A 69,239-nucleotide genomic window follows, 5' to 3' on the forward strand; every position below is an offset into this window, starting at 1 on the left:
TTTAATCAAAAGCTTATTTTTTTCTACCAAATGGTATGAAGTCTCTATGTGGAGAGACTGCTAATTACTTGAGCCAGCATCTGGTCTTCCTTTATTTCTTTGTAACAGAATCCCAGAATTTATTCAGGTTAGCAGTGTGCACAGCTTTCCTCATGTATATGAAAGTGGCCATATTATCTAGATGTTAGTTCTTCCCAGCTTGATCTATAGTTTCAATGCAATCTGAAATAAAATCACAGCAAGGTTTTTATGGATATTGTCAAACCAACTCTAAAGTTTATATGGAGAGGGAAAGACCCAGAATAGTCAATACAATATTGAAGAACAGTAGGAGGACTTCACGACTTACTGTAAAACTACAGTAATAGAGACAGTGGGAACTGCTGAAAGAATAGACAAATAGGCCAATGGAAGAGAATAGAGAGCCCAGAAATAGACATACATATAGTAAACTGATCTTAGATCAAGGAGCAAAGGCAATACAATGGAGCAAACATAGTCTTTTCAATAAATGGTCCTGGGACAACTGAATATCCATATGCAAAAGAATGAAGCGGGACCCCCCCCATCTCTACTATATGTATATATAGATTTATTCAAAATGGACCAAAGGTCTAAATAAATGTAAGAGCTTAAAATGATAAAACTCTGAAGACAGGAGACATGGGTTCAGTCCCTGGTCTGGGAAGATCCCACATGTTGCAGAGCAACTAAGCCTGTGTGCCACAGCAACTGAGCCTGCGCTCTAGAGCCTGTGAGCCACAACTACTAAGCCCATGTGCCACAATTACTGAAGCCTGCACGCTCTAAGGTCTGCGGGCTGCAACTATGGAAGCCCACATGCCTAGAGCCTGTGCTCCCCAGGAAGAGAAGCCACTGCAATGAGAAGCCCACGCACCGCAACGAAGAGTAGCCTCTGCTCGCTGCAACTAGAGGAAGCCTGTGCTCAGCAACGAAGACCCAATACAGCCAAAAAAAAAAAAAAAAACAAATCGTTTATTATGTTGGATTAGGAAATGTCCTCTTAGATATAACACAAAAATTGCAAGCAACGAAAAAAAATTGGATACATTGGACTTCATCAAAATTGAAAAGTTTGGGCTTCCCTGGTGGCGCAGTGGTTGAGAGTCCGCCTGCCGATGCAGGGTACACGGGTTCGTGCCCCGGTCCGGGAAGATCCCACATGCCGCGGAACGGCTGGGCCCGTGAGCCGTGGCCGCTGAACCTGCGCGTCCGGAGCCTGTGCTCCGCAACGGGAGAGGCCACAACAGCGAGAGGCCCGCGTACAAAAAAAAAAAAAAAAAAAAAAAAAAAAATTGAAAAGGTTTTCGCTTCAGAGGACACTATCTAGAAAATGAAAAAGCCTATTCAATTGGAGAAAATATTTCAAATTATATATCAGATAAGGGACTTGTATGTAGAATATATTGGAAACTATTACAACCCAACAATAAAAAGACAACCCAATTTAAAAATGAGCAAAGATTCGAATAGACATTTTCCTGAAGAAAGGTATACAAATGGCCAATCAGCCCATGGAAAAAATGCTCAAAATCGTTTGTCATCAGTGAAATGCAAGTGAAAACTACAATGAGATACTACTTTACACCTAGGATGGCTTAATGAAAAAAGATGGACAATAGCAAATTTTGGAGAGGAATGCAGAAGTTGGAACCTGTGATTAATAGAATAATGCTCTCCCCAAAAGATGCCCATGCCTAAACTCAGGGATCTGTGAATACGTTACCTTATTTGGCCAAAGGGAATTTGCTATATGATTACGTTAAGGATCTTGCGATGGGGGTTATTATTGTGGATTATCCAGTTGTGCCACATGTAATCACACGGGTTTTATAAGAGGGATTCAGAAGTGTCAGAGAGAAAAAGAAGTTGTGGCAGTAGAAACAGAAGTTCAAGTGATGCCTTTTGAAGATGGAGGAATACTGAGGAATGCAAACGGCTTCTATAAACTGGAAAGGCAAAGAAACAGTCTCCCTGGAGCTTCTGGGGGAATGTACCCCTAGTGACAACTTAATTTTAGACGTGTAAAACTAATTTTAGGCTTCGGGCTTCTAGAACACTAACATAATACATTTGTGTTATGACAGTAAATTTGTGGTAATTTGTTACAGCACCAATAGAAAAACCAATTCCAAACCCTCTTACATTGCTAATGAAAATGTAAAATGGTGCAGACAGAAAATACTTTGGCAGTTCCTCAAAATGTCAAACATAGAATTACCACATGCAGTTCTACTCCTAGAGAACTGAAAACAAAAGTCTACACAAAAACTTGTACATAAATGTTCAAAGCAGCATAATGCATAATAGTATAAAAGTGGAAACACAAATGTTCATAAATTTTTGAATGGATAAACAAACATGGTATATCCATAGAATGGACTATTATTCAGTCCTAAGTAAAGAAATTAATGTACTAAGAAAGAAGTACTGATACATGTTACAACACATATGAACCTTAAACATGGACACTTATGAACATAGTAAGTGAAATAAGCCAGATGCAAAAGGCCACATATTGTATGAATCCATTAATATGGTATGTTCTCAATAGTCAAATCTACGGAGACATAGGTTAGTGGTTGCCAGGGGTTGACAAGGGTGGAAAGTGGAGAGTGCTACTGGGTTATGAGAGGGTGATAAAAATGTTTTGGAATTAGTGGTGATGGATGTACATCTTTGTGAATATACTAAAAACCAAGAAATTGTACACTTTACGGGGTAATTTATGGCATGTGACGTATACGACAACTTAAACATTGGGGGGAAAATAACAATCAGAAGTGTTATTTTCTGCATACATTTTATGTGCCAGGCACTGTGGCAGTTATAAACTCTGTTTATAAACTCTGCCTCACTGATCTCATAGTTTTGTCAACAGTGCATATTTCACATTGATAATTTTAGTGACTATGAATACCTACCATGCCACCAACCTTTCTAGCATCCTGGAGGATTCCCAGATGAATAACACCTGGTCCCTGAATATCTGAGTCCAGGTATACACATGAGACAGGCTGGGACCTGGGACCATTTCCTGCAGAGCTGCAATGCTTGCACCTGGACAAACGTCTCCTGGAGTAACAAAATACAAAAAAACTATAAGAGACTAAAAATATGTGCATGCACAGTTGGGGCAAATTATGGGCAAGAAACAAAAAGATCAGAAAAACCCCATTGCCACTTCTGCAGAGCTGGGTGCAAAGGGAGTAAAAGCAGGCTACTGCGCATGCCCCCTGCAACCAACACCACCAAATGCATGAGCAAACCACCTAAGCTACCCCTCCAGCCCACCCCTGGACACACCCTACCCTCACCCCATATAAGGAACCAGCTCACCTGCGCCCCACCCCCTACCTTCGGGAACTAGCAAGGGAACCTGTTACTTGGTTTTGCTCCTTCCTGCAGCCACAGAAGCCCCCCAAAAGCCTTGTCTGAATTTCTTGGCTGGCCTCTTACCAATTTCTATTGATTGGGGAAGGCCGAGAACCCTGGTCTATCACACACAGGTGTGTACATCAACCTCCAAGAGGAGCCTGTTGATTTCCGGAAAAGAGCCAAGACAAACACCGGTAACCAAGGAAACAGAGCGCTATTTCATCCCAAACGGCCCCCAGCGCCTCCAAGCCTCCACGTCGGCGGCGGTGCCAGGAAGTGACGTCACGCCCAAGTTCCGGTTCCTCCTCGGTCGTTGCGCTGCCGTATCTTCTGTAACCCTGTGGTACACGTGCGTGCGCCAGGTGGGCGCTGCGGTAGCATGGACGCTTTGGATCGAGTTGTGTAAGTGCAGTGGGTTCTTTCCCCGGGTAACGTTGGGGAGAAGGGCCTCTGTAGCGGGACGGAGGAGTAACGCCTCTGCCTCCCGTTTCTCCTGGCCGCCCACGCTCCTTCTTCACACCCGTTGCGACTCCGTGCGGATGTATCCACTGGTTTGGGTTTCCGTCTGTTGGGACGGCCTGCGGGGAGACGGAGAGCAGGGAAGGCCGTGTGTGGGAGCCGCGGCGTGGAGGTGGCACCGAGGCGTTGGCCGCTTTTATCCTAGACAATAAGAAGTGTCTCGGCTTCCGCAGAAGTGAGAGGAAGGTGAGAGAGGTGTTCTGGGCACAGAACACCTGAGTGAGGTGCTCTGAGCACAGGCCTGGGAATGTGACAGATTTAGGTGACAGTCCGGGCCCGTCCACGTAAAGCTATGCGACTGGGACATTTAGTCCCCCTAAGTCTCAGTTTACTCTGTAAAATAGCGTTCATAATAGTCGTACTTCATAGAACTGTGAGGAATATTTGCGAGAATATATGTAAAGGCTTTGCGGCAGCACGTAGAGATGCTCATTAGCTTTTTTTCTTTTTCCCAAACTTGTACACTTTTCTGAGTTATCCTTGGGTAATGTCTGCTTTATATTAGTCCAGAAAATGTTTATCGATCTCATAAATAGTTCTGCTGTTATTTGTTATGGGTTTCTTGCGTTTTACCTGGGTTAACATGTAATCAAAAGGACAAATTATTCTTTTGGTCATTAAATCAGCGAGTTTTGCACATGTGCTGAATATTCCTCTGCAGGTGCGGGGACCGCAAAAATGAGTAAGACTAGTTTACTGTCTCATTGTGGGACAAACAGCTAATAAAACGTACAAGGTGTTATTTGCATTAGTTGCTGGTTAGTCAGAAGTAATAAAGCACATGGAATATAGAACATATAGCACTTTTATTGGGTTAGAGACACACTAAATCTCTCCTGGTTTGACTTAAAAAGTACTGTGTATCTTTATCAACCAGTAAATGATGAGAAGCTTTAAATGTGCTTGACATTTTATCTGGTGAATTTTTAAAGTCTGCATGGTAAAGTAAGTTTGTGCATATTCTGTTTTGCTTTTACTTCACAAAGTGTCCGTGGGACTGGAAGGAGGGAGGGTCATAGTTATTTAAGAGAAGAGGAATTATTTCAGTAGATGGCAGAGAACTGTTGGAAAATCAAGATTCTCACTGTAGTGTAAGCAGAGGTGAACAGAGTGTATAAAAACATTCTACTCCTGCTGTAACATCATACAATCAGAATAATGGATTTGTTTTCCCTTCATATCTTGCAGAGTGATTGGTCTAGGTTAGTTTTTTTTTTTTAATGCCTTTTGTATTTATTTTTTAATTTTTTGGCTGCATTGGGTCTTCGTTGCTGCGTGCAGGCTTTCTCTAGTTGTGGCGAGCGGGGGCTGCTCTTCGTTGCAGTGCGCGGGCTTCTCGTTGCAGTGGCTTCTCTTAGTTGCAGAGCACAGGCTCTAGGTGTGCAGGCTTCAGTAGTTGTGGCACGCGGGCTCAGTAGTTGTGGCTCGTGGGCTCTAGAACGCATGCTCAGGAGTTGTGGCGCACGGGCTTAGTTGCTCCGCGGCATGTGGGATCTTCCCGGACCAGGGCTCTTACCCGTGTCCCCTGCATTGGCAGGCAGATTCTTAACCACTGTGCCACCAGGGAAGTTCTATCTCTTTTTTTAAATAAAAGGTTTAGAAAACAGTAATAAAAGAATGCTGGGAATATAAAAATGGGAATCTTTTTAAAGACCATATCTAATAAAATTAACACTTACTTAACAGTAAGAGCTGAATATCTTTTACTAATATTCCCCTAAAAAGTGAGATTTTGTTTAGTGGTGGAATCCTAACTGATAAATGTCATGTAATGTCTCTGTTGATTTTTAAGAATTTGCACATAAGTCATGGTTTTGGAATATGAGGAACATGTTTTAAGTTGTTATGAATTGTGATTTTTCCGAATAGAAAGCCCAAAACAAAAAGAGCCAAGAGATTCCTTGAGAAAAGAGAACCGAAACTCAGTGAAAATATTAAAAATGCTATGCTGATTAAAGGGGGCAATGCAAGTTCAACAGTGACACAAGTACTTAGAGATGTGGTACGTATATATATACTTACTTTTTAAATGGTGTTGAAATCATTTTAGGAAATTTTTAGCATACTACTTGGACTGCCTGAGAAATACATAGATAAGTTTGGCTTGCTTTAAGAAATGCTAGCCTTAGAGAAAAGCTAATGTCTCACCAAGGCCCTGACTACTGGTTTTCCTTACAGCAGCTAGTTCCCTTAGTAAATTTCACCTGATTTCAATTACTAGCATTTGATTTACTCACATTTCAGGAACATATCTAATTTGTAAAACGAGGTAACTGCATATTACTATCTATTCTTTCAACAATACCAACTACTGTGCTAGGTGCTAGGGATTAATAGTTACGTAAGACATAGTCTTTCCCTTCAGTGAGCTTAGTGAGGAAGACAGACAAGTAAAAGTTAACAGCATTGTGAATGAAGTGCTGTGCTGGAGGTACACACAGGATAGGATGGGAGGCTGAGTTAAAATCCCACGGGGGTTGCCACACACAGGATGGGCTTCCTAGAGATGACACTTAAGCATCATTTTGAAGGAGGAGTTGGAACAAGAAGGAGAAAAGGAAGCGGAAGAGAAGGGCTTCCAAGGCTGAGGAAAAAGCTTGTGCAAAAGGGCATGTGAATGAGCATGATGCATTTGGGGAACTGCAGAATTGGGGATGGCTAAAGGAGAGTGGGCTAGATGAAGCTAGAATTTAAGGAAATGAAGGGAATCATTTAAATTGGATAGAATATTGAAAGGGCATAGAAATTTTTAATTAGGAAAGTCCCAGCTAAGAATACTAAGCTCGTGTTGCATGTTATAAGTGATCAAAAGGGAGCCATGCAGAAGATAGCAGAATAGGATTCAGGGACCAGGATAATCTTGTATAATGACTGTTATCATGCTTGATTTTTATCTCTGCTTTTCAGAATGTGCTTTGTTTTGAAAGCTATAAATTATGTTTTACAGTATGCACTGAAGAAACCATATGGAGTTCTGTATAAAAAGTAAGTCATGATTTCTTTTATTTCACTTATTAAATTATATTGTTTCATTATAAAAGTAACAACCAACCACTTTATGGGAGATTTAGAAAAATATTTTGGTTAAAAAATACTACAGTTCCTTACATACATAGCTATGAGTATTTTTATTTAATTTATTTATTTTAAAATATTTATTTGTTTGGCTGCGCTGGGTCTTTGGTTGCGGCGTGCGGGATCTAGTTCCCTGACTAGGGATCGAACCCTGACCCCCTGCATTGGGAGCACGGAGTCTTAACTGCTGAACCACCAAGGAAGTCCTGCTATGAGTATTTAAAATTTGTTTGTTTCCTGTCTGTGTTTTCATTTGTACTGAATATCCTTACAGAGTTGTAATCATAGCATTATGTATTATTTTTAAATAGTAATAGACTTACAGAAAAGTTACAAAAATAGTAGCGTTCCCATATACCCTCTCCCAGCATCTCTTAATGTTATAACTTCCATAACCATAATACAGTTATCAAAAGTAAGAAATGGACATTGGTACAGTAATGTTAATTAAATCATAGGCTTGATTTGGTTTGCACCAGTTTTTCCTTTTTCTTTTTTTATAAATTTATTTTATTTATTTATTTTTGTCTGTGTTGGGTCTTTGTTGCTGCGCACAGGCTTTCTCTAGTTGCAGTGAGCAGGGGCTACCCTTCGTTGCAGTGCGTGGGCTTCTCATTACGGTGGCTTCTCTCATTGTGGAGCACGGGCTCTAGGCGCGTGGGTTTCAGTAGTTGCGGCATGCAGGCTCAGTAGTTGTGGCTCACGGGCTCTAGAGCACAGGCTCAGTAGTTGTGGCGCATGGGCTTAGTTGCTCCGTGGCATGTGGGATCTTTCCGGACCAGGGCTCAAACCCATGTACCCTGCATTGGCAGATGGATTCTTAACCACTGCGCCACCAGGGAAGCCCCAGTTTTTTCATTAATATCCTTTTTCTCTTCCAGGATCCCACATTGTGTTCAGTTGTCGTGTCTCCTTAGTCTCCTCCAGTTTGTTACAGTTCCTCAATCTTTCCTTGTCTTTGATGACCTTGAAACTTCTGATGAGTGTTCGTCAGTTATTTTGTAAAATATCCTTCAGTTTGCACTTGTCTTAAGTTTCTCGTGAGTGGATTGAGATTATGCATTATGGGCAGGAGTACCACAAAAGTGATGTGCCTTTTTCAATAAATCATACCAGGGAGTACATGATGTCTTATTACTGTTGTTGTTAACCTTGGTTAAAGTGGTGTCTGCTGGGTTTCTCCACTGTAAAGTTTCTATTTTCCCCTTTGTAATTAACAAACTTTTAGAGGAGATACTTAGAGACTATGCAAATAATCCTATTTCTCCTCAAACTTTTGTGTATTCATTTTAGCATTCATCAGTGGATCTTGTCCACAACAGTGATTACTGTGGTGTTCTAGTAGTGGTTTTCGATTTCTCTCATTCCCTCTGCGTTTATTAATTGGAATTCTGTAAGGAGAATCTGTCCCTTTTCCTCCATTTAATTACTTATTTATGTCAGTGTGGACTTACAGATATTTATTATGTTCTTTGGGGTTGTAATCCAGTGCTGTCATGATTTATTTATTTAATTTTTGGCTGTGTTTGGTCTTCGTTGCTGCGCGCGGGCTTTCACTAGTTGTGGCGAGCAGGGGCTACCCTTTGTTGCGGTGCGCGGGCTTCTCATTGCGGTGCTTGTCTTTGTTGCGGAGCAGGGGCTCTAGGCTCATGGGCTTCAGTAGTTGTGGCACGCACGCTCAGTAGTTGTGGCACATGGGCTTAGTTGCTCCGCGGCATGTGGGATCTTCCCGTACCAGGGCTCCAACCCTTGTCCCCTGCATTGGCAGGCAGATTCTTAACCACTGTGCCACCCGGGAAGTCCTGTCATGATTTATTTTGTTGCATAAATTGTTCTCCATTTGGCCATTGGGATCTCTGTCAGGTTGGCTTTTCAAAGTGCCCCCTGTGTTTGAGCACTTCCTTTCTGGCACCACAAGATGCTCTGGGTTCATCTTGTAGTTTTCATTGCCACGGCCTTGGAATCAGCCCTGATTCCATATATTGGAGACTGATAATTTAGAAACAGATCTATGCTCAGTTGCTACTGGAGTGTCATTGTCTCTAGGTCCTCTCAGCAGACAGAGTTTGAAAATAAATATTATGTACATTAACCTATGCATGTATGCATGTCTATATTTGTTTATATTTATTTATATATTAAAAAACCCTGAGTTGATACTGATACTTCCTAAAAATTCATGAGTGCATACTAGTGCTTCCAATTCCAGTCGAATACCAGAGACTTCATTCCAGCCTTTCTCCTTTTCTTCTTTGTATCTTCTATCTTCTGACAGTATGAAACCTTGCTTTTGTTATATTTACTTATTTGTGTAATTCTAGTAGTTTCAGAATTTCTAACCTTATAAGAAACAATTTTACTAACTAGAGTATGGAATTTATGTGCAGTTCTTTTTGTCTTTAACCTCACAACATGCAGTAAAAATATTGTTTTCCAGTGTAAGTCAGGTTAGGTTATTTTTGCCCCTTCAGTGTGATTGTGTTATTCATTTATACTATAGTTAAGGTCATTTATTACAGTCTGTATTCTATTTTGGGTTTTCTATCACTTCCTGGTTTTTTTTTTTTTTTTTTTTTTGCGGTACATGCGCCTCCCACCGCTGCGGCCTCTCTCGTTGCGGAGCACAGGCTCCGGACACGCAGGCCCAGTAGCCATGGCTCACGGGCCCAGCCGCTCCGTGGCACGCAGGATCCTCCCGGACCAGGGCACGAACCCGCGTCCCCTGCATCTGCAGGCGGACTCTCAACCACTGCGCCACCAGGGAAGCCCCCTGGTGGTTTTTTTAATTTATGTATGTAAAATTTACTGTTTGTGGTGTATACTTTCATGGGTTTTGACAAATACATTGAGTTGTGTCTGCCACTGCAGTCATGGTACAGAAACAGTTTCATTACTCTGACAATTCTTTAGTGCCTTTTTCATTTGTCTTGTAAGCATTTTTCTACTGATAGGTGTCCTTTATATATTATTTTTAATGCTAGTATAATGCGTATTAAATGGTTATACTAAAATTTACTTAACTGTTCCTTAACTTGAGGAAATTTTGATTTTCTTTTTTGTTGTTGTTGTTCTTATAAATAATGCTAAAATGGCCATTTTTTCACAAATGAGTTCTTCTTTTGTATTGGTTCCTACATGAGATTTCTAGACGTGAGATTACTGGGTATAGCTTCATGCCCAATCTAGCATATTAACAGTAGTGCTTTTTGAGAAGTTTGGCAGAGTAAAATGTACGAGTTTCATGGGTCACTACCTACTTTTGGTTTGTTTTTTAAAATTAAGAAGTGAAAATGACATTTTGTTTAAACTTGCATTTTCCCTATGTTTCCAACAGGTCATATTTGCCTATTTGTGAATTGCCGTTAGCTGTTAATCATAAATGCTGCAGTAATTTTTCCTGATTTGTTTGTGTTGCATCATTTTTTTAAATACATTTTTTGTTTTTTATTGATTAAAAAGTAATATATATTTATCTTAGATAGTTGGGATAAGAGTAAATAATCACCCATAGATAAGCACTATGTGTATTTTCTCCTCATGCAGTTTTATATCTATATATCTTTGAACAAAATTGAGATCATGTGTATATGATTTTATTTCTCTTTAAATTCATAAAAATTATGAACTGTTTTATACTTTACTTACATGACTAAAAATCCAAAAATATACAGTGAAAATATAAACACACACTCTTCCCAGAACAGCCACTATCATTAGTTTCTTATATGTCTTAACAGAATTTCTTTATGCATATTTAAGCAAATAAAAATACATAATCTTATTTTTCTCCCTTTTGCATGAAAGATAGCATTCTGCGTTTCTCTACCCACTGTTTCTCCATCTCCACTACTACTATTCCTGGTCCAACCCACCATTTTTTTCTTTCTCTCCTGGATTACTGTGATAGCTCCTTACTAACCCCTTCACTCTTGCTGTGGTACATTCCATCCTTATATAGCAGACAGAGCAGTCCTTTAAAAAGAACATTTGGGGCTTCCCTGGTGGCGCAGTTGTTGAGAGTCCGCCTGCTGATGCAGGGGACACAGGTTCGTGCCCCGGTCTGGGAAGATCCCACATGCCGCAGAGCGGCTGGGCCCGTGAGCCATGGCCACTGAGCCTGGGCGTCCGGAGCCTGTGCTCCACAGTGGGAGAGGCCACAACAGTGAGAGGCCCGTGTACCGCAAAAAAAAAAAAAAAAAAAGAACATTTGGGGCTTCCCTGGTGGCACCGTGGTTAAGAATACGCCTGCCAATGCAGGGGACATGGGTTTGAGCCCTGGTCCGGGAGGATCCCACATGCCACAGAGCAGCTGGGCCCATATGCCACAGCTACTGAGCCTGCATTCTGGAGCCCGTGAGCCACAACTACTGAGCCCACGCTCCAGAGCTACTGAAGCCTGCACACCTAGAGCCCGTGCTCTGCAACAAGAAAAGCCACCACAATGAGAAGCCCACGCACTGCAACGAAGAGTAGCCCCCGCTCACCGCAACTAGAGAAAGCCCGGGAAAAGCAACGAAGACCCAACGCAGCCAAAAATAAATAAATAAAATAAGTAAATTAAAAAAAAAAAAAAGAACACTTGAATCCAATCATATCACTGTCTTGCCTAAAACCCCCCAGTGCTTCCTGTTACTCTTTTAATAACTTACGTTCCTTACCTTGACCAACAAGGCCCTACATATTCTGGGCCGAGTCTACATCTTTGACCTCATACCCCACCGTTTACCCTTTGTTCACTAAGCTCCAGTGACATTTGTCGTCTGTTTCTTGAATAGTCTAAGCTTGTTTCCATCTCGGAATCTTTTCTTATTCTGTTTCCTTTTCCTGGAATACTCTTAACCTCAAAACTTTTCCATGGCTAACTCCTCATTTATCAGGTCTCAGCTCAAATAATCATTTTCCATTCTTCACACTAACACAGTGCCCTGTTTTATTTTTGTCACAACAGATATTACTTTTTGAAATTGTTCATTTTTCCTCTAAAATGTAAGCTCCGTGAAAGCAAGGATCTTGTTTGACATGGTATTATGGTATCCCTAGCTCCTAGAACAGTGCCTGGCACATAATAGGCACTAAATAAATATTTGAATGAATAAATATTCTTCTAGCTTCTTTTTTTTGATCATCTGAATATAAAATTATCTTAATATTTATTGCTATGGATGAATTATTAAGATTATTAAAATTAGGGTAACTTTTTTTAATATTAGGAAAAATATTACAAGACCGTTTGAGGATCAGACATCATTGGTAAGTAGAATCTTTCTGATTTAAGAAGGCATATAAGTGATTATTCAAACTAATTCATTTAATTTAATAGTACTCCTAATTTATGATTTTGAATTAGAAATCATCCTATGTGAGGGAATTTTAATGCAGAATGCAGGGGAAATAAGACTTTTATACTTTCAAAAAGATGACTATAGAGCTTACATTTCACTGAATGTTACGTATTCACTGCTTGCAAGTATATTGATAGAATTTTTAAAAATTGAATTACATTTTAAGTGCATAATTAATGGATTGTCAAAAGGAAGCTTGTTATGGATCTTTTTATAGAGCAAGTTTGATTTAAAAAAATTTTACTTTTCTTTTTTTGAGTGTTTTTAGAACAGGAAACACTACCCAAATGATTACTAACAATTGTCAGTTGCTTTACTAGAGTTAATCAAATTCCCGTTTGAGTGTATTAGCAATCAAAACTAAATGAAAAAGTCTAGTGAATGAAATCAGAAGATAACAGGTGGTATATAATAAATGGAGAATGATGAGTGGACTCTGAGTATGTGATGATATTAGTTTCTTACTAAAGAAAATCTTAAGGGAATACGTGGATTAAACTATTTAAGTTGACTTAAAAAAAATCAGAACGTGATTATGTTCTCTTGACAGGACCGCCATTGCTTGTTCTTTTAGTTAGTGAATTTAAAAGAAAAAATGTTTGAAAAGAATCTCAATAACTAATTAGAAAACTGAAATTGAGCATCTTATCCTAATTTGGCAACTAACTGCAGTGAAAATTATATTAAGAAAATATTGTCAAAATAAACATTTTTTTTAATAAAATTGCTTTTATCATAGTCTTGGGTTTTTCACCGTCATTTTTGAAGAGATCATGAAAGTAAAAATGGAGGGTCTAACCCAGAAATCTCTCTCTTCCACACGTGACTTATCCAGGGCTGATTTTGTTTTGTGACACCATGGTGCTTTCAGTTGAGTGACCACTTTGTAGAAGTGTTATGTTGTAGAATCTGTAGCATTCTGTACTTTTTTTTCAATCCAGTGTCAATATGACAACTTTTCTTATACTTAAAATTGTGGCATTTCCTCTCTTTGATCTCCCACTTCCAGAGACAGGAGATATTTCATTGGCTGTAATAAATCTCAGACCACTAGAGCTCAAAATGACTGTGGAAACAGTGATCATGTTGGAAATTTGGTTGAATTCCTCCTCTGACTGCCCATCCCCCAATAGCACATTTCTTACGCTGTAATCTTGGAACTGTGCTTAGTACAAGAGTTAGCAAATATACCTCCTGTGGGCTAAATCCCTGTTTCTGTGAGGACCACAAGCTAAGAATGGTTTTTACATTTTTAAAGTTTTTTTTTTTTTTACACCATATAAAAAGTCTAAAATATATACTATCTAGTCTTTTGAAGATAATTTGTCTACTCTTGCTGTAGAATTTTAAGAAAAAGCGGACTTTATGGAGAAGGATGACAGATGAGTACTATATATATGTGAAAGGTAGTTTATGGAAAGCTTTGGGCTGTTAACATGAGAATGTAAAAAAAATTTTTTTTAAGAAAGGATTTTCATTGATTTGGACATTTAAAAAACATTTCTGAACACATGCTTTGTGCCAGACACAGTGTAAGTTGCTTTCCCATATGACGTGTCACGTGGCCCTTGCAGATTTTGTCAGGAAGTGTTATTGTCTTTGATTTACACATGATAAAAGTAATTCTCAGAAAGGCTGACCAGATCCCATAACAATTGGCAAAGCCAGAATTCTTGGACTTTCTGACTCTGTATCCTCTACATAGGGAGTGGATAGGCAAGTAGGTAGTTGTTTGTTCCTATTTGCTTCTGCTTAAGCACTGGAATGAATGATAACCAAACGAGGGGCCCATACCTCAGGGGGTCTTGCACTCAATAAAGAAAAGTTGAGGACCGTGGTTGCTTCGAATGTTCTTTAACATTTTTGTCATTAATTTAGGAAGCTTTTCCAACTATGCTAGAACTAGACAAGAACACATTCACTCTAATTTTTGTGCTAAGATTGGGAATCTCAATAAACTGAATCAAAGTATGTAGGATATAAAGTATAGGCACTAGTGTAAAAGGAGCTGTCCAGGATTGAAACCCCATAATTGTGTTTCCATCCCTCTCAAATCTGTAATAGAAGTCAATTTTTTTTTTTTTTTTTTTTGCGGTACTTGGGCCTCTCACTGTTGTGGCCTCTCCCACTGCGGAGCACAGGCTCTGGATGCGCAGGCTTAGCGGCCATGGCTCACGGGCCCAGCCGCTCCACAGCATGTGAGATCTTCCCAGACCGGGGCACGAACCTGTGTCCCCTGCATTGGCAGGTGGACTCTCAACCACTGCGCCACCAGGGGAGCCCTCACATCTTTTTTATTCATTCATCTGTTGATGGACCTTTAAGTTGCTTCCATGTCTTGGCTATTGTAAACAGGGCTGCAGTGAACATTGGGGTGCATTTGAATTATAGTTTTGTCTGGGTATATGCCCAGGAGTGGGATTGCTGGTTCATATGGCAACCCTATTTTTATTTTTTAAGGAAACTCCATACTGTTTTCCATAGTGGCTGCACTTAGATTCCCACCAACAGTGTAAGTAGGAGGGTTCCCTTTTCTCCACACCCTCTCCAGCATTTGTTACTTGTAGACTTTTTAATGATGGCCATTCTGACTGATGTGAGGTGGTATCTCATTGTAGTTTTAATTTGCGTTTCTCTAATAGTTAGTGATGTTGAGCATCTTCTCATGTGCCTCTTGGCCATTTGTATATCTTCTTTGGAGAAATGTCTATTTAGGTCTTCTGCCCATTGTTTGATCAGGTTGGTTTTTTTTTTTTTTTTTTTTTCAGGTTGGTTTTTTTGTTATTGACTTGTATGAGCTGTTTGTCTGTTTTGGAAATTAAGCCCTTGTCAGTCTCATTGTTTGCAAATATTTTCTCGAAGTCCGTAGGTTGTCTTTTTGTTTTATTTATGTTGATCAGTTCTAGTAGTTTTTGTGTGGAATCTTTAGGGTTTTCTATATATAGTATTGTGTCATCTGCATATAATGACAGTTTTACCTCTTCCTTTACAATTTGGATACCTTTTATTTCAAAGAGGTACAATTCTTAAGGTTCTTACATTTATGCATTGATTGAAGGAGATTTCTTTGGTTTTACAGGAATTTTTTTCAAAGAAGTCAGATTGTTCTTTATTCATGTTTGGCTCCCATAATAAGAAGCGGCCAAATAATCTAGTAATAGGTAAATATCATTTACTTTTTAATACTTTTATTTTATAGAGTCAGTTCTGTGACTCAGATTAATTGATGGTATTGAGGATTCAGGAGTAGCCAGTTAGCACTGAACTAGTTTTTTATTTTCCTTGTGAGTGTGAATAAAATTTATTTTTACCTACCAGTCTTCAGGTAAAGAAGGGACATGTAAATATCACCCTGCCTCAAGTTGTGGAAGTTTTTCAAATATAAAACATATATCCTAAATCAGTATTAGAGTTAGAAAAAGAGAAGTAGCATACTCACACACACAAATTAACCCTTCCCTAATAAATACCTGTATAATGAATACATTTGAAAATAAACCCTTGCCCTGTATTGTGTATTGAGGCTTGGGCTGACATGCTCACTGGCTTAGGTAAAGCCCTTTACCCTCTGTGGGCCTTTATTTACTCTTCTGTAAAGTAAGGGAGTTTGGCTAAGTGATCTTTTAAGATCCTTTCCAGGTCCAAAGTTGCAACAGTACATTCTAGGTAGAGTTGAAAATTTAAGAAAGAAGAGACATGTTTGGGAGGTTTAAGGAGAAAGAAAAGAGGCAGCTATTAGGACATTTTGAACACGCAGATAAGTAGGTGAATATAAGGCAGCTGTTTGGGAAAAAATAAATGGTTAAAAGAAAATGTATTTTCCTTCTAGGTCGTATGTATGACTACCATGTGCTGGATATGATTGAAGTAGGTATCGAGAAGTTTGTCTCCCTTAAAGATATTAAGGTAAGATACTGATCATAAAAATAAGCATTTTATAACGTTGCTCTTGGGCAATAGTGACATCTTGTGGTGAAGAGTAAAGATACAGACTTAAATAAGAAAGAACTTTGGTTTTATTCTAGTGTGCTCTAAACTAAAAAGCACAATTTCATTTTACCTTTAAAAAGAGAGAGATGTTTACAGCATATAACACATATGTAGGCAGTTAGACTTAGAGTCATTACTAACTTCTTGTCTAGGCCCCATAGTTGAGATGCTCTCCTCTCCCTCTGAATTATCACAGCACCCATTTTATGTAACCTCAGAAATACCACAATTTTCTTTCTTTCTTTCTTTCTTTCTCTCTCTCTTTCTTTCTTTCTTTCTCTTTCTTTCTTTCTTTCTTTCCTTTCTTTCCTTTCTTCTTTCTTTCTTCTTTTTCTTCCTTCCTTCCCCTTCCTTCCTTCCTTCCTTTCTTTCTTTCCTCCTTCCTTCCGTCTTAATTGTATTTATTTATTTATTTATTTATTTATGGCCGTGTTGGGTCTTCATTGCTGTGCACAGGCTTTCTCTAATTGCAGTGAGCAGGGGTTCTGCTCTTCATTGCAGTGCGCGGCTTCTCATTGCGGTGGCTTCTCTTGTTGTGGAGCATGAGCTCTAGGTGCGCGAGCTTCAGTAGTTGTGGCATGTGGGCTCAGTAGTTGTGGCTCGCAGGATCTAGAGCACAGGCTCAGTAGTTGCGGTGCACGGGCTTAGTTGCTCCATGGCATGTGGGATCCTCCCGGACCAGGGCTCGAACCCATATCCCGTGAATTGGCAGGCGGATTCTTAACCATTGCGCCACCAGGGAAGTCCCCACAGTTTTCCAAGTGAGCCCTGTTTTAAACCTAGGAAGCTTTGGCTGATCCTACAGTATTTTGGCTGCTGGGAACCAAATTGCTAGCTCACTTTTCCCCTTGAGGACTTGCATCTTTGTATCTCCTTTGTTTGAATGGAATTATGAAACAGAAAGGCAAGAAAACTGTCCTAATGCAGTTCCTGGATCGAAATTGGGCTTCTGCTCCCTCAGACCTCTGCTCCTGGCTTAATCTAGTCCATCAAATACATTATTTCACTTAAGATCTCTTAGCTACCCTCTAAGGCTGAAATTATTTTCCCTATTACATAGATTTGGTGACTGAGGCCCAGGGGAATTCCACTGGTGACCTGGAGTCATACATACAGTAAATGGTATAACGAAGATTAGGACTGAAGGGCTTTGAAAGAAAGGATATTGAAGTTTGTAATGGAAAGTTACATAATTGTTCTCAGTCTGTGGGTCTTTGTATAGTTGAAAGAATTATAGCAAATATATAATCACTCCTTTTCCCAGCCTCCCCTAAGAAGAGGACATGCCTTCTAGGTTTCCTGTGTGTTTGAAAAAAGGCTCTTACCAGATCCCTACTTGGTTAGCTATACCACCTTCCTCAGGTACAGGGCAGAACAGTGAGATTGGATTTGGAGGCAGAACACTTGGGTTTGAGGCCTTTCTTGGTCAGTTAGATAGCATTTGTGACCTGACATTCAGTTACTTGCCTGACCCACAATTGCAATCAAGTATTAAACAGGTATAACAACATCAAACGAGATAATATATGTGAAAATGCTTATCAATGAATTTAATATATTGAAAGGTATTTTGAAAACTGTATAAACTGTGATACTTTATTATGGATGCCATCATTTTATTACAGTTTATTACAGGTTGTCTTTGGGGCTGTGTGTGAATCCCTGGAGATGAGCAGTACTACTGCTGTTAGCATGGTTACCAGTTAGTGGGTGTGAGCAGTGGCTGATGCCTGCATGCCAATCCCTCTGCTCTTTCCACTTCCCTTCCAAAGCAAAGAAATACCCCGTCACTGTGCAGCTTCTAAACTGAACCACAAAATCAGTATCGTTTGGCAGGTGTATTCTTAACAAGAACCATTTAAATTGAGTACTAGATCTCGTGGCTGTGTCGTGCGCGTGAGCGCCGTAGGGCCAGGGAGGCACCAGCTGCCGCGCAGGGCGGAGGCCGAGGCTGCAGCTTGAGGGAGGCCCTGGTCCCTCTGCACCTGTGTATGGCAGAGCTGGTGTGAGACCAAGAGACAGTCCTTCCCAGCCGCCGGGATCATCAAGAGTTTTGGCCGGAACTTTGAGCACACACCGAAATAGTGAGGAGCCAGGTGAAAAGCACAGATGATGGTGCTGAAACGGATTAATAAGGAACTTAGTGATTTGGCCCGTGACCCTCCAGCACAGTGTTTTGCAGGTCCAGTTGGGGATGATATGTTTCATTGGCAAGCCACAATTATGGGACCTAATGACAGCCCATATCAAGGCAGTGTATTCCTTTTGACAGTTCATTTTCCTACAGACTACCCCTTCAAACCACCTAAGGTTGCATTTACAACAAGAATTTGTCATCCAAATATTAACAGTAATGGCAGCATTTGTCTCGATATTCTAAGATCACAGTGTTCTCCTGCTTTAACTATTTCTAAAGTTCTTTTATCCATTTGTTCACTGCTATGTGATCCAAACCCACGTGACCCTCTAGTGCCAGAGATTGCACGGATCTATGAAACAGAGATAAGTACAACAGAATATCTTGGGAATAGACTCAGAAGTATGCCATGTGATGCTACCTTAAAGTCAGAATAACCTGCATTATAGCTGGAATAAACTTTAAATTACTGTTCCTTTTTTGATTTTCTTACCCGGCTGCTCCCCTATCAGAACTCATCTTCTTTAATTTTATTTTTTGTTTACCTCCCTCCATTCATTCACATGCTCATCTGAGAAGACTTAAGTCCTTCCAGCTTTGGACAATAACTGCTTTTAGAAACTGTAAAGTAGTTACAAGAGAACAGTTGCCCAAGATTCAGAATTTTTTAAAAAATGGAGCATGTGTATTATGTGGCCAGTGTCTTCACTCTAACTTGGTTATGAGACTAAAACCATTCCTCACTGCTCTAACACGCTGAAGAATCATCTGAGGAGGAGGGAGGTGGATGCTGAGTTATCACATCAAAGGAAGCAGCATTATTCTAGCAGCATCCATTCATGTGTAAGCCTTCCACTGTTAGAGATTTGAGGTTACGTGATATACTTTATGCTCGTAACTGACGTGGCTGGAAAATTGGTATTGAATTTATAGCATCAGCAGGACAGAAAATGTGATGTATTTTATGCATGTCAACAAAGGAATGACCTGTTTTACAGAGAATGGAAATTGGAAGTCAAACACCCTTTGTATTCCAAAATAGGGTCTCAAAACATTTTGTAATTTTCATTTAAATTATTAGGAGGCTTGGAGCTATTAGTTAATCTATCTTCCAGTACACTGTTTAATATAGCACTGAATAAATGATGCAAGTTGTCAATGGATGAGTGATCAACTAATAGCTCTGCTAGTAATTGATTTATTTTTCTTCAATAAAGTTGCATAAACCAATGAGTTAGCTGCCTGGATTAATCAGTATGGGAGCAATCTTTTGTAAATGCAAAGCTGTTTTTTGTATATACTGTTGGGATTTGCTTCATTGTTTGACATCAAATGATGATGTAGAGTTCTAGAGAGTGAATATTTTGCCATGTTCAGTTAAAAGTGTGTAGTCTGTTACAGGTTGACACATTGATGGACCTGATTTATGCAGAATTAATAAGCTATTCAGATAGTGTAGCTTTAGTATGCTGCACATGATACTGGCAGCCCGGGGGTTCATAGATGGACTTGGGACCCAGCAGTTTTGAAACGTGTATATGGAGTTTAAGAAATTTATTTTCCAGGTGCAACCCCCATCTAACTAAATTTTTTCTTCACCTTGTACACTTGACAGCTGAAAAAACCATAACATTGGAGTAATAATGGGTCAAAATTTACAAAATAAAGTACTGTTTTGGTGTGGGGAAAAAAATAAAAATAAAAAATTGAGTACTAAATTTTCACTCATGGAGCATATCCATAACTATAAAATTCATTAATTGATGAGAATGTGCTTACATTGGCAATTCCTACATAGACTATTAGCCAGTCCCCTTCACTTTGACCCCGTTATTTGGCTACAACCTCGTATTTTTAGTTTGTTCTGGAGTTGCATGTTTTGTTGTACTTTCCTTCCATATTTATTTCTTCTTTATTTCTACCTCCTCGTTTTTAAGACATCTTTACCAGGTATTTCTTCTCTTACTTGCCCACTTTTATTGCCAAGCCTCATCCCTCTATTAACTCTTAAGCAACAGGTGATTAGACTCTACCAGGAAATAGAGTGATTATTCTAGAAGCCTGTTTTCTAAGATGGCCAAAATTCTAGGGATGGTTATTCTGCATAAAATAAGCCTAAGAAATGAGATGATTTAAAATTAAAGGTTAGCTGGGCACAGGTGGAACACAGAAGAGTCATTGGGTCTGGAAGGTCTATTCAGGCCCACAATCAGACAGACAGATTTTAGGCCCATCTCCTAAGTTTAAACAGTTCAGGTTCGTGTTGGAAGCAGAGAATGTCAACAAGAGTGGTCATGGTGAACAGCGAAGCAACACGTGACCTCTGGTCCAAGGGCAGAGGATGTTTGTTTGTTTGTTGTCCTGTCTCCCCCTACCCCCTCCACTTGGATAATCCTTGATTAGTGTCAGAGCAGAGATATTAGAATCAGTGGGAAGCTCAGACCGATTCTTCTTCCTCCATAAATTAACCCTTCAGTTAAAGAATTTTTTCTATTTGATTTTTTCTTTCACTTTGGTAAAACAAAAATTCACATTCTTTTTGGTATAGAAAATCCAGAACTAGGGAGTTCCCTGGCGGTCCCGTGTTAGGACTCCACACTTTCACTGTCGAGGGCTCGGGTTCATTCCCTGGTGTGGAAGCTAAGATCCCACAAGCTGTGTGGTGCAGCCAAAAAAAAAGAAAGAAAAGAAAATCCAGAGTGAGACAAAATATCTTTTAGAGTAGAGCTTCGATCCTGCTGAGTGAGGATTGCCCATATTTTCTGTAGCTTGTATAACATTATATTGCTTCCCATGTTAATGTTTAGTTGGTAGTTCAGTTTAGCTTTCATTTAAAAATACTGCTGGTGTGACATAGTAGGAAAGGCACATTGTTACAAATAATTCAAAGAAATTAAATTTATTTTGACTCTGAGATATTGGCTGTTAGAGGGCTGTGTTTGTTTTGCCGCAGGTTTAGCTTTTTATTTTATTCTTTGCATAGAAAGTGATAAAAAGTAGCTTACATCATTCTTTAATCACTTACTAATTTGGCACTAAGAGGGAGTGGAATGAAAAATCATTTTTTAGTATAAAAATCTGTAAATTAAAAAATCCCCACTCTGGTTTTAAGTCTAAAATCAGTGTTCATAGGGACATCCTTGGTGGTCCAGTGGTTAAGGCTCCACGCTTCCACTGCAGGGGGCACGGGTTCAATATCTGGTTGGGGAACTAAGATTCTGCATGCTGTACCGTGTGGCCAAACTAAATAAATAAATAAAATCAGCATTCATAGACATAGTTTTAGGACAGTTAAGAAAATGTGAAAATGAGTCACTGTATATCAGCGGTCCCCAACCTTTTTGGCATCTGGGACCAGTTTCATGGAAGACAAGTTTTCCACAGATGGATGGGGGGATGGGGAATGGTTCAGGCAGTAATGCGCGATGGGGAGCAGCAGATGAAGCTTCACTCGCTCGCCTGCCACTCACCTCTTGCTGTGCGGCCCGGTTCCTAACAGGTCGAGGACTGATGCCAGTCCAGGGATTGGGGACCCCTGCTATATATAAATATTGACTGCTTTAAAATCAGCATATAAACAATTTAGACTTGATAATTATGTAATTACTTTTTTTATTTCCTAGAATAGTAAATGTCCGGAGGGAACAAAACCCATGTTAATATTTGCAGGTGATGATTTTGATGTAACAGAAGACTACAGAAGGCTAAAAAGCCTTCTTATTGGTAAGTATTTTAATACATATCTGCAGGATAGCTCAGGTAGGCATTCTAAGAGTTGCCATTGGTCGTGGCAGTTTGCAACTTCACTCTAGATATACAGCTTTTTCTCTTTGATCTCTTTTTCTCCTTTTCATTATTTTGTTTATTCCCCACTAGAAGCAGGAGAGAGTTAAAAGGATGCTATACTCTATAGATCATTATTACTTTTTGATGGTATAGTAACTTTGGTAGCAACCTGTTTAATGCTTGCACCCGTCTCCTGTCATTATTGGCATTATTAAATTAAATTTAGAAAATTGAAAAGTTAAATTTTCGAGATTATTATACATCATCCACTTCCAATTCAAAAACCTCTATTAGTTTTTCTTAGTCTGATATACAAGGCTTTTCACACTATAACCCCGTATAACTTGCTTTCTTAATCTCCACCAATTTCATTCCTCCCTTTTCCATTTTAAAAAAAACAAAAAAAACCTTGTAAGGTTGTTTTAAAGGTGATTGGTTCTTAGTGAACTCTGCTCATTCCTAATGTTTTATCTAATGACTACATTACTTTTTGTGTGTTCACAAGCCACCTTCTTAAAATCCAATATACAATATATAGTTATTGTCTGAGATTGATGTTAAATTTACCAATTTTAAACCACTTTTTCTCTCCTTTTTTGAAAAGCTGACATTATTGTTCTCCATGGTTTCTTAACGGTTACTAATACTTAATATTGTGTGATCACATCTGCCAGCTCTGTTCTTACTCTGGAAGGTAATTTAGTTCATCCCTAGAGATATGAACTCTTCTTATACTTAGTGGCATTTTCTGAAGTTTAAATAATTTATTCTATTTGAGCTTTTCTTGCACCATTCTTACAAGCTTACACCATTCTTACAGGCTTAACTTTTTTGGTTGCCCTTCTTTTGGATTTTTATATACTTTGCCCTAGATGACTTTTGAAAAGTTGGTGGGGGATATATTATAAATTATATACATGCTTTTTACAAATCTGAGCCAACCAAAGAATGTTTGTGGGCAGACACATTGCTTTCGGTTTTCCTTATTGGGATTAGTTATGCTCTTATTGTTAGGAATACAGTTTTCGGGACTTCTCATTTCTCTTGTTCATAATGGCTATTTTTGAAAAACTAAGTATCACTGTTACCTGTTTAATCCTTACTAAAACTCTTGAGTTTGGTAACATTTCATTTTACAGATGGGAAGTTGGAGGCTCAGAGTGGTTAAGAGCCATTAAGTAGGTGAAGCAGAATCAAAACCCAAAGCCTGTGCTTTTCTTCTTCTGCTCTTCATCCTGCCCACGGTGAATAATTCCTTTGCAGAGTCTTTGCTATAGGTTCTTACCTCTGTTTTCCATGAATTAAAAAAAAAAAAGAAAAGGGACTTCCCTGGTGACGCAGTGGTTAAGAATCCGCCTGCCAGTGCAGGGGACACGGGTTTGATCCCTGGTCCGGGAAGATCCCACATGCCACGGAGCAACTAAGCCCGTGCACCACAACTGCTGAGCCTGCGCTCTAGAGCCTGTGAGCCACAACTACTGAGCCTGCGTGCCACAGCTACTGAAATCCATGCACCTAGAGCCCGTGCTCCACAAGAGAAGCCACTGCAATGAGAAGCCTGCATTGCACGTTGCACCGCAACGAAGAGTAGCCCCCACTCACCTCAGCTAGAGAAAGCCCGCACGCAGCAACAAAGACCCAACGTAGCCAAAAAAATAAATTAATTAAAAAAAAATCATACATGGAAGACAGCGACCAACATTTCTTTGAATATTACATAGCCCAAAACATCAAGGGAATTTTTTTTAGCCAAGATTCCTAGTAGTTGTACTGCGTTGGCTCAGATTTCCTGCTTTTTTCCCCTTGTTCTTCTGTATAATTATTATTAGTGAGGGAATTACTTATAATTTGTTATAACAGAGCTTTGTTGCTTCTGTTTAAATGGTTTTGTCTTACTATTTTGTGCTTCCACTAGATGGCAGGAATAACCACATGATGCAGTAATGAGAGGGAGGGAGTGAAAACCAAAAAGGAATTAAGAAAGAAGAAAGACAGGTAGCAGGATGGAGTGACATTGTCTGGCACTAAGCAAAGTTGAGTTTTTAATATAAATAAGAAGTAAGAAAGTTGCAGAGTTCTTGGTTTGTGTTGTGTGTTCAAATGAAATAATGTAGAGCAGTAGGTAAAGAGAATTTTATCAAGGGCTTTTTTCCTGTTTGGAAGTTGTGTTTTTGTTTTCTTTTTGTAATTGGCCAGAAAGAAAAGTTACTTCAGTATTTTCATGCCAGATACCCATTTTGTTCATTCGAATTTTGCTTCTCTTTTGCTTTAAATATTATATAGATTTGTAGTTAATCTTAGCAGGTCCTGCTTTTCTTTACAGAAAACCAGTGCCTGTTTTTTGATTCAGTCCATCCTAATTTTTTTTTTTTTAATTCTGGTTGTGCCGTGTGGCTTGTGGGATCTCAGTTCCCCAAAAAGGACCAGGGATTGAACCCAGGCCACAGTAGTGAAAGTGCCAAATCCTAACCACTAGATCACCATGGAACTCCCAGTCCATCCTACTTTTTATGGTTATTTTTTAGTATGACTACTCCTCGTATATAAAGATGATAATGAATCAAGTAATAGGTTAGTTTTATTAAGTGTCCCTTTAAAGCCTACCTTTAACTTAACTACCTAACTGGGTTTTGTTTTTTTTTTTCTTCATTGCCTTTGTCTATATTAGTGGTCATATCTACATCTGTGGTCATTGTTATAATTTTTTTTTAACCTTTCTCATTTCCTAATTCTTATTCCACTTTAATACATATAATAATGAAAATAACTGCCATAGATTAGGTCAGGTAATTTATTAAATTTAATCCTTTCTACAGCTCTACAGAGATAATTGTATTAGTCTGCTCAGGGTGCCATACAAAAGACCATAGACTGGGTGGCTCATAAGCAACAGAAATGTATTTTCTCACAGTTCTAGAAGTCCAGGTTTCTGGTGAGGACTCTCTTGCTGGCTTCTTGCTTTGTGCTTACAAGGCTTTTCCTTGGGGAGGAAGGGAAGGAGGGAGATAGACAGAGGAAAGAGGGGTTTAAGTTTTCTGGTGTCTCTTCTTATATGGACTCTAATCCTATGGGAGCAGACCCTACCCTTATGACATACCTCATTTAACCTTAAGTACTTCCTTAGAAGCCTTATTTCCAAATATAGTCACACTAGAGGTTAAACAAACATTCAGTTCATTATGGTAATATTATTCCCATGTTGTGGATGAAGAAATTGAGACCAGTTCACTGATGTCCAGAGTGAAGAGTTAGTAAGTGTCAGAATCAGGATCTTATCCATTCTCTGACTCCACATCCCCCAGTCTTTCCCGTCAACACCCTGGTCATCCTCCTGTGCCCTTTCCCAGTGTTTTTACTCATGGACACAGTCACACTAAAGGTGTTATTTTTGCTTGGAATTGATCCGTTGAAAAAATGTCCAAACTGGGGCTTTCTTTCTAATTATAACCAATTTATCTGCTACCCCCTTATTTCTGTTTAACCAGGTTTTTCTCCTTATCCCTATTCTCATAATATCTTCCTTTTTACCTCAACCATCATTCCTGCCCAGTTTAGGGTCAGCCTTTTTGACAGTGCTCTGAGTTTCAACACATTTTAATCCATCACCCCCTTGATGTTTTAGACTCCTCTTGTACTTTAATTGCTCCAGTCCTGGAATCAGCTATTTCTGTAAGGATCCTGGGTTTTTTTTAAGTGAGATTATTTTAGAAATCACATTTTGTGTGCTAGGGAGTATTTCTGGGTTGGTCATTGTTTCTAGGCTTTTTCAGTGGACAGAACTATGAGATTTATTTGTTAAGATAAAATATATCCTGAGTTCATACTGAAACTTCTAACTCAAATTTAGGACAGAAGGATATGTACACGTACATACCTTCTTTCATCCATGACAAAAATCCAGGTTCTCAATGACTCCAACATAATGATGCATTTACTTTATACTGTACTACACATACAACAGTCTCAGAATAAAATACTGTTATTACTACTGGTAGTATGAATATTGAGTGCAACTGAATGGTGTTTGGTTTCTTTTGTGTGTGTGGTTTTTTTTTTTGCAGTTCTGTATGTCTATATATCCTATTAGGAATATGGTCAAATTACTGTGTTTTGAAGTCATTTGAAACAGTGCTTTTCTGTATGATTATGCCTTCAGCCCAATACACAGGTTCATTTCATTTTGTTTTCAATTTTTAGGGATAACTTTATTAAGTTTTTTCATTATAAATTATTTTTTGGGATATGATTTACATACAATCAAGTGCACGTATTTATTTTTAAATTCTTTTTTTAATTCTTTTTTTTAAAGTTTTATTTTTTGGCTGCATTGGGTTTTTGTTGCTGCGCACGGGCTTTCTCTAGTTGCAGCAAGTGGGGCCTACTCTTCGATGCGGTGTGCAGGCGGTGGCTTCTCTTGTTGCGGATCACGGGCTCTAGGCGCGCGGGCTGCAGTAGTTGTGGCATGCGGGCTCTAGCGCACAGGCTCAGTAGTTGTGGCACACAGGCTTAGTTGCTCCGCGGCATGTGGGATCTTCCTGCACCAGGGATCGAACCCTGCATTGGCAGATGGATTCTTAACCATTGCGCCACCAGGGAAGTCCAAATGCACATATTTAAAGTTTTAAAATTTAATGGATTTTGACATATTTATATACCTCTAAAAACACCACTGCAATCAAGATATAGAACCTTTCCACCACCCCCCAGAATTTCCCTGTGCCCTTTGGTAATCCATTATTTTTCTCTATTCTAAGCAAACATTGATCTGCTTTCTGTCATTTTTGCATTTTCCAGAATTTAGGTAAATGGAATCATAGAGTATGTACTTTTCTTGGCCTGACTTCTTTCACTCAGTTTGTTTTGAGATTCATTCATGTTGTTGTATGTATCAATCCTCCATTTCTTTTTATAACCGAGCAGTATTCCATTTATAGCTATTCTGCAGTTTGTTTATACCTTCATCTGTTGATGGACATTTAGATTGATTCCAGCTTTTAATTATTACCAGTAGAACTGCTATGAACATTTATATACAAATTTTTGTGAGGACCTATGTTTTCATTTCCTTTGGGTGAATACCTAGGAATAAAATGGTTGGACCATTTGAATAGCGTATGTTAAACATTTTTTTTTTTTTGCGTGGGCCTCTCACTGTCGTGGCCTCTCTTGTTGCGGAGCACAGGCTCCAGACGCACGGGCTCAATAGTTGTGGCTCATGGGCCCAGCTGCTCCGCGGCATGTGGGATCCTCCCAGACCAGGGCTCGAACCCGTGTCCCCCGCATTGGCAGGCAGATTCTCAACCACTGTGCCACCAGGGAAGCCCTATGTTAAACATTTTTAAGAAACTGCCAAACTGTTTAACATGGTTGCACTATTTTGCATTCCCACTAACTGTAGGGGCTCCATCTCCTTGTCAATACTTGGTAGGCCGTTCTTTTTAATTTTAGTTACTCTAATAGGTGTTGAATACTGACAGTAATATGTTTCCAAAGTCAAATCTACAAAATAAAGGAGTGGTAGTGTTGCAGTTTTAATTTGCATTTTCTGGTGACTTATAAGGTTGAACATCTTTTCATGTGCTTATTGGCCATTTGTATATCTTTGGTAAAGTGTGTGTTCAGATCTTTGCCTGATTTTTTTATTTGGTTATTTGTCTTTTTATCGGGTACTAATGTGGAAGAGTGTGTGTGTGTGTGTGTGTGTGTGTGTGTGTGTGAGTGAGTGAGAGAGAGAGAGAAGTCTTTTGTCTGTCTGACATATATCTTTGAATATTCTCTCCTGGACTGTGGCTTGCCTTTTTGTTTTATTGATTTATGTATTTATTTATTGGCCACACCATGCAGCATGTGGGATCTTAGTTCCCCAACCAGGGATTGAACTCGCTCCCCCTGCAGTGGAAGAACGGAGTCTTTAACCACTGCACCACCAGGGAAGTCCCTTGCCTTTTTGTTTTTAATGATGTCTTTTTTAAAAAAAAAATTTTTATCGAGATATAGCTGATTTATAATATTATGTAAGTTTCAGGTGTACAACATAGTGATTCACAATTTTTTTTTTTTTTTTTTTTTTGCTGTACGTGGGCCTCTCACTGTTGTGGCCTCTCCCGTTGCGGAGCACAGGCTCCGGACGCGCAGGCTCAGCTGCCATGGCTCACGGGCCCAGCCGCTCCGTGGCATGTGGGATCTTCCCAGACCGGGGCGCGAACCTGTGTCCCCTGCATCGGCAGGCAGACTCTCAACCACTGCGCCACCAGGGAAGCCCAATTCACAATTTTTAAAGATTATGCTACACTTACAGTTATTATAAATTGTTGGCTATATTCCCTGTGCTGTACAGTATATCCTTGTAGCTTATTTATTTTATGCATAGTAGTTCGTACCTTTAAGCCCGTGTCCCTCTCTTGCCCCTCGCCTTTCCCTCTCCCTACTGGTAACCACTGGTTCTCTATATCTGTGAGTCAGCTTCCTTTTTGTTATGTGCACTAGTTTGTTGTATTTTTTAGATTCCACATACAAGTGATATCATACATTGTCTTCCTCTAATTTCACTTAGCATGATGCTCTCCAAGTCCATCCATGTTGCTGCAAATGGCAAAATTTCATTCTTTTGATGGCTGAGTGGTATTTCATTGTATGTATGTGTGTGTGCGTGTGTGTGCGTGTGTGTGTATGGACACTTAGGTTGCTTCCATATCTTGGCTATTGTAAATCATGCTGCTGTGAACATTGAGGTAGTACATGTATCCTTTCAAATTAGTGTGTTGTTTTCTTTGGATATGTACCCAGGAGTGGAATTGCTGGATATGATAGTTTTATTTTTAGTTTTTTAGGAACCTCTATATTGTTTTCCTCAGTGCCTGTAGAACTTACATTCCTACAGGGACTCCATTTTCTCTACATCCTCACTAACATTTGTTATTAGTGGTCTTTTTGATGATAGCCATTCTGACTGGTGTAAGGTGATATTTCATTGTGCTTTTGATTAGCATTTTTCTGATGATTAGCAGTGTTGATCATCTTTTCATGTGCCTGTTGGCCATCAGTATGTGTTCTTTGGAAAAATGTCTAGTCAGGTCTTCTGCTTTTAGGTTTAAGTAGGTCCCATTTGTTTATTTTTGCTTGTGTTTCCTTTGCCTTAGGAGACAGGTTCAAAAAAAAATATTGCTACGATTTATGTCAAAGAGTGTTCTGCCTATGTTTTCTTCTAGGAGTTTTGTAGTTTCTGGTCTTACATTTAGATCTTTAATGCATTTTGAGTTTATTTTTATATATTGTGTGAGAAAATGTTCTGATTTCATTCTTTTACGTGTAGCTGTCCAGTTTTCCCAGCACCATTTACCAAAGAGATTTTTCAACATTGTATATGCTTGCTTCCTTTGTCATAGATTAATTGACCTTAAGTATGTGAGTTTATTTCTGGGCTCTCTATTCTGTTCCATTGATCCATGTAACTGTTTTTCTGTCTGTCTGAAGTCAGGGAGCATGATTCCTCCAGCTCTGTTTTTTCTCAAGATTGTTTTGACTATTTGTGTCTTTTGTGTTTCCATACACATTTTAAAATTATTCTAGTTCTATGGCATTGGTATTTTGATAGGGGTTGCATTGAATCTATAGAGTATTATGGTCATTTTAACAATATTAATTCTTTCAATCCATGAACACAGTATATCTTTCCATGTGTTTCTGTTGTCTTCAATTTCTTTCATCCATGTCTTACAGGTTTCCAAGTATAGGTCTTTTAACTCCCTAGGTAGGTTTATTCCTAGGTATTTCTCTGACAGTGTGCTGTTAGTGTATAGAAATGCAACAAATTTCTGTGTATTAATTTTATATCCTGCAACTTTACTGTATTCATTGATGAACTCTAGTAGTTTTTTGGTGGCATATTTAGGATTTTCTGTGTATAGTATCATGTAATCTGCAAACAGTGATGTCTTTTAAAGAGCAGAAATTTTAAATTTTTGTGAAGTGTACTTTATCCAATTTTTTTCTTTAATGGTTGTTCATACAGTGTTTTGTTTAAGAAACCTTTGCTTATCCCAAGATTGCAAAGATTTTTTTCTCTTATAAATATTTTTTTGAAGTCTTATAACTTTAGATCTTACATTTAGGTTTATGATCCATTTTGAGTTAATTTTTGTATATGGTGTGAGGTAAGGGTCAATGTTCTTAAAACTTTCTACCTCATTTCATTCTTTTTTTGTTTTTTTTTTCTTTCTTAAAAGCTTATGGAAAAAGCACATGCCTATAAGGTTTGCATTACAAAAACTGTTTCAGGGGAGACTGGAATGTACATATCTTGTTCCCCAGAATGACTCTGACTTCAATAATGCTGCCACAACCGTGAGTGGGGCTTTATTAACTTGGCCACTGAAGGAGAGTCAGGTTTTGGCAAAACTATGGGAAAGTTCTTCATTAATTAAAATCAATTTTTAGATCAAAATACCTTGAAAACGTACATATTTGGTTTATAAAAGTACCCCCAAGGGATTTTTATTTGTGGTAGTAAGGAAGGGTGGTGTGTACAAGGGTATGCACACTTAACGTCTGCTTTATGTATGTTAGTGATGTGATTTTCTTTTAGTTATTTGTAAGAAGGAAAAAGCAAACTGTAAAAGATGTATATGTCCATGCACATGGAGATAATTCCCATCTTATGAGCTAATGGGAGGAGGGAAGCAAGTGCTGAGTGGCTACAGATTGGGACAGAATGAGATATTTCCTGTTTATGACATCACCTGTCTTAGGGCACCTCTTCCTAAGGAATTAATTTGGATGACCCTTTTATGCCTAACTTTGTCTTAGCTAGATGTTATTCATGTGTTCCCATTTAGCCTCCCCCCAAGTTCAGTCTTTTTATCTGTAAAAATGAGGTGACCAAACTTGTTTGCTGTTTTCCAAACTCTTTTCATTCATGTGCCACCTTCATAACGTTAGCCATGTCTGTGTAGTATCCATAGCATTGTTCACTGGAGATTTTTCTTTAAATTGACTCCTCTTTTTATTTTTTATTTTTATTTATTTTTTTTGCGGTACGTGGGCCTCTCACTGCCGTGGCCTCTCCCGTTGCAGAGCACAGGCTCCGGACGCACAGGCTCACCCAGCCGCTCTGCGGCATGTGGGATCTTCCCGGACCGGGGCACGAACCCGTGTCCCCTGCATTGGCAGGCGGACTCTCAACCACTGCGCCACCAGGGAAGCCCCTGACTCCTCTTTTTAAAAGGAAACCCTATGTCCCTACTCTCAGTGCAAAATGGTGTATGATAACATAAATAATGCATTGTAGATTATATCTGCCTGTGTATCATTTAAAATTATCTCATATGTGCCACTTGGGTATTATTACCACTCTGTGGGAAAACAGTCTACTCATTGATCTTGATGGTTCTTTTCTGGCTTTGACACTAGATAGCTTTTCTTTGCTCATATAATTGAGATACCTTGTTAGAATTTTCTTGTTTGTTGGCGTCTGCCATATGACAAACACTAGTTCAATTTAATAGTCAAAGTTTGAACAGCCATTTTTATAGACTTTTGCCATCTTAACCTGTCTGTCTTAGTTGATTAAAATTGTATACCTTGTTTTACATTTTCTAAAAAATTACTGTTCACAATAAACCTGTTATACTCTGGTGCTGAGCATTGGCTTAGAGGGAGAACTGCAAAACTGAAAAATTACATGGCTCAGTGAATTAAACAGAAATACAGTCATGAGATTAAATGGTAGAGGGGCGGGACCATCAGATTTTTCAGGCATGAGTTTTTGTGCTGCTTTTTAGATGAGATACAGAGAGTTGCGTTTAGAGTGCAGCTGATTTGTAACAATTAATCTTAATTAGTCTTTTAATTAAGATTTTAATTAATCTTTTAATTAATTAAAGTTAATTAATTTTAATTAGTCTTTTAATTAATCTTAATTAATCTTTTAAAATTTTTAATTAATTAATTATTTTAATTAATTTTAATTATTTTTAATTGATCTTTTAATTAATCTTAATTAATCTTTTTTTTTTCCCCAAACAACCTGATGTGTGCTTTTAGATTTCTTCAGAGGCCCCACAGTATCAAATGTCCGTCTGGCTGGTTTAGAGTATGTTCTGCACTTCACTGCACTGAATGGGAAGATTTACTTTCGAAGCTATAAGTAAGTGCATTTCTTAGCATGTTTTTGTTAATCCTCAGGGTTAGCATTTTAGTGTGACTGTTTTATAGAGCTCAGACTTAGAATTGGTGTCTGGCCAAAAGTTTATTTGGAGAGTTTTCAGAATAGCAGTGACAAAGTAGCTCTGTGCTGATCCTCAGGTCTGTCACTCCCCTGCTAACTTCTGCCTCCCAGAAACCCTGCTTTTCCAGGGCCCTGGGGCATCAAACAGTACACTCCCTCTGAGCTTAGAACGCTTATTCAGTCCTAACTTGCCATACTTTTATGCAGTATCTCCCTGTTTTTCTTGACTAAATTTAGAGCGCCAAGCCACAAGTCTTAGCCCAGCCAAAGCAAATCTCAAAGTCCTGAGTCTAAAAAATGGAGTCTGAAAGTAATAAGATTCAGTGGCTAGATTCATTTTACCTTCTTTCTCCAGCCCAGGCCTCTACCCATACCCCCACCACAATATAAATATAAATCCTAACAAGCACATTCTGTTTTCATAAAAACCTTAATGACGTGCTGCAACTGCCTTTTGAGGTAAGCATGACTTGTTTTTTCCCGTATTTAAAATAAAGTGTTAGCGCTGATTGATGGAGCACACACTTTCCTAGAGAATACATTGACTCCCACTAACTGCCTCCCTTGGTACATTGAATTCAGCCTGACATCTGCTTCGCGCTGTGGCGTGGCAGTGCGGCCTGAGCGCCGGCAGCCCAGTGTTGACAGTGTCTTCGTGCAGTGGTGCCGTTTGTGCAACCATTCGTGGACTTCAGCATTTCATCCATGGTTTTAATTTTGTTTTTTTATCATAATGGAATACATGGTTGACCAGCTTGTGTCCAGTGAACATCCAAATGAACTAAGTAATCACCTCTTTTTTGTTAGTAATGTCCATCTTTGTCTCAACTGTATGGAGTCAGAGATGCTCGGTTCTTTTCACCACATGAGTGGTACCACCATTTCTATTTTTCTATTTTTTTCTCATTTAAATAATAACAGGCAAAGGATTTTATAATCATTTTTAACTAGTTGAGATTGAAAGTCCCTATAATCTGTTGTTTTCATTTCCAAACTTGATTTTGGGGCAGCTAAGAATATTATGAAGTAGGTGACTCCTATTTATAGAGCAAGAGATAAAAGATGAAAAATCACTAACATAAAAAAAAATCTTTTTGAAAACTTATGTTAAACAAGGAGACCCTGGGATACAAAGGAGCTAAAAAATAAAGATAAAAGTCTTTGAGAATGAGAAATGAATAATAATAATCTAAAACTCATGGTGAACAATTTCAAAGGAAGTATTCTCTTGTATCAGAACTTGTATTTAGTGAAAAGAAAGATAAATTTGTAAAGAAAGAAAGAAAATACAGAGAAATAAAGCAAAATGGACAGAAAATTAGCAAATCAGTCTTAAGAACAAGGATAAATTGGCAGTGTAACTACACATATTCGTCCATCCACTTACTTTAAGGAGTATGTAATTGCTGGAATCACTGTTAGGTTAGCATGGCATCTGCCATAATGAAAAAAAAAGATTTGAAATTTTTACGAAATTATTTTATTTATTTATGTATTTATGTATTTATTTTTGGCTGCATTGGGACTTAGCTGCGGCACTGAGGGTCTTCTTTGCACCATGCAGGATCTTTCAGTTGCAGCACGCAGGCTTCGCTAGTTTTGCATGGGCTCCAGAGTGCGTGGGCTCTGTAGTTTGTGGCACATGGGCTCTCTAGTTGAGGCCCATGGGCTTAGTAGTTGTGACAGGGCTTAGTTGCCCTGTGGCATGTGGGATCTTAGTTCCCCTGACCAGGGATTGAACCTACGTCCCCTGCATTGGAAGGCAGGTTCTTAACCACCGGACCACCAGGGAAGTCCCAAGATCTGAATTTTTAAGATCAGAAACCCTATTGTAAAATTTTTTTTTTTTTTTTTTTTTGCTGTACGCGGGCCTCTCAGTGTTGTGGCCTCTCCCCTTGCGGAGCACAGGCTCCAGACGCGCAGGCTCAGCTGCCATGGCTCACGGGCCCAGCTGCTCCACGGCATGTGGGATCTTCACGGACCGGGGCACGAACCCGTGTCCCCTGCATCGGCAGGCGGACTCTCAACCACTGCGCCACTAGGGAAGCCCCCCTAATGTAAAATTTTTTTTTTTTTTTTTTCTAGTGTAAAATTTTAATCCCAGCTTTTCATATCTATATCCTGTAATACCTGCTAGCTATTGATTTGAAATAGAAAGTGGACAGTGTGATTGAGAGCAAGCTGCTACTGGGGAAAATCCCTAGATGTGGATTAGCTTAGCCTCCAAGGGCTGTGCTCTGCTTGGGAGAGGAAGGAAGAGGTGGTCCCGGGAATGAGCATCACCTCTGAGCCTAGTGACCTGGCTCTTTGCCAGGCTTTGCCACATGACATGGGCAAGTCACTTCTCAGGGCCCCTGTTTTTCCTTTGCAAAGTGTAGTAATATCATATAGGTAATTCTGAGGTCCCTCTGAGACGGATAATTCTCCTTTATGAGAGGGAGAGGGGTGCAGATAGAGGTGGGAATGTGCCATAGAAGTGTGTCTGACCTACTGTGGCTCCTCAGGCATTCTCACAGGCTGCTCTTGGGTGTCCTGCCCTCTTCCAACCAGCCCTTAGGCAGTTGGTTAAAGGTAGTTAATATTGACGCTTATTAATTTGTGAAGATCAGTAAGGCTTATAAAATGGTTTTGAGCTTCTTGTATGAAAGGAACTCTGAGCATGGAATTACATTAATAGAACCTTTGACCTTTCCTGTTTGGGGGAAATAAATCATAGTGTTACTGGCACCTTCCTGTATATCCTATAATAATTAATTCCTTGGAGAATTTTATTCACTATAGGGCCAGAGCTATTAATATGAAACTGAAGATCTTTAGTAACTGCCACGTATGCCTTTGCCATGGCATTGGGTAGGTTTTATGGGGAGAAATATGCAAAACAGGAAGTATTAGCGTACCTTAAAAAGCAAACACAACGTTCTAGGCAAGGAGTTAAGTAATGAAAACAGAATGTCAACAGAAGAGAGGGATATGGAAGGGAGAAAAATAAGGAAATTGCAATTTAAACAAGAGTGGTAATGCCAGTCTTTCTCAAGAAATAGGCAAGCACAGTCTCCGGACACGCAGGCCCAGCGGCCATGGCTCACAGGCCCAGCCGCTCTGCGGCACGTGGGATCCTTCCGGTCCAGGGCACGAACCTGCGCCCCCTGCATCGGCAGGCGGACTCTCAACCACTGCGCCACCAGGGAAGCCCGAATGTCACTTTTGATTTAGAGCTTATAGGGAAACAAAACAAACAAAGCTTGAGGTTAAGATCTGAAATGGAGATTTACATGGGTGTAAAGGTTCTGGGCAATAGTTCTTAACTTTCTGTGCGAGGGCTTTCTCTAGTTGTGGCAAGCGGGGGCCACTCTTCATCGCGGTGTGCGGGCCTCTCACTCTCGCGGCCTCTCTTGTTGTGGAGCACAGGCTCCAGACGCGCAGGCTCAGTAGTTGTGGCTCACGGGCTTAGTTGCTCCGTGGCATATGGGATCTTCCCAGACCGGGGCTCGAACCCATGTGACCTGCATTAGCAGGCAGATTTTAAACCACTGTGCCACCAGGGAAGCCCAAGGCTGATCTTTTAAAAACATTATTATTTAGTCCTTTTTTTTCCCCTGTATGGAGATCTGGCCACAGTAACAAATTGAGTCTTTTAACTCAAAAAACCTTCAGGTCTTTGAGCAGTTCTTGTTGTATCTCTCACAAAAAAAGAATTTGTGACTCTCCCTTCCTCCCCATTGTATCCTTCATATGCTTTCAAATCCAGAGCTATTTGGACATATGGTATCTAGAAAGTTGTGGTTTTGTTATATTAAGTTCATTCCAATCTATAGAGATCAGTAAATGTCTATGCTATGGACAAAAGTTGATTCTGAATAGGTCTTAGAGAAATAAGAATTTGTTAATCAATCATGTAATATAATGTCTCAAAAACCCAATTAAGATTTTTTTATAATCATGTAAATCTTGCGTAAGATGAAGAAGTCAAATAAAAGGATTCCACTTCACTTCTTAGAACTATATCACCTGCTGTTTCTCAACAGTATTGCATACTCTTATGTTTTATTTTGAAAATAAGTAGACTAAAGAAAATACTTGGTCTTGGGGCTTCCCTGGTGGTTCAGTGGTTAAGAATCCGCCTGCCAATGCAGGGGACACGGGTTCGAGCCCTGGTGCGGGAAGATCCCACATGCCGCAGAGCAACTAAGCCCATGCACCACAGCTACTGAGCCTGCGAGCCACAACTATTGAGCCCACATGCCACAACTACTGAAGCCCATGCACCTAGAGCCTGTGCTCCGAAACAAGAGAAGCCACCGCAACGAGAAGCCACGCAGCGCAACAAAGAGTAGCCCCTGCTCGCTGCAACTAGAGAAAGCCCGCAAGCAGCAACGAAGGCCCAGTGCAGCCAAAAATAAATAAATAAAATAAATAAATTTATTTAAAAAAAATAAAAAGAAAACACTTGGTCTAAATATATAAAGTATTAAGCTTAGCCTTTCCTTTTTTTTTTTAATCTTTTTGGCCATGCTATGTGGTATCTGGGATATTAGTTCCCTGACTAGGGATAAAACCCATTCCCCCTGCATTGGGAGCGCAGAGCCTTAACCACTGGACTGCCAGGGAAGTCTCTAAGCTTAGCCTTTCTAAACATTTTATGATATTTTATGGAACTGTAATCTTCTAGAACAAAAATATTTGTGGGGAGGGCGGCGGGACTTTTATCAAAGTCAAAGCAACATTTCTTTTTTGCTATTTCATAAAGGTTGCTGTTGAAGAAATCTGGCTGCAGAACACCTCGGATTGAATTGGAGGAGATGGGACCCTCATTGGATCTGGTTCTGAGGAGGACACACCTAGCATCAGATGACCTTTATAAGTTATCTATGAAAATGCCCAAAGCCCTCAAGGTACATGGCTTGTAGCTTGGTGCCATGTTTATTTGTATATTCCATTCTTCTTTCCAAAAAAGGATTTGTGGCATATTATATTGAAGAGCATACATAAAGAGGTCAATAAAATAGATAAAATTAGACTCTCAGAGCCAAAGAAAGGAGGAAGAAGCAAATAAGCCAACCATAATTGATAATAAAATTGTAGAAACCAGGCATCAGGTGTTGCTGAGAGCTTCCTAGTAGTCAAGACTGCCAGTTTTCAGCAAAAATGGGGCTCATTTTAGGCATTGTGAAAATGTAATTTCAAGCATAGTATGTGTAACCCATACTTGCATAAAATGTGTTTTGACTTTTGAATGGTTTTAAAAAGCAAGTAGACATGGCATCTCTGGAATGCCAATAAAGATTGAAATGATAGTTATAATCCTTAAGCTAAACACAGGAAATTCTCTCAGTGCATGACAGTGATTAGTCTGTTGTGTTGCTTCTCAAAGTATGGTCTGACAGTTTACCTGAGAATTGTTAGAAATGCTGAATTTGCAGATCCCACCGGAGTCCTACTGAATTAGAATTGGCATTTTAACAAGCTCTGAGTGATCTGTTTATACCTAAGTTGGAGGAGAAAGGGCTGTAGGGCTATAGACTCTATATCATTAAAGGTGTGCTCACTAATGGAGATTGTTGATACGATAGTTGTTGTACACTAGATTTTTACCAGTTCATGGTAGTAGACCCAACTAAATATAATATATTCTTGTTTCATAGCCAAAGAAGAAGAAAAATGTCTCTCATGATACTTTTGGTACAACTTATGGAAGAATTCATATGCAGAAGCAAGACCTAAGCAAACTACAAACCAGGAAAATGAAGGGGTTGAAGAAGCGACCTGCAGAAAGGAAAGCAGAAGACCAGGAGAAAAAATCAAAGAGAATTAAAAAGGATTGATGGAATATAGCCAGTAACTGCATTTTTATTGTAGTCTTCACTTAGACTTATCAAGCATCAGTTATTTCAGAGTTTCTTGTAAGGTTTTATTGTATATTTTTATAACTTGATAATTTACCTAAATTATATATTATATACATTGTGAACAGTAACATACTAGTATTAGGTTGAAAGTTAGGCTCTTACTGGAGACATTACACCCTGGTATGCCGTTTTCTCTCTGTGATGTGACATTTCCCTCTGCCTACCCCATACAAAGTCTCCTATCTCGTTGGGTGGGTGAGTGAGGAGGGATCTCCAGAACAATCATTGGTATTTTAGAGAATTTTGGGTTAAGCTTTAGATAAAGGGAGGAAGTTATGGAAAGTAGCAATGCTCCAAAGTAACTGTATACATGCTCAGTATGAGCTACCTGGAAAGTTGACCCCATCTCCCAGCATATACATATAACCTGACTTTTATTTTTTTACTTTCCTGTTGTTTTACCTGAAATTCTACCAGTTAGAGATTAATTTTGAGATTTTAAGCTCTGTGTCTTAAAACAGATCTCTGAGATGTCCACTACCTGATCATTGACATGCTACCTTACTATTGATTAGTTTAAGAGATTCTGCTAATAAAGGAGCCCTATTCCTCTTCTTTGGGAGAAAGAAAGTTTTGATAAGGGTTGAAGTGAGAAAGGAGAGATTAGATAAGTTAAGACACACGACATTTTAGGGTACTGGGTAGCCGTAGGTAGCTAAAGGTCACATGAAGGCCCTGGGTGTTTGCATACAGAGTAGGAGTAAGCCAAAGCCAAACAGCTTATTTTGAAATTTCTTGAAGACTGGCCCTGTGCCTAGGAAAGTGGGGGAAAGCTTTCTGCTTCCTGCTTCTCGTACTGCAAACTTGCGTTCCCTAAATGTACAATTTAGTTTCCTTGACTGAGTCCCTGGCAAAGAGGCTCCTTTATACAAGCACAAGCCAATTATGCTGTAAAAGTACAAACATACATAAACCATGATGTGTTATGTAAAGTAGAAATGCTGTTGTTTTCATTTCCATGTCAAGGAGCTCCTCCATGTCTATGTGTGCATGCATTTATGTGAGTTTGCTAAAAGCTAGAACCTCAATTTTAGTTTTTTTATCCTTTCCCTTCTCTTTTAAACCCATTCCTTAGCCTTCCTTCTCCCCAGCCCTTTCCTGGCTAATAGTCTCTTAAAAAAGAGGGAGCTGGTATCACTCATTTACACTTGTTACTTGATTATACATTTAACCAAAGACTACACGGTTTTAGATCGGAAGTAGGCATTTGCATTATATGTCTAAATGGGGAGAGAGGGCGAAATTAAAATGATTCATATCCTGCCATCTGCAAGTAGATGGACAATGGACAATAGTTGGGGAGAAGGGGCGTCATGAAAGGGGCATCAGAAATGATGGATGCAGGACTTCTCTGGTGGCGCAATTGTTAAGAACCTGTCTGCCAATGCAGGGGACACGGGTTCGAGCCCTGGTCCAGGAAGATCCCACATGCCGCGGAGAAATTAAGCCCATGCGCCACAACTACTGAGCCTGCTCTCTACAGCGTGTGAGCCACAAGTACTGAAGCCCACGCACCTTGAGCCCGTGCTTCGCAACAAGAGAAGCCACTGTAACGAGAAGCCCACACAGTGCAACGAAGAGTAGCCCCCACTGACCACAGCTAGAGAAAGCCGTACACAGCAACAAAGATCCAACGCAGACAAAAAAAAAAAAAAAAAAAGGAAATGATGGATGCATAGCCCTTACCCAATGTGTGACCCCTGGCTGGTCCAGCTAACAATAATGAAGGTAGGCAGATTCAGGAGGCAGAGCCATGGGTCCTTTTCACCAGCCACTTACAGGAAGGACCCTGCCACACTGTATGGCTGTTAGCATAACTGATGCCATCTTGGGCCTGTCCAGTTCCTCCCGTCCTTCAGCTGACCCTACCTAGGGCTGTACTGTGTAGTAAATCTCTGTTGTCAGGGGCTTTGTAGTTAATAGATGTTGTTTAATGACCATTAGGTCCAGGTGGCCCCTGTGCTGTTAGTCTCCAAACAATAATGAAGAGCTTCGCTGACGTATTCCCGGTGCCCATGAGACTAGTTACCCGTTCATAAATCTGGACTTTGGAATTCACTTCCTGTTTCCAAGCACGTACCCCCATACCCTGGGTTAACTATAAAATTCTCCCAGTGGCAGTTATGGATGCTTCTGGATGTCATCCACCCTATCCCACCCTGTGAGCAAACTGCCTTATAATAAGCTGATCCACTGATTATATGGAGTGGCCTGCCTCATTTTTCGGTTTCAAGATCCTGTCTCAGTTTGGTGGGCGTCTTTCGTTCCCTTTGTATTTTTCCTATTTTTCAGGATGCTAATACTAATACCAAGCTATATATGATTTCATGAAATCTGATTCCTTTTAATAACTTAAATGCTGCTATTTGTTTTCTTGGTATTGAACATAATCCAAAGTAGAGATGTTATTACCCAAATCAATAAAGAAAGAAGGCAAAAAAGAACTTACCCCAAGTTAGTTTTCAATTATCTGATTATCTAGCTGCTTCTGATCTCTCCTTCCTTTCATTTATATTTTTAGCCACTTCTCCTCCCCCCTACCCAAGGGTGAGGCCAGGAAAGGATTCACAGAAGCTTTAAAATGGAAGAAGTTAAAATCACTAAAACCACTGCTAAATTTGACCAAGAAGAGAAGGTTTGTTTTTTAATGGAATTTCAGGTATCGGTACTTTGTCCATTATAAAATTAAGAGCCTGCAAAAATACAGGGTCTTTATCATGTCCTTAATGCACTTTTAATCATAGAAATGGTCAAAACATCCCATAATTGCATGAAAGGCACATATATCCTAGTATATATATACATTATGAAATTATATAGACTATTATTCACATCCCTTTAAATAAACTACTGTAAACAAGAAGATAAATTAGGCTTGCTGGCGTGAGGTTTATGCCAGCTGTGAGAAGAAAGTTAATTTGCTTTTAAATGTATGTTGTTTTCCTCTCATACCAACAACGCGAGTGGTTGAAGTTTAAAATCAGGGAAAATGACACTGAGTTTCCTGTAAGTGGACCATGTTAGGCCATGTTAGAAAGTTTGACTGCCTTGCTTGAACTGGAGCCATTTTGCAATTTTTCCAATTCAAAACCCTTAGGGAAAAAGTTTTAGAACATGGCCAACCATGTTCTAGATAACCAACATGCATTTTAATTTTGTTCTTGTTCTGCTGCGTCCTTTAAACAACTTCCCTCCTCCTTTCCCCAACGCATTCTCACCCCCCACCCCGACCCTTCACATTCTGAGCATCTGAAAATAGGTTCTAAACACAGGGAGAAAGGTCTGGCGCTGGGCAGGCACCTGCTATTTAGTGGGCTTGAGGCCTATATGAAAGAAGGTTAAAAAAAGGGAAATGGCAAAGCCTTTAGAACTCAGCAGTTAAGGCTTTTGCGAAGCAAAGATCAAAGCCCTTGAGCATTTAAGTCTTTTACTGGATTGGGATTGATTCCTCAAGCTCAAAACAGGCTCAGCTAGAAGCAGAGTAGCAGGTGTTGGATCTGTGAGGCATGCCCTCTGGCTAAGCTGGAACCCAGAGCTGCAGAGGTGCTGGTTCTGGATGCCAGATCTGGGGAAAGGACCTGTAACCAGAGTCAGAGTTGAGCTTAAGCAGAGACTGTGTTCAGGGATCTCCTCTGTCCTTCTCAAACACTGCAAGTTAGCTCAGAAAGAGGTTCCTGGAGGGCAGAGCACAACCTGTTTAACGGGTGCATCTGGAATGGACTTGGAAGATTCACACCCATCAACTTGAGAAGTTTATTTTCTCAATCCCTTAGCTAGTTCCCCAGAGTCAGCTGACAAAGCAGATGGCAAGGTGACCTGAGTAGAGATATCACTTTAGATGACAACCTGCAACAGGGCCTCTGGCTTGGCACTCAGAGGCAGCCCTAGGGTTTATGGCACTGTGGGAAAGAGCAGGAGAATTCATTGCTGTCCCCTTAAGCCCCATTTCCATCCATTTGACTCACCACTTAAAGCTAGTCTGTGTCACAAATGTGTCTGAGTTTTATGCCCAGCACCTTCCTTTGCATAGGGAGACCTTGGGGAAGGATTAAACTGAATCTTGAAAAATCAATAAACAATGCTCAAGTGGCTAGGAGCTCCTCAAAAGTGGAATATGTGGGAGAGAGGGACAGCAGGTAGTGCAGTGTTGGGGCCGAAAGTTGTGGCCTTAAAAGAAACTGACAGGGCTTCCCTGGTGGCGCAGTGGTTAAAAGAATCTGCCAATGTAGGGAACACAGGTTTGAGCCCTGGTCCAGGAAGATCCCACATGCTGCGGAGCAACTAAGCCCGTGAACCACAACTACTGAACTTGGGCTCTAGAGGCCGTGAGCCAGAACTACTGAGCCCGTGTGCCACAACTACTGAAGCCCGTGCACCTAGAGCCCATGCTCTGCAACAAGAGAAACCACTGCAATGAGAAGCCCACACACTGCAATGAAGAATATCCCCCACTCGCCACAACAGAAAAAGCCCACGTGCAGCAACGAAGACCCAATGCTGCCAAAAATAAATAAATATTAAAAAAGAAAGAAAGAAAGAAACTGACATCCTCTCCTGATGCTCTCTGAGCCCTCAGCTAAGACTTAAAAGGACAAGGACCCAATTAAAGACAGGCAAAACCATTGGCAATACCAATTAGTGGTATGGTTCTCTAAGTAATGTTAGAAGTGTTAGCTCCCAGCGTTTTTCGAGAAATGCAAAGAAAATAAATGAGGCTTTATTTTGTTTTGTGGTGGTAGTAGTAGTAGTATGACAAATAATTTTTTTAAAGGGGACCTGATAAGGCAAATGGTACAATGCTAGCTGACAGAATTCTTATCTGATTTCCATGCTTAGAAACTGAGAAGAGCAGAGCCACCATGGTTGAGGAGTGGTGCTCCATAGTCCTATCCTAACCTCAAGGTGCGTGAGATGTGGTATGGAAAGCACCAGGCTGATTGAAATGACTTGGAGTCTTAATCCCAGGAAAGGACAATCAGCTAATCTTGAAGCAATTGTGAGGAAGCAGAGTGAGGTAGAGATTTGGTCCTGGCAACATTTTGGGAAAAATCATTACATAGGTGGCTTGTGAGCTCTTACTTAGACATGAACGTAGTCATTGCTAAGAGCCACCATGGGTTCCCTGGGAGCTAAGAGTGTCAACTGATCACATTCCTGTTTTGAAAGGAGTCCTTCCCTGGTAGATAGGGGAGTAGTCATTCACTCCACATTTATCAAGCTTTCTGTTTCAGGCATTGTGTATATTTACAATTTAGAAAGCATTTTCTTTAAAATACAATTTTGGGAATTCCCTGGTGGTCCAGTGGTTAGGACGCTGTGCTTCCACAGCAGGGGGCCCGGGTCTGATCCCTGGTCAGGGAACTAGGCTCCCACAAGCTGGGCAGCCTGGCCATAAATGAATGAATGAATGAATAAATAAATAAAATACAATTTTGATTTTTTTCCTGATTATAAAAAACAAATCATTTTTCTGATTTTTTTTGGGAGGGGTTGCTGTGTGTCATGTGGGATCTTAGTTCCCTGACCAGGGATCGAACCCACACCCCCTGCATTGGAAGTGCAGAGTCTTAACCACTGGACCACCAGGGAAGTCCCTCATTTTTCTGATTATTGAAGAGAAACTTGCAGAGAAGAAATAAAATTATGTGTAATCTTACAAACCAGAATACCACTATTAACATTTTGCTGTATTTTTTACCACTTTAAAAATACAGGTTCTTAAAATAAGAACATGATCTTACTATTTTATTTGGAGTTCTGCTTTAAAAAAAAAAAGTAAACTTTGTAAAGTTAAAAATTTTAAACTAATACCACAAATGGGGAAGTGTTCAGATGAGTAAATGCAATGCATTTTTACAAAGTGAATGTACTGTTATAAACATTATCCAGATAAAGAAATAGAAATATTGTCAAGACCTACAGAAACCCTTTGTACCGCCTTCAGTCATGAGCCAGTTAACTACTAGGTACCCTGCTCTTAAAATCAATATTAAATTGTAAGCATTTTCCTGTCATTAATTTTTTTTGAAAACACTATTTTTGATAGCTACACAATACTTGGTTATATGGATGTGTTAAAATTTTGTCATTCTACTATTGGGCATTAATGTCAATTCCTTTTGGCATTGTTACATGTAATGTGATGTATATCCTTTCAGAGAAATATTTTTAGAAAATATTTTCACATGTTAATTTTATTTGACATTTAAAATAACCTGTGAGATGTATAGTGCAGCTGGTATTATATATAATTAGGCTCAGAAAGATTAACTTGTCTGAAGTTACACAGCTAAAGAGCTAAAGCTGGACGTAGAACTTCTGTTTTCTAATTCCTAGTTGCGTAGATTCTCAACAGGACATCTAAGTCTCAAGGTATTCTTGTGACTCAAATGGGGAAAGGTGATATAACTAAAAAAGCAGTTAGGCTAATGCAAAACGATTGGAAGGACTAGTATACCCAAAGAGTGTTGATGAATGATGCATAAATCTGTGGTATCTACAAAGGAAATCTTTATTGGCAGGCCTCAGGGCTCTGCCCTTGACTTCCCACGAGGGAAGCCCTGTCCTTGACTTTTGTTCCTTAAATAAGTTTATCTTCCACTTGAATGAAGGCAGGACACATTTGTTAAATTTGTGGATGACAAAGCAGTGAGAATATTAGAGGACATAAATGTAAAATATCTTAACAGGCTTGAAAGGTGGACTGAAGCCAAAAGGAGAAATTTAGTAAGATAAATGAAAAGTTCAGTACTTAGAGGGGAAAATGTGAACATTTTTAGAATAAGGGAAGTGTAGATCTACAGTTGGGAAATGACCCAGGGGACAAACCCTATGTCAGTGATCAGTGTGAGCAGACTTCCAGAAAGGTCCACAGAAATTTAAGCTGCACTGACAGAAGTAGAACATTCAGGTTGACTGAAATAGAATACATGAGATAGACAAGAAAGTCTGAAAACAGCAAAGCCTGATATGAATATACAGTAATAAAAAAGTGGAGGAACAGAGGCCCATTGTACTCTAATCTGCTCAAACCACATCTGCAGTATTTGTCCCAGTTCTGGGCACACCCTTGGAGGAACTTGAGCTCCCTGGACTGTGTTCAGAAGATGGTGATGAAGGTAATGAAAAATCTCCAAACCTTGCCAGATCAGGCAGAAATGGTTTACCAGGGGGGAGAAAGGCAGTCATTGAACAAAATTTGTTTTTATCAGCTTAATTGGAATATAATTTATGTACACTAAAGTACATCCACTTAGAGTGTATGATTTGGTGAGTTTTGACATTTGTATAAACCCATGAAAACACTAGCACGATAAAGATGGGAACATTTTCATTACTCTGAAAGGATTCCTTATGCCTCTTTGTAGTCCATTCTCCTTCTACCCCAAGGCTTAGGCAACCGCTGATCTGCTTTCTGTCACTATAGATGAATTAATATTTTCTAGAATTGTATATACATGGAACAGAAGAGCAGAACTCTTGTGATTGGCCTCTTGCACTCGGTCTGAAGGTTTTGAGGTTTGCACATCTTGCTTCATCTATCCGTAGTTCGTTACTGGATGGTATGTCATCATATGGATGTACCACATTTTGTTTATCTATTTATCTGATTTTGGACGTTTGAGTTGTTTCCAGTTTGGGGCCATTATGGAAAAAGCTGCTATGTACATTCATGTTACAAGTTTTTGTGTGAACACATGTTTTCATTTCTTTTGGGTAGATGCCTAGGAATGGAATGGCTGGGTCCTGTTGAACACTCAGTTCCACTAGGAACTTTATGAACAAGAGGAACAGGTTCCTAGACTCACTTTCTAGGGGGGAAAGAGGCAGTAAAACATGTCAACAAATGGTAAGTTCAGAAAGTGATAAATGATATAAGGATAGTAAAAGAGTTGCTGAAAGTGACTAAGAAGGGTTTATCTTAACTAGAATGATGAAGGAAGATCTCTCTGTAGAGCTGACATTTAAGTTGAGCCGAGTCCCGAATGGGACTTGGGCTCCAGAGTGTGTGGGCTCAGTAGTTGTGGCATGTGGGATCTTAGTTCTCCAATGTATGAAGCAATGTATGAAGGTTTGAGGGAGCACATTCCAGGAACTGGGAACTTTAAGAGCAAAGTCCTTGAGAAAGGATGGAGTTTGACTTAAGAAGGATGTAATAGTTGTCTCCAGAGGTTCAAAAAACAATCAGGAGGAAAAGGGATTACATTTATTTTAGAGGCATAAATATGACCAGCGAGCAGACATTAGGTAGAGAAGAGCTTGGGTTCAGTTGAAACTTTTCATAGTGGGATGTTTGGGGGTAGGAAAAGGACCAAGTTTTAAGTCCTTTTCTGTTGTAGAGGTTTTCTTTTCGTTCTTTATTTCTTTTTGTTATTGTTCTTAAGACCTTTCCTACTAATATGAATAACAACTACAACTAGATGGACGTGGAACTAACTAGGGACTTTGGTCTCTAGTTAGAGACCAAATAAGTGGTCTTACTTGACCACTTATAATAAGTGAATTATTGAGCAGATATAAATCCAGCTTAAAAACTAATTACACTGGCTTGTGGCAGCCAAGTGTTAAGGAAAAAAAGAAAAAAAAACTGCAGTAACTTGCGCTAATTTGTAAGGCAACTGATAGAAAAAAATTTCATTTTTCTACTAATTTTGGGCTTAACAATAGGCACTCAGAAAACATTCAAGTGTTCCTTGAGAGGCCAGAAAAAGAAGGATGCATTATCTTCTTTCAGTTAAATGACACCTTCTATGGTTAGTGTACAAGGAAGTGTGAGGACATGTTAATAAAAATAGAGATAATCCTTCAGCATTTACCTACATCTGTCCATTTAAAAATAATAATAGTGATTTGAAATTAAATGATGTCTACCAACATATTAATGCAGATAAAAGATGCAGTCTTTTTGAAAATGTATTAGAAGACTAAATTATATAATTATTTTTAATTATTGTGCAAACTTAAGAACAATAAAGGAACAGAAGAAGGAGGAGAAGGAAGGAAAGGAAGAGGAGGAAGGCAGAGAGGAGTAGAAAACCATCTATTTCACTGACTTAAGAAACTGCTGCTTTCATCCTTCCATGATATCCTCAGTCCTTGTCTAGATGCTTCTGTAATCATCAGGTAAGAGTGCAGGCATGTTTTTAGTACTATACGGCTTTGTGTCATATCAATTCAATAAAGCATATCATCAATTATTGATTCCTTACATGAATGAACAATATAGGGTCATCAGCAGGAGGATTTCTTGCCAGCTTCTTTGCTATGGGAAGGGTGCATAAAGGATAGGGGTAAGACAAAACTCTCTTAAGACAGGGCTCCTCAAGCTGTGGTCCCATCACCTCTAGGAGATGTGGTATGACCTACTTTTCCAGCCCTTGTCATTCTCAGGGTCCTCAATTTGTGCAAGAAGACAGTTCATTTACCAGTAGCAGAGGACAGCTGTTCTCCATGAACTTGTCAGAGAGTATAATCTTTATTGGGACATATTCATGTGTCATAAAATTCACCATTTTAAAGTGTATGTATCAGTGGTTTCAGTATATTCAGAGAGTTGTACAACCTTCAGAGCATTTTTATCACCTTGAGAAGAAGTACCATATCCATTAGCAGTCACTCCTCATTCTTCCCTCCTCTGACTAATCCACTTTCTATCTCCATGGATTTGCCTATCCTGGATATTTCATTTAAGTGGAGTGGTACAATGTGTGGTCTTTTGTGACTGGCTTTCATTTAGTGTAATATTTTCAAGGTTCATCCATGTTGCAGCATGTGTAAGTACTTTACTCCTTTTTATGGCTGAATAATATCCCTTTGTATGGATATACCAGGGTATAATCTTTTTTTTAAATATTTTTATTTATGTCTTTTTTCTTTCTTTTTTTTTTGTGGTACACAGACCTCTTACTGTTGTGGCCTCTCCCCTTGCGGAGCACAGGCTCCGGACGCGCAGGCTCAGTGGCCATGGCTCATGGGCCCAGCCGCTCCGCGGCATGTGGGATCTTCCCGGACCGGGGCATGAACCCACGTCTCCTGCATCTGCAGGCGGACTCTCAACCACTGCGCCACCAGGGAAGCCCTAATATTTATTTTTATTTTTAAATTTTTGGCTGCTTCACTTCTCCATTGCAGCACATGGGATCTTTCGTTTCTGCACGCAAGCTTCTCTCTAGTTGTGGCACTCAGGCTCCAGAGTGTGCGGGCTCAGTAGTTGTGGCATGTGGGATCTTAGTTCTCCAACCAGGGATTGAACCTGCGTCCCCAGCATTGGAAGGTGGATTCTTAACCACTGGACCACCAGGGGAGTCCCCAGAGAGTATAATCTTGAACTCACTCTCACTCAGTGTTCAACAGTTAGGCCCTTGGAAAAATGGGTGAAGTACTAAAATATATATGAAAAACAATGCTCTGTATGGAATTGTGCTGCAAAGGTCAAACAATGATATGAAAATTGTCTAATCAAGTTATCAAACAAATATGTTAATAAAGTTACACATCTCTAAAATGGAAGTTTGATTCACTCATATTTGTAAAAACAATATAAATTGCATAACTCTTCATAATTTTTTGTTTTATTTTTAAAGAGAATATCCGAATCAAATCTTTCCTTCCCCACCCCACATACTATTTACTATGAAATGTTGGCTCCTGTTTTAAATGGATTTCTTTTAAACAACTTTTTTCCAATACTGATTATCTCCAACTTCAAAAGCTAACAATGATCATTTCTAGGTGGTAAAATTATGGGAGATTTTGATTTTCTCTTTTCATTTGTCTCTGGTTTCCTCAACAAACACGCATTATATTTTTAAATAAGAGGGGAACGAAAGAGAAAAACAGACAAAAAAACAGGCTGAAAGAAACAGTTATGGAAGTTCTCCTGAAAGATGTGTAGTCTGTCCATTTCTCCAGAGTACGTTCCTGGAGTAAGCCAGAGGGCACTGAATTGCATTTTCTTTAGTGCGCTACCCTGTGTTAAAGAGTATTCTAAAAACATCCTTAAGTTGTTGCATTTCTTGAAGGATATCACTGAGACTATCACTTACCACATCTTACAGGATATACTCTGAACATCTGTCTTAGTCTCTTCAGTCTTGGTACCAGAAATAGTAGTGCTTCTTCCAAGGAAGTAGCTTGCTTTTTTCTAAAAAGTACTTAGTGTTAATTTTTTAAACAGTTTTATTGAGCTATAACTCATATACCATACAATTCATCCATTTAAAATGTATGATTCAATGGCTTTAGAATATTCATAGAGTTGTGCAACTATCACTACATTCAATTTTATAACATTTTCATTATCCCAAAAGAAACCTTTCTCCTCTTAGCCATCATCCTCCAGTTCCCCTCTCCTTCCCTAGTCCTAGATGACTACTAACCTATTTGCTCTATGGATTGCCTAATCTGGACATTTCATATAAATGGAATAATATGAAATAGGATCCTTTTTCACTTAGCATAATGTTTTCAAGACTCATCCATTTTGTACAATGTATCAGTACTTCATTAATTTTTTGATTGTCAAGTAATATTCCACTGTATGGATATGCCACTTTTTATTTATCCATTCTTCTATTGATGGCCATTTGGATTATTTTCAGCATTTGGCTATTGTAAGCAATGCTGCTATGAATGTTTATGTACATGTTTTTGTTTGAATACCTGTTTTTAATTCTTTTGGGTGTATAACTAGGGGAAGAATAAATGAATTATGTGGTAATTCTATGTTCCAATTTCTCCACATTCTTACCAAAACTTGTTATTTTTCGTTTTCCTAATGGATATTAAATGGTATCTCATTCTGTGTTTTTGTCTTATTTACTGGCAAAGAAAGATATTTCTTTGCCAGTAAATAACAGGTTGCAGGACTTCCCTGGTGGCACAGTGGTTGAGAATCCATCTGCCAATGCAGGGGACATGGGTTCGAGCCCTGGTCCGGGAAGATCGCACATGCCGCAGAGCAACTAAGCCTGTGAGCCACAACCCCTGAGCCTGCACTCTAGAGCCCATAAGCCACAACTACTGACCCTGCATGCTGCAACTACTGAAGCCTGCATGCCTAGAGCCTGTTATCCGCACAAAAGAAGCCACCGCAATGAGAAGCCCATGCACTGCAACAAGAGTAGCCCCTGTTCGCCACAACTAGAGAAAGCCCCCATGCAGCAAAGGAGACCCAATGCAGCCAAAAATTAAAAAAAAAAAAAATAATAATTTTTTATAAACAACAGGTTGCCATAAGCTGTTTTCAGACAGATTTGCTTTTCATTGTGGTTTTGATATGCATGATCAGTGATGTTAAACATCTTTTTATGTGCTTATTGGCTATTTGTAAATCTTCCTTGCAGAAATATCTATTCAGATCCTTTCCTCATATTACAATTGGGTTGTCTTTTTATTACTAAGTTGTATGGGTTCTTTAGATATTCTAGAAACAAGTCCCCTATTATATACATGACTTGTAAATATTTCCTCCTATCCTGTGAGTTGTCTTTTCATTTTCTTTTCTTTTTTTTTTTTTTTTTGCGGTACGCGGGCCTCTCACTGTTGTGGTCTTTACCGTTGCGGAGCACAGGCTCCGGACGCGCAGGCCCAGCGGCCATGGCCCACGGTCCCAGCCGCTCCGCGGCATGTGGGATTCTCCCGGACCAGGGCACAAACCCGCGTCCCCTGCATCAGCAGGTGGACTCCAAACCACTGTGCCACCAGGGAAGCCCCTGTCTTTTCATTTTCTTGATGATATCCTTTGACGCATGAAAATTTTGCTGAAGTCCAATTTATTAATTTTTTTTTTTTTTTTTTTGTGGTATGCGGGCCTCTCACTGCTGTGGCCTCTCCCGTTGCGGAGCACAGGCTCCGGACGCGCAGGCTCAGCGGCCATGGCTCACAGGCCCAGCCGCTCCGCGGCATGTGGGATCTTCCCGGACCGGGGCACGAATCCGCGTCCCCTGCATTGGCAGGCGGACTCTCAACCACTGTGCCACCAGGGAAGCCCGGCAGGTGGATTCTTAACCACTGCGCCACCAGGGAAGCCCTATAATTCTTCTTATACTCTGCAAGATAAATGTGAGCCTCTAAAATCTACTTTTACAAAGATGGAAGAATTAGAAAGTGAATATTTTCACTGCAAACACATTTATTAATTTTTTTAAAAATTCAGGATAAGGAGCCCTAAAATAGTTGGCATCTTTAGATATTATATGATTTCATTTCTAAAAGTATTGTTTGCATACATCCTTCCAGGAACACAGTGTCTTTTAAAATAAGGCACACCTATGGTTACAAAATGAGAAAAAGGGAAAGCTAATATTTGGATTTCTTTTAGAGGAAAAGCCCTGATCTAATTATTGAGAGGATTAGCCAACTCTCCACATTTTATTCATTTAGCAGAAACATGCAAACATAATATTTTTGCTCCCTTTCAACATGTTCAGTGGCCCAGAAACCTTTGGGACAGAATACCTTTTGGGGTAGATTTTATTTATTTATTTATTAGAAAAAATTTTTTAATTAAAAAAAAATTGTTTTATTTTAGTTTTCGGCCTCATGGCATGTAGGATCTTAGCTCCCTGACCAGCGATCAAACCTGTGCCTCCTGCATTGGGAGTACAGAGTCTTAACCACTCGACCCCCAGGGAAGTCCCTTGAGGTAGATTTTATTAATGGAACTCCAGTAACTCTTATTATATCCTTATTTTTAATTATTCTCTCTGTATTTGCATAATCATGGATGTTTTGAAATAATATTGCATTGTTCCAACAATCTGGCAGGCATGAATTTTTCAGACCAGGAGATATTTATGGCTGGCTGAGGCAGGGCAATCACTGCTCTGAATCTTAAGATTTCACCTTAGACGTAGAGACTCTAACATACTCTTTTTCTTTTTTTTGGCTGTGTTGGGTCTTTGTTGCTGTGCGCGGACTCTCTCTAGTTGCAGTAAGTGGGGGCTGCTGTTCGTTGCAGTGTGCAGGCTTCTCCCTGTGGTGGCTTCTCTTGTTGCGGAGCATGGGCTCTAGGCACATGGGCTCAGTAGTTGCGGCCCACAGGCTTAGTTGCTCCACAGCATGTGGGATCTTCCCGGGCCAGGGATCGAACCCATGTCCCCTGCATTGGCAGGTGGATTCTTAACCACTGCGGCACCAGGGAGGTCCCTATAACAGACTCTTTTTACTTCTGGCTCAGTGTTAGAGACTTGGAGTAGATTCCAATTTCCATTTGATAGTCCTTTGTGGAACGTTCAGCCTTTGTGATATGTGATGATTGGAATAATCGTCCCCTCTACAAAACTTATAAAAATAGCTTGGGTTTTGTTTTTTGTTGCTGGATTGTTACAAAGGGAACACATAAGGATTTGAATACATTTGGATGTCTTCATTTAATGAACTAGGTTGAGTTTGGCTTAGAGTTGGAAAAGGATGCACTGCAGCTGATGAGATTCTGACCAACTTTAGGTCACACGATTACTTCTAACCTCTTCCTTCACCAAGTTGTTACTAGAACCACTAACAAGCAAACGGCTTGGAAGATCATCTTCACTCCATGCCAATGAGGTCAGTAAAAGGTGTTAAATGGCTTAAATGAAGCTGGAGAGTGCCACTCTCCCCCAAAACCCCAGGAGCATATTTGTGGGTGGTGATTGTATCCAACTGCTACCCATCCTCCATCCAAAATGTCCAGACTTGCTCTTCCTCCTCTCATTCCACACATAGTTAAAAATAAATTTAACCAACAGAAAATATCAGATAACATACATCCTATTCACTCTTTCAGAAATTATTTATGGAAGGTATAGGATGTGCTAGGCCATAGGGACACAAGTAGGAACTAGACATCTTCCTGCCCTGATGAAGCTTGAGGTCCTCTACTGGAAAAGACAGACAAAGACCATGACAAAAGTAAACAAACAAAATTATTATAAATCATAATAACCTTTCATAAGATTTATGAGACCTGTGGGACAAGAGGTTGGTCATGTAAAGAGCAGGGGAACAGGGCTTTCCTGGTGGCGCAGTGGTTAAGAATCCACCTTTCAATGCAGGGGACACGAGTTCGATCCCTGGTTCGGGAAGATCCCACATGCCACGGAGCAACTAAGCCCATGAGCCACACCTACTGAGCCTGCACTCTAGAGCCTATGAGCCACAACTACTGAGCCCGTGAGCCACAACTACTGAACCCCACATGACTAGAGCCCATGCTCCGCAACAAGAGAAGCCACCGCAATGAGAAGCCCGCACACTGCAATGAAGAGTAGCCCCTGGGCTTCCCTGGTGGCGCAGTGGTTGAGAGTCCGCCTGCTGATGCAGGGGACACGGGTTCGTTCCCCGGTCTGGGAAGATCCCACATGCCGCGGAGCGGCTGGGCCCGTGAGCCATGGCTGCTGAGCCTGCGCGAACGGAGCGTGTGCTCTGCAACGGGAGAGGCCACAACAGTGAGAGGGGCCCGCGTACCACACACAAAAAAAGAGTAGCCCCGGCTCACCGCAACTAGAGAAAGTCCACGTACAGCAACAAAGACCCAACGCAGCCAAAGATAAGTTATAAAAAAAAAAAAAAATAGCAGGGGAACAGAGCTCTAGGGAGAAGGAACAGCGCATGCAAAGGTCCAGAGCCTGGAACAGGACTCACCTGTTCTAGTAACTAAAGAAGGCCAGCTTGTCTTGAAGGTAGTAAGCAAGGGAGAATGGCACTGGAGGGAGCCCAAGGTTAGTGGGCACCCAGATCATGCTCAGCTCTTTTAAGCAACTGTATTAGTTTACTAGGGCCTAGGATATGTGGGGTTTGTTTCGTTTTTTTCTATACCATGAAGCAAGCAACTCAATTCTGACACTGTCTACCTGGAGATAGGCTTAGATCCCACAGGTTAAGGGCTTAGTCTTACAAGATGCACCCCCCACCCCCGGGTTCAATTAATTTTCTAGAACAATTCACAGAGCACTGAGAAACATTTTACTTACTAGATTGCTGCTTTATTATAAAAGGATATAACTCAAGAACAGCCAGATGGAAGAGATGCTTAGGGCAAGGTATGTGGGAAGTGGGGAGGAGCTTCCATGCTCTCTGGGAGCAACACTCTCCCTGCATTTCCATGTGTTCACCAGCCCAGAAGCTCTCTGAACTCGGTCCTTTTGGGTTTTAACGGAGGCTTCATTACATAGGCAAGATTGATTAAATTATTGGCCTCTGGTGATTGAACTCAATCTTCAGCCCCCCTCCCCTCTTTGGAGGACTGAAATTTCCAATCCTCTAATCCCTTGGTTGGTTCACCTGGCAACCAGCCCAGATCCTTAAGTTACCGAGGAGCTTTCCAAAAGTCACCTTATTAACATAACAAAAGACACCTTTATTGCTCTCATCACTTTGAAAATTCCAAGGGTTTTAGGAGGTCTGTGCTAGCTAGTGGAGGAAAACCAAATATATAGTTCTTATTATAAATCACAATATCACAGGCTACCATAACAAAATAGCACAGACTAGGTGGCTTCAGCAACAGAAATTTATTTCTCACAGTGGAGAAATGGAGGCTGGAAGACTAAGATCAAGGTGTTGGCAGTGTGCTTTCTCCTGAGGCATCTCTCCTTGGTTTGCAGGTGGCTGCCTTCTCTGTGTCCTCACATGGCTTTTCCTCTGTGCCCATGCATCCCTGGTGTCTCTGTATGTTCTAATCTCTTCTTATAAGGACACTAGTCAGATTTGATTATGGCCCACCCTAAAGGCATTTTAACTTAATTACCTCTTTAAAGGCCCTATCTCCAAATACAGTTACATTCTGAAGTAGTGGGATGTTAAAAAACAAACAACAGGCCCAAAGTGGAGTTGCTTATACTAAGCCCCATGTCATCAAACTGAGACTTAATTACAGTTTTGGCTGTCCCGGAAATGGAATCTTAAACCAGTCAATCAGGAATTGCCTGATCAGCACTAGTTAGATAATCTGCCAAGAGACCCGTGTCATCCCCTAAAGGAAAGGGACCTTACAATAACTAACCCGCTTTTTTGCCTAGTATAATTTCCTTGATCCTGTTCCCTTCTGGCTATAAAAGTCTTTCATTTTGTACAGCTCCTTGGAGCTCCTTTCTATCTGCCACATTGGCTGCTGCCCAATTCTAATTGATTTTTGCTCAAATAAACTCTTAAAATTTTTAATATACCTTAGTTTATCTTTTAGTCATATGAACATATGAACTGGGAGGGCGGGGGAACACAATGCAGTCCATAATGGCAACATTAAGGATTTCAGATTTGCTCTTAAGAGCAATGGAAAACCATCGAAAGATTAGAAGCAAGGGCTATGTTAAAGGGGATGTAGCCAATGCTTCCAGACATCATTTTTTTAAATTAACAAAACCCTGTTTTTTGTTCAAGGCTTCAATGTGTTCAGTCAAAAATGCAAAATTGATTGGTTCCCTTGGCACAGGGAACCTCTTGGGAGGCCATGTGACAGTATAAGTGGCTAAAGAGATATAATTTGGAAGTCTACTGAGTGGGCTTCAGTAGTCTCAGGGGAGGCTGTTGCTTTACTGAAAAAAGGTATGTTCCTTTATGCTACACTCTTTCTTCTTCTTCCTATCTGGGAAAAGGATACAATGCCTGGAGGTACAGCAGTCATCTTGCAACCACGAGGATGAAGGTTTCATGCTAAAGATATAGAGCAGGCAGGTAGAAACAGCTTGGTTTTCAGATCACACCCCTGAGCTGCTACATAAGCTCTGGTCAGTCTACATCCAGACTTTTTGTTACATGTGAATAATAAATCCCTACTTATTTAAACCACTGAGGTAGGGATTCCTGTTACAGCTGAACACACTACTTCCTGGTACAGAGAGCTAGAGGAGAAGAAGGAATACCAGTTTAGAGACCTTTGCTAGAGTCCAGACCAGAGATGACAAGGACCTGCATTAGAATGGCAGCAATGGCCTTGGCGCAAAGTGGACGGATCCCAGATTCAAGATGCACTGCCTGAGCAGCCCGCACATTTGATCCCAAGAATTTCCCCTCCCTTGTTAGGGCCTTTGAGTTTGGTTTATTTGCCTTCTCTTAAAGTCCTATAGGGGCTTCCCTGGTGGTGCAGTGGTTAAGAATCTGCCTGCCAATGCAGGGGACATGGGTTCGAGCCCTGGTCTGGGAAGATCCCACATGCCATGGAGCAACTAAGCCCGTGCGCCACAACTACTGAGCCTGCGCTCTAGAGCCCACAAGCCACAACTACTGAGCCCACGTGCCTAGAGCCTTGCTCCGCAACAAGAGAAGCCACTGCAGTGAGAAGCCCGCGCACCGCAACGAGAAGCCTGCGCACTGAAACAAAGACCCAACACAGCCAAAAATAAAAAAAACCAATAAATAAATTTATAAAGTCCTATAGCATGCACAGCCTCAATAAACATTTTTGGAGCACCTACCTCTGTGCTGGGTCCTGTATTTTTTTTTTTTTTTTTTTTGCGGTACGCGGGCCTCTCACCGTTGTGGCCTCTCCCGTTGCGGAGCACAGGCTACCGACGCGCAGGCTCAGCGGCCATGGCTCACGGGCCGGGCCCAGCCGCTCCGCGGCATGTGGGATCTTCCCGGACCAGGGCACGAACCCGCGTCCCCTGCATCGGCAGGCGGACTCTCAACCACTGTGCCACCAGGGAAGCCCTGGGTCCTGTATTTTTGAGGTGTTTTTCCCTGGCTGCTCACTAGTACATTGATCACTCTTTCCCATGAAATCAGTTGTTTTCAACTTTATGTCTGTAATCCACAGTAATAAATATATTTTATATCATGACCAAAACACATGCAACTTGATATATAACTGAAAAAGAAAAGCTTCACTCAGCAGTATTTGAAGTATGTGCCACAAGCTTCATTATTTTTCATTCTATTCTACTGTTTACAAAAAGATCCTGATCACATCTACCACTCACTAAGTTTGCTTTCATGATCCACCAATGACCGTGGTTTGAAAACTCAATCTCTATCATTCTTATGGCCTCCATTCTTCACTACCTAGTGATATCTCTCGAACTGATGTTTGTTTTACCATCTGGACCATGAGCCCCTCCCCACCGCATTGTATCTATCCGTAGTGCCTGGCACTGTGCCAGGCACATAGTGGATTGCACACTCCTTGAGATCAAGAGCTGCAGAGTGTGACGCTTTGGGTCCCCTCAGCACTATGAACATGAGAAATCCACCCTTCCCATTTGTCTGGGGTTGGGTAAGGGGTGGTCTTTTTTTTTTTTAATTTAATTTAATTTATTTTTTATACAGCAGGTTCTTATTAGTTATCTATTTTATGCATATTAGTGTATATATGTCAATCCCAATCTCCCAATTCATATCACCACCACCACCATCCCCCTGTCCCCCACTTTTACCCCCTTGGTGTCCATATGTTTGTTCTCTACATCTGTGTCTCTATTTCTGCTTTGCAAACTGGTTCATCTGTTCCATTTTTCTAGATTCCACATTATGCGTTAATATACGATATTTGTTTTTCTCTTTCTGACTTACTTCACTCTGTATGACAGTCTCTAGGTCCATCCATGTCTCTACAAATGACCCAGTTTTTTCCCTTTTTATGGCCAAGTAATATTCCATTGTATATATGTGCCACATCTTCTTTATCCATTTGTCTGTCGATGGGCATTTTGGTTGGTTCCATGACCTGGCTATTGTAAATAGTGTTGCAATGAACATTGGGGTGCATGTGTCTTTTTGAATTGTGGTTTTCTCTGGGTATATGCCCAGTAGTGGGATTGCTGGATCATATGGTAATTCTATTTTTAGTTTTTTAAGGAACCTCCATACTGTTCTCCATAGTGGCTGTATCAATTTACATTCCCACCAACAGTGCAAGAGGGTCCCCTTTTCTCCACACCCTCTCCAGCATTTATTGTTTGTAGATTTTTTGATGATGACCATTCTGACCGGTATGAGGTGATACCTCATTGTAGTTTTTTTTTTTTTGCGGTACGCGGGCCTCTCACTGTTGTGGCCTCTCCCGTTGCGGAGCACAGGCTCCGGACGCGCAGGCTCGGCGGCCGTGGCTAATGGGCCCAGCTGCTCCGCGGCATGTGGTATCCTCCCGGACCGGGGCACAAACCCATGTCCCCTGAATCGGCAGGCAGACTCTCAACCACTGCGCCACCAGGGAAGCCCTTTTTTTTTTTTAATTTAATTTAATTTATTTTTTTATACAGCAGCTTCTTATTAGTCATCTATTTTATACACATCAGTGTATACATGTCAATCCCAATCGCCCAATTCAGCACACCGCCATCCCCAACCCCCACGACTTTCCCCCACTTGGTGTCCATACGTTTGTTCTCTACATCTGTGTCTCAACTTCTGCCCTGCAAGCCAGTTCATCGGTACCATTTTTCTAGGTTCCACATACATGCGTTAATATACGATATTTGTTTTTCTCTTTCTGACTTACTTCACTCTGTATGACAGTCTCTAGATCCATCCACGTCTCAACAAATGACTCAATTTCGTTCCTTTTTATGGCTGAAAATATTCCATTGTATATATGTGCCACAACTTCTTTATTCATTCGTCTGTCGATGGGCATTTAGGTTCCTTCCGTGACCTGGCTATTGTAAATAGTGCTGCAGTGAACATTGGGGTGCATGTGTCTTTTTGAATTATGGTTTTCTCTGGGTATATGCCCAGTAGTGGGATTGCTGGATCATATGGTAATTCTATTTTTAGTTTTTTGAGGAACCTCCATACTGTTCTCCATAGTGGCTGTATCAATTTACATTCCCACCAACAGTGCAAGAGGGTTCCCTTTTCTCCACACCCTCTCCAGCATTTGTTGTTTGTAGATTTTCTGATGATGCCCATTCTAACTGGTGTGAGGTGATACCTCATTGTAGTTTTGATTTGCATTTCTCTAATGATTAGTGATGTTGAGCATCCTTTCATGTGTTTGTTGCCAATCTGTATATGTTCTTTGGAGAAATGTCTATTTAGGTCTTCTGCCCATTTTTTGACTGGGTTGTTTGTTTTTGTTTTGTTGTTTTTTGTTTTTGTAACATCTTTATTGGGGTATAATTGCTTTACAATGGTGTGTTAGTTTCTGCTTTATAACAAACTGAATCAGTCATACATATACATATGTTCCCATATCTCTTCCCTCTTGCGTCTCCCTCCTTCCCACCCTCCCTATCCCACCCCTCCAGGCGGTCACAAAGCACCGAGCTGATATCCCTGTGCTATGCGGCTGCTTCCCACTAGCTATCTGTTTTACGTTTGGTAGTGTATATATGTCCATGCCTCTCTCTCGCTTTGTCACAGCTCACCCTTCCCCCGCCCCATATCCTCAAGTCCGTTCTCCAGTAGGTCTGTGTCTTTATTCCTGTCTTACCCCTAGGTTCTTCATGACATTTTTTTTTCTTAAATTCCGTATATACGTGTTAGCATACGGTATTTGTCTTTCTCTTTCTGACTTATTTCACTCTGTATGACAGACTCTAGGTCTATCCACCTCATTACAAATAGCTCAATTTCGTTTCTTTTTATGGCTGAGTAATATTCCATTGTATATATGTGCCACATCTTCTTTATCCATTCATCCGATGATGGGCACTTAGATTGTTTCCATCTCTGGGCTATTGTAAATAGAGCTGCAATGAACATTTCGGTACATGACTCTTTGAATTATGGTTTTCTCAGGGTATATGCCCAGTAGTGGGATTGCTGGGTCGTATGGTAGTTCTATTTGTAGTTTTTTAAGGAACCTCCATACTGTTCTCCATAGTGGCTGTACCAATTGACATTCCCACCAGCAGTGCAGGAGTGTTCCCTTTTCTCCTGGGTTGTTTGTTTTTTTGATATTGAGCTGCATGAGGTGCTTGTAAATTTTGGAGATTAATCCTTTGTCAGTTGCTTCGTTTGCAAATATTTTCTCCCATTCTGAGCGTTGTCTTTTCATCTTGTTTATGGTTTCCTTTGCTGTGCAAAAGCCTTTAAGTTTCATTAGGTCCCATTTATTTATTTTTGTTTTTATTTCCATTTCTCTAGGAGGTGGGTCAAAAGGATCTTGCTGTTATTTATGTCATAGAGTGTTCTGCCTATGTTTTCCTCTAAGAGTTTTATAGTGTCCGGTTTTACATTTAGGTCTCCAATCCATTTTGAATTTATTTTTGTGTATTATGTTAGGGAGTGTTCTAGTTTCATTCTTTTACATGTAGCTGTCCAGTGTTCCCAGAACCACTTATTGAAGAGACTGTCTTTTCTTCATTGTATATTCTTGCCTCCTTTATCAAAGATAAGGTGACCATATGTGCGTGGGTTTATCTCTGGGCTTTCTATCCTGTTCCATTGATCTATATTTCTGTTTTTGTGCGAGTAGCATATTGTCTTGATTACTGTAGCTTTGTACATAGTCTCAAGTCAGGGAGTCCGATTCCTCCAGCTCCGTTTTTTTCCCTCAAGATTGCTTTGGCTATTCGGGGTCTTTTGTGTCTCCATACAAATTTAAAGATTTTTTTTGTTCTAGTTCTGTAAAAAATGCCACTGGTAATTTGATAAGGATTGCATTGAATCTGTAGATTGCTTTGGGTCGTATAGTCATTTTCACAATATTGATTCTTCCAATCTAAGAACAAGGTATAACTCTCCATCTGTTTGTGTCATATTTGATTTCTTTCATCAGTGTCTTATAGTTTTCTGAGCACAGGTCTTTTACCTCCTTTGGTAGGTTTATTCTCAGGTATTTTATTCTTTTTGTTGCAGTGGTAAATAGGATTGTTTTCTTAATTTCTCTTTCTGATCTTTCATTGTTAGTGTATAGGAATGCAAGAGATTTCTGTGCATTTTGTACAACTTTACCAAATTCACTGATTAGCTCTAGTAGTTTTCTGGTGGCATCTTTAGGATTCTCTATGTATAATATCATGTCATCTGCAAACAGTGACTGTTTTACTTCTTCTTTTCCAATTTGTATTCCTTTTATTTCTTTTCCTTCTCTGATTGCCATGGCTAGGACTTCCAAGATTATGTTGAATAATAGTGGTGAGAGTGGACCTCCTTGTCTTGTTCCTGATCTTAGAGGAAATGCTTTCAGTTTTTCACTGTTGAGAATGATGTTTGCTGTGGTTTTGTTGTATATGGTCTTTATTATGTTGAGGTAGTTTCCCTCTATGCCCACTTTCTGGAGAGTTTTTTTCATCAGTCGGTGTTGAATTTTGTCAAAAGCTTTTTCTGCATCTACTGAAATGATCATATGGTTTTTATTCTTCAGTTTATTAATATGGTGTATCATATTGATTGATTTGCATATATTGAAGAATCCTTGCATCCCTGGGGTAAATCCCACTTGATCATGGTGTATGACCCTTTTAGTGTGTTATTGGATTCTGTTTGCTAGTATTATGTTGAGAATTTTTGCATCTATATTCATCAGTGATATTGGTCTGTAATTTTCCTTTCTTGTAGTATCTTTGTCTGGTTTTGGTATCAGGGTGATGGTGGCCTCATAGAATGAGTTTGGGAGTGTTCCTCCCTCTGCTATATTTTGGAAGAGTTTGAGAAGGATGGGTGTTAGCTCTTCTCTAAATGTTTGATAGAATTCACCTGTGAAGCCATCTGGTCCTGGACTTTTGTTTGTTGGAAGATTTTTAATCACAGTTTCAAGTTCCTACTTGTGATTCATCTGTTCATATTTTCTATTTCTTCCTGGTTCAGTTTTGGAAGGTTCAACCTTTCTAAGAATTTGTGCATTGATTCCAAGTTGTCCATTTTATTGGCATAGAGGTGCTTGTAGTAGTCTCTTATATTGCTTTGTATTTCTGCAGTGTCTCTTGTAACTTCTCCTTTTTCATATCTAATTTTATTAATTTGAATCCTCTCCCTCTTTTTCTTGATGAGTCTGGATAAAGGTTTATCAATTTTGTTTATCTTCTCAAAGAATCAGCTTTTAGTTTTATTGACCTTTGCTATTGTTTTCTTTGTTTCCATTTCATTTATTTCTCCTCTGATCTTTATGATTTCTTTCCTTCTACTAACTTTGGGTTTTGTTTGTTCTTCTTTCTCTAATTGCTTTAGGTGTAAAGTTAGGTTGTTTATTTGATATGTTTGTTGTTTCTTGAGGTAGGCTTGTATTGCTATAAACTTCCCTCTTAGAACTGCTTTTGCTGCATCCCATAGGTTTTGGGTCATTGTGTTTTCATTGTCATTTGTTTCTAGGTAATTTTTGACTTCTTCCAGTGATCTCTTCGTTATTTAGTAATGTATTGTTTAGCCTCCATGTGTTTGTGTTTTTTACGTTTTTTCCCCTGTAATTTATTTCTAATCTCATAGCGTTGTGGTCCAAAAAGATGCTTGATATGATTTCAATTTTCTTATATTTACCGAGGTTTGATTTGTGACCCAAGATGTGATCTGTCCTGGAGAATGTCCGTGTGCACTTGAGAAGAAAGTGTAATCTGCTGTTGCGCCCCTCCTATAATCTCATTGCAGCTTCTCCTTTGTCTTTGGATGTGCGGTATCTTTTTTGGTGAGTTCCATTGTCTTCCTGTTCAGCAGTTAGTTGTGATTCCCGTGCTCTCACAAGAGGGAGTGAGCGCATGTCCTTCTACTCCGCCATCTTGAACCAGTCTCCAGGGGGAGGTCTTAGAAGTTCAGGAAAACATGAAAATCTTGTTTCCAACAAATATTTCAGGACACTGTCCACATCTCTCTTCAATAATCTCCCCCTTTTTAGGACTTTTAATATTATTATGATAATATCAAACCTCAGATTTTTGGTGTCTTTCTGAATATTCAGTTCATGGACTAGTTGATTTAGTAATGTAAGACAACCTAAAATACTAGCAGGATAGAGCTAGGGCAGAAGGCTTTCCTCTAACTGGGAAACATCAAGAAAACTAAGAGAAAAGGGCCATGGCTAGGAGATGGAGGGCTGTTTGTGGCAAGGTTGTCACACCATCCCTGGAGCAGCCCATCTTTGAGGCATTGGAGAGACGGAAGGCTGGAGAGGTCTGGGGAAGTTTCCTAGAGCATGTAGACTTGCGCAAGCCAGTGAACATGAGACAGAAAACAACCTCATATCTGGAGCAAATTTCAGTCTTCCAGTCTGGTTTTCTCTGTACTTGCTGCCTCCATTTATCAACAAGACACATTGCTGCCTCCTGGGCTTCTGAGTGCCCCCACCCTGTGGGCAGGAGATGGAGATATCAGACTTGACATTCCTGGCTCACAGGGGCAGACCTGTCTGGCGGGCCACTTGCTGCCTGTCACCTTGGCTCAAGGGAGGGTCCCGCTGCTCCTGGGAGAGCCACCATTTGTTGCCTGCTAAGAAATTGCTTTTCCAATAAAAAGAACAGGGCAGCTTTAATTTGGTAATCTGGAACAGACTCCAAGATACACTGATAAGTGAAAAAAACAAAGTTCAGAGAGTGTGTGTAATACGCTATCATTGGGGGAGAAGAAGGAAGATTATTTATTTGTACATGCTTATTTGCATATACGTAGAATATCTCTGGAAGAACACACAACAGACTGGAACTAGTACTATGTTTAAGGAGAAGTGAGTGGCTGGGAAATAGGGATGGGAGAGATATTTTTTATGTATACCTTTTTTGCATTTTGAATTTTTTACCATGTACATGTTATAACTGATTCAAATAAATGATTATTTCCAATCAAAGCAATTTATGCAGCCACTAAAAGTGGTATTTATGAAACACATGTAATAACGTAGTTTATAATATCATTTTAAATGAACCATTATATGTATGCTAACCTAAACAAAACTTAACAACCTCATCATTTACTAACAATAAGCAAAACTCTTAGGTATATAGAAAAGGACTGGAAGGAGATGTACCACAAGGTTAATGGTGATTTCTGAAACTATAGGTATTTTCTCCTTTTTTTTCATTATTTCCAAATTTTCTTTTATTATATCTTTTATTGTATAATGGTGAAAAAAATAAACCTTAGAACAAAGAAAATAAATTGCTTTTCCTTTCCAGGTTGCAGCAACTGAGCTACCCAGGAAAGGACTAACCTGTCCACTCCTTGACTTGTGGTCTTGACTCCCCTTCTGGCTGCAGGGGTAGATTTGAACCAGAGATGAGGCCTAGAGGCATTGGGAAGAGTCGAACAAAGAAAGAAAAAGGAAGGATGTCAGCTGCTTTCTACCTGATGGATTTTCTTCACTTTCATCACAGATGTGTGTGGGAGTGTGGGAGTCAGGTATTCCTGGCTGAATATACCTGCTCCTTGGAGCTTTCTCCATCTACTGTGCTCCAGCCTCCTGGATCACCAACTCTTCTAGGTTCTTTCTCGTTTGTAGCTCATCATGTCATATTTAACTCCTATACTGTGCCCATCTCTTTTTTTTTGGCCATGCCACATGGCATGTGGGGATCTTAGTTCCCTGACCAGGGATCCAACCCGTGCCCCCTGCAGTGGAAGCGTGAGTCCTAACCACTGGACAGCCAGAAAGTCCCCAGTAGTGCCCATCTTGATTCTCGACTTGTGGGTGGATCTCCTCCTGTAGGTCTGTCCCCTCCTGTGCTACAAGTCCCAACCTCCAGCTCTGCGGTCTTGTATTGTCAGCTACCTCCTAGTTTCTTGCGGAGTGCTCCAAGGTGCATTAAACAGGTTTGGAGTAAATGTGAGGTTCCCCTGCCAAACCTGCTGCCAAACTTTGTACTCCTCAGTTCTGTTAATAGCATTACCACCCATGCGGTTGCCCAGCCAGGGATCTTGGCAGTTCACCTCGACTCTTTCCTCTCCCTCCCTTCTGCCAGTTTTCCTTTTTCTTCCATGCCATCACCTATCACCCTTCATCCTTAGTCTCCCAGCTTTTAGTCCAGTCTATCACCAAGCAGCTCTCCTACTTGACTCCCAGCAGAGCTCCATTCATGGGATAAAAACCCAAATTTCTTGCAGGGTAGAAAAGGTTCTTCATAGAATATTCCCAGCCTGCCTCTCTGGCCACATCCCATACCACTGCCTAAATTACACCAGCCTTCAGCTTCTTAATGTTCCTTGGACAAAATGTGTTCTTGGGCTTCCCTAGTGGCGCAGTGCTTGAGAGTCCGCCTGCCGATGCAGGGGACACGGGTTCGTGCCCCAGTCCGGGAAGATCCCGCATGCCGCAGAGCGGCTAGGCCCGTGAGCCATGGCCGCTGAGCCTGTGCGTCTGCAGCCTGTGCTCCGCAACGGGAAAGGCCACAACAGTGAGAGGCCCTCGTACCGCAAAAAAAAAAAAAAAAAAAAAAAAGGTGTGTTCTTTACAGCTCTGTACTGTAGTGCATGCTGTTCTAATACTTAGCAATCTTCTACTCTTCCTGCAGAATTACCTGAATTATCACCTCCTCCCTGAAGCCTTCGCAACTTCCCCAGGCAGTATCTGCAACTCCCTCCTCCGTGTGCTTTGTCCAGGCCTTAATCCTAATCCTACTGCAAGACAGAGAATGTATAGTACTCTTTTTTATATTCCCAGAACTCTCCTTACTCAATGCCCAATGCATAGTAGATGCTCAAAACGTTGAATGAATTAATGAAAGATTTGCATTTCTTCTGTACTCCTCATGTGTTATACTGGCCTTCAAATGTTTTGAAGTCACTGGGCAACACAGAGCTATGGATAAGAGGAGCACAGGAAACTTCCCTTTCACCGGTTTCCCTGGTTCTTCCCCTCCAGCGCTTTCCTGCTTATCTTTCTTTTTTTTTTTTTCCTGCTTATCTTTCAAATCAGCAGACCTGGGCTCCCTGGGTGGCGGTATGCATAATAAAACACCTAAGCTTTGATTTGCCTCTGTTCTTAATTTTCATCCTATTTATTCTTTGGGAAGTTTTGATAAATAAGCATGAATTCTTTCTTGGCATGAGGCTGCAAGTGGAGTAAGAGGATTCTATTACATCTAGGAATCATCTGAGCAAACAGAGAGAAGGAGAGCATCAAGATTGTGCTGGAAGAAAAATGGCCTTCAGGCTCTTGGAAGAGTTGCCCACCCTGATCCTCTGGCTTTGATCTCCAGGCTCCATTAGAACAAGGTATTAGCTTTAACCAGCTCTTTGTTTCTACACCACGAATGTCGAATGTCGACAAAGGGGTTGTACTTAGAAATACTAAAGAATAACAACAACAAATTGCTGTCAAAGTAAGACATAACATAACATTAGGGATGGGTCCTTATCCAGCAGAGACGAGAAGCGGGAGCAGCCTTGGCTGTGATCTACCTACACAGGGGAGGAGGTAATCCCCTCCAAGGGAACCTTGAGCCACGGCCCCTGCTGACCAGAGGAGACCCAGACCGAGGACTTCCTGAAGGCAGGTGCTGTGGCCACACCTCCAGAGGAAGATCATCACGTGGACAGAGTGGGGACAGGTAAGGGTGGAAGCCACCATCCCAGAAATCGACCACACAGGTGTACCAAAGGGAATTGTTGGGATGAGACGCCTAGTTTCTAAGTACTTCCCGTCTCCTCACCACACACACACACACACACACACACACACACACACACATACACACACAAACACACACACGGTCACAGTCATGTACTCTTTCTTTTCTTTTCTGATTAATTTATGGCCATGTTGGGTCTTTGTTGCTGCACGCGGGCTTTCTCTAGTTGCGGTGAGCGGGGGCTACTCTTCATTGCGGTGCGCGGGCTTCTCATTGCAGTGGCTTCTCTTGTTGCAGAGCACGGCGTGGGCTTCAGTAGTTGTGGCACGTGGGCTCAGTAGTTGTGGCTTGCGGCCTCTTGAGCGCAGGATCAGTAGTTGTGGTGCACGGCTTAGTTGCTTCGAGGCGTGTGGGATCTTCCTGGACCAGGCCTCGAACCCATGTCCCCTGCACTGGCAGGCAGATTCTTAACCGCTGCACCACCAGGGAAGCCCTATGTGCTCTTTCTTTTGAGCTTTCTTCCAATTCTGTTTCATTGTCTGTGGCCAACTCAGGTAGAAGGTTTTAATAGCCAGGATTATGTTGCAGAGATATGGTTCAATTTAATTTATGGTTCATATATGTGTATATTTAATATACATATATGGGGTGGGAGAGAAAAAAAATGATAATACAAATTTTTCTCAGCCCAAGATAACCGTTTAGCAGACAAACCACAATGATGTCCAAAGAACACACCTCGGGACTTCCCTGGCCGTCCAGTGGTTAAGACTCTGAGCTCCCAATGCAAGGGGCCTTGGTTTGATCCCTGGTCAGGGAACTAGATGCCACATGCCACAACTAAAGATCTGGCACAGCCAAATAAATAAATAAATATTAAAAAAAAACCCAAAACCCTCTTCTAGCCCAGCAAAGACCAGTGCTAAACTTGGTCTTTTGAACCTTCTCTCTTTCATTCCTAAACTTCAGAAGACTTCTCTTCTGACCACCTCCACTCCTCACCACAAACTCACTCATCACTTTGCAGCGTGGCCCCCTCCTCCACTTCTTTCCTGAGAAGACATGCAGCCTCCTGAATCTTCTCAGACTGTGTGCTCTTCTTCTCGGGGAGAATGGCAGTGCCAGCCACGGGATGGGGAGGTCAGTGGTCACTCATTTACTGGCTGTGAAACCTTCGAGTCCTCTTTGCCCCTTTTGTCCACGTCCCCTTCCCCTCACCATCCCATCATCTAATGAGTTGCCAGGTCCCACTGAGTCCACCTCACGTTCTCTCTAACGTCTACCAACCCTCGTCATCCTCATTGTCTTGGCAAAGCACAAAAGTGGGAAAGGGGACGCTGCCACCATTAACCCCAACTCTCCAACCATGACCTTCCTCCTGTCTGTATTCATTTCCTAGGGTTGCCGTAACAAATATCACAAACCGAGTGCCTTAAAACAACAGAAATTTATTGTCATAGTTCTGGAGGCTGTAAGTCCAATATCAAGGTGTCAGCAGGTGGGTTCCTTCTAGAGGCCCTTGAAGAGCATCTGCTCCATGCCGCTCTCCTATAGCTTCTGGGAGTTGCCGGCAATCCTTGGTATTCCCTGGTTCCTATACCCACGTCTCTCCAACCTCTGCCTCTGTCTTTATAAGACATTCTCCTCTGTGTGTGTGTATTTCTGTGTCTCTGTTTTTTATGAGAATACCAATCACTGAATTTAGGATCCATCCTAATACATTATGACTTCATCTTAACTAATTTCGTCTGCAAAGACCCTGTGTCCAAACAAGGTGACATTCTGAAGTTCCTGGTGGGCATGGACTTTTGGAGGAGACTGTTCAGCCCAGCACAGCGTTTCTCCAGTCGTCACAGTCCCACTCCTCCTACACTTCCTCTTTTCGCTCACGGGGACCTTCAGTCTCACTGTCTCCCTGCTTTGTCTGAGTGTGTCAGTCTTACGTCCTCCAACTTTCCTATCCAGGCTTGACCACACAGTTGATGACCTGAACCTTAACACCCTGCCTCCGACTTCCTGTTACTCACCCTACAGTCTGTCTCCCTCAACGGGACGCAGCGGCTCCGTAGTTTGCTGAAAGAAACTGCACACCCCTGAGGTCTAGGGCCCTAACAAAACCTCTGTTTCCAGCGGCAGCCAGGCCCTCTATGCCCATCAGCAGTGTTCAATGACTCTTGCAAAGCGTCACCTCTCTCTCCAAGCCCCACACGACCCTCCTTCATTCTGTCTCAGGAATGGACTCCCCACTTCATGGAGAAAATTGAGCCGGGAAGCTACAAGGACCTGAAAACCCTGCTCCCCTTCCATTTAACCTACATCTCCAGCGAAGCTCACCTCCTCCCTGTCACAGGAAGCGCTGCCCCCTCTGCTCAGGCCCATCCAGCTCCCTCACAGCCCTTAGGGGGAACTTGCTCCTTCAGCCAACTCTGCTCTGTCTCTCAGCCTACACCCATGCCCAAGTCACTCTGGTGTTAAAACACACCCTCCTCTTAGCCTGTTTTCTTTTAG

The 69,239-nt window shown here is 40.6% G+C and overlaps 1 protein-coding gene and 1 pseudogene across 3 annotated transcripts; both read left to right on the forward strand.

The window, feature by feature from the left end:
- Positions 1 to 3,651: 3,651 nt before the first annotated feature.
- RPF2 (ribosome production factor 2 homolog) lies at positions 3,652 to 39,318 on the forward strand. 3 transcript variants are annotated; one of them, XM_073789515.1, is made up of 10 exons: positions 3,652 to 3,801; positions 5,788 to 5,920; positions 6,866 to 6,903; positions 12,183 to 12,243; positions 15,415 to 15,496; positions 16,165 to 16,241; positions 22,086 to 22,185; positions 32,290 to 32,392; positions 37,221 to 37,365; positions 38,116 to 39,318. In XM_073789515.1, exons 1-10 carry the CDS (start codon positions 3,779 to 3,781, stop codon positions 38,293 to 38,295), a joined length of 942 nt encoding a protein of 313 aa, XP_073645616.1. In that variant the 5' UTR covers positions 3,652 to 3,778; the 3' UTR covers positions 38,296 to 39,318. The 3 variants fall into 3 exon arrangements, with proteins under 3 accessions (XP_073645616.1, XP_033723522.1, XP_073645617.1); XM_033867631.2 differs by having other exon boundaries at positions 12,204 to 12,243; XM_073789516.1 differs by lacking the exon at positions 3,652 to 3,801 and adding an exon at positions 3,861 to 4,104.
- On the forward strand, positions 18,388 to 18,936 carry LOC141276010 (ubiquitin-conjugating enzyme E2 D3 pseudogene; annotated as a pseudogene).
- Positions 39,319 to 69,239: the final 29,921 nt, after the last annotated feature.

This window comes from Tursiops truncatus, chromosome 12, assembly GCF_011762595.2.
Source record: "Tursiops truncatus isolate mTurTru1 chromosome 12, mTurTru1.mat.Y, whole genome shotgun sequence".
NCBI classification, from domain to species: domain Eukaryota; kingdom Metazoa; phylum Chordata; class Mammalia; order Artiodactyla; family Delphinidae; genus Tursiops; species Tursiops truncatus.

What these genes read in the sequence shown, in the direction of transcription:
- RPF2 (XM_073789515.1), top strand. Translation starts at nt 3,779, where the DNA reads ATGGACGCTTTGGATCGAGTTGT. An exon ending in GCTAAAAAGCCTTCTTATTG is followed by an intron (nt 22,186 to 32,289) that starts GTAAGTATTTTA and finishes GTGTGCTTTTAG; the next exon opens with ATTTCTTCAGAGGCCCCACA. An exon ending in AAATGCCCAAAGCCCTCAAG is followed by an intron (nt 37,366 to 38,115) that starts GTACATGGCTTG and finishes CTTGTTTCATAG; the next exon opens with CCAAAGAAGAAGAAAAATGT.